The sequence below is a fragment of the Suncus etruscus genome, chromosome 16 (genome assembly GCF_024139225.1).
Source record: "Suncus etruscus isolate mSunEtr1 chromosome 16, mSunEtr1.pri.cur, whole genome shotgun sequence".
Taxonomy (NCBI): Eukaryota; Metazoa; Chordata; class Mammalia; order Eulipotyphla; family Soricidae; genus Suncus; species Suncus etruscus.
The window spans coordinates 53,590,308-53,662,396 of NC_064863.1; the positions used below are offsets into that span (position 1 = coordinate 53,590,308).

The window sequence follows — 72,089 nt, forward strand, 5'->3', positions numbered from 1 at the left end:
AAATGTTAATAGTTATATTTATTGGGTCAATTACAGTAGCACATTTAAAGTTGGCCGGTGTGTTATAGCAATAATAAATGTACTTTAGAATTAAAAATCAGCATAATGCTACTTTTTACACTTGTGTTTTAATACTTAATTAGTTCTCAAATGTTTTTTGAAAACTAGAGTAAATCTTCAACAGATTGCATAACATCATTTCTAAAGACTAGTTAAAAATGTAGAGGAAAATATATAAATCATAAAATAAATTTGACTACCCACATATTTATTTTTGTTTAAAATTTTGAGTCACAACATCTATGGTAGATCACAATAGCAAGGGTAAGATAAAAATGCAAAGTCTATTTTTATAGTATTTTTTATTATAAATTTTGTTTTGTTTTATTTTGACTGCATCCATGGTGTTCAGAACCTCTCCAAGTAGTTTGGAGGAACAAATGATGTGTCAGGGTTTAAACTCTAGTAAGCAGGTTTGAATACCAGCTGCAGTCTCATCATTTTTTTTTTAAATCTTTATTTATGTACCATGATTACAAGTATGTTTGTAGTTGGATTTCAGTCATAAACAGAATACCCCCTTCACCAATGCAGTATTCCCACCACCAACATTTTTATTTTGTGTTATCATGCTCACAGGAATGCTTTCATTTAGCTTATATCTAGTTAGCATGTTGAGTGGTTCCTCTTCAATGATCAACAGAACTAACTGAGAATATTGCTCTCAATATAATGACAGAAGCAAAAGCAAAAACTTCATTTTTTTAATTTTTGGAGTCAGATTTTACTCTGAACTACTCTAAGGGATCACCCCTGTTGGGGTACAGGTGCCAGAATTGAACCTAGACCCAGGTTAGCAGCATACAGGGTCATCATTCTGGCATAGAAATTACTTCTTTAATAGCATATGTCAAATCGTATCCTTACTAATACAATATGCACCTTGATACATGACTAAATTTTGACAGAGTAGTCAGAGTCATCAACTAGTGAAGATATTATTATAAAATTAATTGGCTGAATAAATTTTTAAAATATATATATAATTTATTTACAGTATATTTTTGTATGTATTAGGTTAAAGGACTGATATATTAATGCAAATATCACTAATATTCCTATACCTTATTTAGAGTAGTTCAATAATAATTATACTTGACTCACTAAGGAAATATTTACTACAGGCATATAAAATGTTTGTCCTTGTGATAAAATGACATAAATAAATATACTTAGAAAATTGGGGCTGGAGAGATAGCATGGAAATAGTGCATTTGCCTTGTGTGCAGAAGGATGGTGGTTCAAATCCCGGCATCCCATATGGTCCCCCGAACCTGCCAGGAGCAATTTCTGAGCATAGAGCCAGAAGTAACCCCTGAGCGCTGCCAGATGTGACCCCCAAAAAAAATCAGTCATCATAAATGAACTTAGAAAATAAAATATTATTTATAATGTCCAAAAAGCTCAAATGTATGCCTTACCTTTGGTGTATATAAATATTAGTATTCTGAAGCATTTTCTTAAATATCAGTGAAAGAAATTTATAGAATTTAATATTCTTTCTCTAAAATTATGATTAAAATTAAATCATCTTTAAAATGAATTATCTACATGACTAACAGATAATTTGCTTTTTCCAGAACAAAAACAGAAAAATACAGAAATTTGGTTGCAGTGCCATAGCACAGCGGGTAGGGTTTTTGTCTTGCTTGCATATGGCCAACGTGGGTTCCATCTCCAGTATATCATATGGTACCCTGAGTCTTTCAGTTGTAATATCTGAGTGCAGAACGAGGAGTAAACCTTGAGTGCTGTTGGGTGTGGCTCAAACAAAACAAAGCAAATTAAAAAAAACAGGTATTTGGGGTGTTTCTTTGGATTTGCATCTCAAGCTCATTAATTAGTCTATTCTTCTTTTAAATTATACTTCACCTAGTAATCACTATAATATACTGATACTATTATAAAAAGCTTATATGCTGCACTATTGCACTTATGCAAATAGTCTAGAAACTCTACGTAGGCTTGAATTTTTATGTATACAGATGAAACGTGACTCTAGTATTCTTTCTGCAAAAAATTTTTGAAATGAGTTAGAAATTCTCATAATACAGACCATAATTTAGGACAGCATAGCTGTTTATAATTTTTATATAATATATATGTTATCTCAACCACATATGTATATATTTATTTTGACTCTAAGCATGCAAATTTATGGAAGTAGGTAAATTTTTCATATATAGGTATCATATATGCATGTATTCTTTGTCTATATAGAAGTGTATCTTGCTTGACACATTTTAAAGATTTTGTTTTAAGTTTATTAATTGCAAAAGAAGGTGATTAAAATTAGTCTGGGTATGTAAAATATTTTGAATACAGAACAAACATAAAATATATAGGAAGATCAAATTGTTATATCTTAATGGGTTTGTAGGAGTTACTTTCTAATAAATTCAAACTCTACAGTTGATCTATATGAATGTTTAATATGGTTTCTTTCAGCATGGTCACATAAAATATTTCCAATGTCACATATACTTAGTGCTTGTTAATACATTCTTCTTTAAGCATTCTAGTTCCTTGTTAATACTGCAGAAAGAGGTATAATATTATATAAATTGATGATTTAAAATGACAATTTAAAATAATTCTATGATATTTTACTACTAGATCAAAACATTAGTATAAGTGGCTCATGTGCTATATTTCTATTGCTTACTTTACTATAATACTATCCTGTAAACACTGAACAATGGCAGAATGTTTTTATACACAGTTTCTAAATTAGTATAATTTTGGCCCTTTTTTTAAAGTATAATGAAAACTTTAAGATAAATTCATGGTTTATGGAAATTTTAAGGCTAATTTTGACTAAACCATCTCAATACCATTTCCATTTCAAGTGAATTTTCTCTTGGCTAGAGTTATATTTAAAAAAATTGGCATTTTTCAGTTATTCATAGTATGAAATTTAAAATGTTTCATGAATAGTTTACATTTTTATATTAAAACTGCAAAACCATAATAATGATTAAACAAACTTTTTGACTAAAAAATGAAAATTTTTATTCTGAATGGATAAACAAATTTAATGGCATAAGTAGATGATCCCTTTTTATCTTTAGATTTTTTATTTCCTTGTTTGTTTGTTTTTGTTTTTGTTTTGGGGCTACACCGGTGACACTCAGTGGTTACTACAGGACTATCTGGCAGTCACTGCAAGGCAAACGACCAACCTCTGTGCTATAGCTCTGGCCCATTCTGATCTTTAGTTTTAAAACAAAATCTTATAGAAGTTTTAATATAAGCAGTAAATAGTAGTGAATTTCATTTTGATGATGAAACTTTCAAATTGTAGGTCTTCCTTAGCTGTTACTTCAAGAGTTGTGCAGGCCACTAACCTGGGCATCAAGGGCTTTGGCTGTGGCAGCAGCAGCAAGTCCAAGTGCCAGCCAAGCCAGTGACACATCAACCACAGTTTCCCCAATGACATTGGGAAGAGGCCTTGCGTGCTGGCCATAAACAAGGACTCCTGGAGCACGAATAGCAGCAAATTCATCATGCAATAGCATGATCCTACACAAAATACTGGGGCCCTCTCTGTCGCCTTCAGACCTGTTATGGGGCACAGACACAAGGCCTACACCCTAGGCTGACAGAAGATAGGACTTATTTGGCCCCACATTTCTGCTAGCCAGGAGTCTCCTGTGTGCTTAGCACTGAACTTTCCCTTCTGCCTCAGAGAGGACCCAATATCCAACTGTGTGCCTTCAAGGGTATCCTATTCTGCTTTAAAGCTGCACATCCTTTTTTTTAAATTTTTTTTGCCATGATAAAAATATTTATTGATAATGTAAACTGGTATAAAAACAATAAAATTACCAGTAACAATATTTATTTAAAATGCTTCAAAGTTAGATTCATCATCAGATACACTAAAGAAAGAGTTGTTCCTTCCTTCTCAAGTTAATTTTTCATCAGTGTCCCAGTTGGCAAGAACATCTGTTTCTCCAGTTTCTTCGCTTTCTTCTGAGTCTGAATTCCACAGCAGGTCGTCTTCTGTGCCGTCCATTTGATTGCTGATTCCTGCCTTCAAAAAAGTCTTGATGATCATTTCTTATGGTATGTCTTCCCATAATGTTTTTTGTTATTAAATATATCTTTTATTTAAGTAACATGATCATATTTGGTTTACAGTCATAACCAGAACACCCCCTTCACCAGTGCAACATTACCCCCTCCCCACCTTCCCATCTCCTACCTGTATTCGAGACAGGCATTTTACTACAGTAATTTATTGTTAATTTAAACAACTTTATTACATACATGATTGTGTTTGGGTTTCAGTCATGTAAAGAACACCACCCATCACCAGTGCAACATTTCCATCACCAATGTCCCAAATTTCCCTCCTCCCCACCCAACCCCCGCCTCTACTCTAGACAGGCTTTCTATTTCCCTCATACATTCTCATTATTAGGATAGTTCAAAACATAGTTATTTAACTAAACTCATCCCTGTTTGTGGTGAGCTTCCTGAGGTGAGCTGTAACTTCCAGCTCTTTTCTCTTTTGTATCTGAAAGTTATTATTGCAAGAATGTCTTTCATTTTTCTTAAAACCCATAGATGTATGAGACTATTCTGCATCTTTCTCTCTCTCTGACTTATTTATTTAATAATAGCATAATAGATTCCATGTACATCCATGTATAGGAAAATTTCATGACTTCATCTCTCCTGAAAGCTGCATAATATTCCATTGTGTATATGTACCACAGTTTCTTTAGCCATTCGTCTGTTGAAGGGCATCTTGGTTGTTTCCAGAGTCTTGCTATGGTAAATAGTGCTGTAATGAATATAGGTGTAAGGAAGGGATTTTTGTATTGTATTTTTGTGTTCCTAGGGTATATTCCTAGGAGTGGTATAGCTGGATCGTATGGGAGCTCGATTTCCAGTTTTTGGAGGAATCTCCATATTGCTTTCCATAAAGGTTGAACTAGATAGCATTCCCATCAGCGGTGAATAAGAGTCCTTTCTCTCCACATCCCCGCCAACACTGCCTGTTCTCATTCTTTGTGAGGTGTGCCAATCTCTGGGGTGGAGATGGTACCTTATAGTTGTTTTGATTTGCATCTCCCTGATGATTAGTGATGTGGAGCATTTTTTCATGTGTCTTTTGGCCATTTGTATTTCTTCTTTGTCAAAGTGTCTGTCCATTTCTTCTCCCCATTTTTTGATGGTATTAGATGTTTTTTTCTTGTAAAGTTCTGTCAGTGCCTTGTATATTATGGAGATAAGCCCCTTATCTGATGGGTATTGGGTGAATAGTTTCTCCCACTCAGTTGGGGGCTCTTGTATCCTGGGCACTATTTCTTTTGAGGTGCAAAAGCTTCTCAGTTTAATATATTCCCATCTGTTAATCTCTGCTTTCACTTGCTTGGAGAGTGCAGTTTCCTCTTTGAAGATGTGTTTAGTCTCAATGTCCTAGAGTGTTTTACCTACGTGTTATTTTAGATAGCTTATGGTTTTGGGTCTGATATCGAGTTCTTTCATTCATTTGGATTTAACCTTCGTACATGATGTTAGCTGGGGGTCTAAGTTCAATTTTTTGCAAGTGGCTAGCCAGTTGTGCCAACACCACTTGTTGAAGAGGCTTTCTTTAGAGCTGCACATCCTTGAAGAGACCTCTGAGGCCCACAGTCCAGCTGCACGCTTGCATTGGTGCACCCCTGCTAAGATCCAGGGCGCTTTTTTCAGTGAATCTCAGAAGGCAGAGCTGAGAGTAGGGAAGGCCGGCATGTCCTGTGAGCAGTCTGGCCAGCTGGCCTCCTACTCTGGGCAGTTGCCAAAAGGGCATGTGAAATGGACATATCAGATGCTGCAAATACAAAGATAAAAATAAAAAATGAATAAATAAAAACAAAAATACAGCATTTCAATTTTAATAAGGCCTTATTTTTATTTGTTTTGTTGTATAAATTCTTATTAGCACAGAAAATATTTAATCAATATGCTACACAGCATGACCTAAATGGTTAGAACAGTTAGAAGGTTTATCCTCATGCAGCAGAGCAGCACGGGGTAATTAGAACACTCCAGGATATTTATTACATATAATTGTCTATTGACATTTGAAGTTAATAGGTAGTACTTAAACGTTCTATTGTTGGCTTAAGCATACAGGCTTATGAACAATAGTTAACAAAATGGTTTTCCCTTAGCATTATAAAGACAGGTAGTTTTTTAGTCTTTATGTTATGTAATATTCAAATATCCAATTCTCATTAAGTATGGTTAAGAAAAACAAACACAAATATAGTGTGGCCATATTAACCACATAATAAAAATTTTACAACATAATAGAAATTCAATAAAATTGATTTTAATGTTTCAAAATATATTTATTGAAAGTTGCACAGAAATAAATGCCCCTGCATGCAGATAGTTAGAAAACTGTATCAGTAACACAGTTTTGTGTGCTATGAATGCAAGATTATGTGTGATTGTGTAGAGGCAAAATTTTAGAATTAGTGTTGAAAAAAAATGTGGTTCATTTTGAATTTGAAAAATTTGAAAAATGTATTATAAGCTTGAGTTTATATGTATTATTACTATTTATCATCAATAGTTCTATATTAACTTTTATCTATTTAGGTGCATGATAGATTCAATTTGATTTGTTTATGCTTAGTATTTTCAATAAAATATTTCACACATATAAAATTTGATTAAATATATAAATTATATGTGTCTATTTAGTTTTGAGACTATCCCCAGTAGTATTCAGGCTTACTTTTGTTCTGTTCAGAGATCAGTTCAGGAAGTTTTAAAGTTATTTATGTTGTGCTCTGATTTCTGTTACATTCTCTCTGACTATCAGATATTTCCTTCACAAGAAATGAAGGATGTGGAAGCTAAAATAAAGAAGCTAGGACTGACTATTCTTCAAAACCTTTTGAAAAAGTCTCTTCTCTCCTTTTTTGACTGTCCACAAAAGTTATATGACCAATCTAAGGTTTTTATGGTTCTGGAAATTGCATAATTATTAAATAAATGAGACTATTTGATTTAATTAGTATAATGGGTGGATTGCTAATAAATTTTACTGAACTCTGAAGCTGTTAGTTATTTTAATAAGTTTTTTCCTTTTTTCATTTTTTTTTTAACCTCACCCGACTATGCTTAGGGGTCATTTCTGGCTGTACTCAGGAATCACTCTTGGAAGTGTTCTGGGGGAACATGTGGGATGCTAATGGCAAGAACCATATCCACTGTAATATTGCTCTCACCCGAGTATCTATTTTTATTGTAGCAAGTTGGTCTATTATTATTATTTATTGTTTTTGTTATTGTTTTTGGGTCACACCCGGTGGCACTCAGGGGTTACTCCTGGTATGCACACAGAAATTGCTCCTGGTTTGGGGTCTGTATGGGACACCTGGAAGGTGTCCTTTGTGAAAAGAGATATGGAGATTTCTCCAAAAGCTGAAAGTTGAGCTCCCATATGATCCAGCTATACCACTCCTAGGGATATATCCTAGGAACACAAAAATACAATACAAAAATCCCTTTCTCACACCTATATTTATTGCAGTTTTGTTTACAATAACCAGATTCTGGAAACAGCCTAGATGCCACTCAATAGATGAATGGTTAAAGAAACTATGGTACATATATACAACGGAATATTATGCATTCGTCAGAAGAGATGAAGTCGTGAAATTTTCCTATATGTGCATGGAATCTATTATGCTGAGGGAAATAAGTCAGAGGGAGAGAGATAAACACAGAATGTTCTCACTCATTGTTGGTTTTGAGAAAAACGAAAAACATTTGTGTAATAATTCTCAGAGACAAAATAGAGGAGGACTGGAGGGTCCAGCTCCTGACATGAAGCTCACCACAGGGATCGTTTAGTGCAGTCACAGAAATAATTACACTAAGAACTATCATAACAAAATGTGACTGAATCAGGGAAGTAGAAAGCCTGTCTAGAGTACAGGCCAGTGTGGGATGGGGAGGAAGGACACTTGGGATATTGGTCATGGGAATGTTGCACTGGTGAAGGATTTATAAATAATTTTAATATATATTTAATAAGTATTTTTAATAAATTTTAATATGTATATATGTACATATGTACATATTAAAATTAAAAATATATTAAAGATATTAAAAAAGAAAAAAATAGAAAAATTAAGGCCTCCCAATTCTTACTACAGTCTGTGTTCTTTACACTGACTGTATAGAAAGAGGAGGTACAGTAAATGCACCCCATATACACCTCAACCCAGGCCCTTTGCCTGGTCTGTATTGTGAATTGGGGGAAAAAAGAAAAAAAACATATGGGACACCTGGGATCGAACCCAGGTCTGTCCTGGGTCAGCCACTTGCAAGGCACGCTATCACTATGGCTCTGGTCCCGCAAGTTAGTCTATTTCAGTGGTAGGCAATCTTTTTTTTTTTTTCAATGGAGCCAAATCTTGTCAAAACCACGATTGAAATTTATTTTGAGAGCACACAGGGCGCACACTGACAGACGCTAGGAACAGAGTCCTGACTCCTGGAAAGGCCGCCCGGCACACGTGTAGAAGAGCCAAATTAAAAGTGCAAAGAGCCACATGTGGCTTGCAAGCCACAGGTTGCTGACCACTGGCAAGAGAAAGATTAGGATCTGTAGTTATTTACAACACTTAGACTAATTTAAAATAGAATTCTCATTGTAGCTATAACAGTGTCTTGATATTTGGTGAGTTAAAAACATAAATACATTGAATATTGATTATCATGGATATCATTTAGTTTGAGCTAAAGTATGTGTTCAAAAATCACTCCTGTGCTGCACAGGATACCATCTGTGGTGCTGCGCACTAAACCCAGGTTGGCTATTCGATGAATGCAAGGCAAATGATTAACCACTATATACTATCTCTTGGTTTAAAATAATTTAGGTACATAATATGTTTTAAAATTGTTTGACAGATTAAATTCATTTTTATGGCATCCTATTCAAACATACTTCCTTTTCAATAAGTAGACATGTTAATACTTTCATAATGTTAATTTATTGATTTTTCTTTTAGGTTTAAATTTATTATATTTATTCTTTTTTCTCTCAGTCTTTTAAATCTAATAATGCAAGTTGTTCTATGAGCTGCATCCTATAGAATATGTTAATCATTTCAATACACATGTGTAAAAATAAAAGGCTTTTCATGACAAATAAATGCTTTTATTTTGGTTTCAAATATATATAGTCAATTCACAACAAAGTATTTTAAATATTTTAAATATTTACAGAAACGATTCTTTAATTAATTAGGGAAATAATTATTTTGTGAACAAAACTTTTTCTTTTTTTTTTAGGTTCTTGGTTTTTAGGCCAATCCGATGATGTTCAGGGGTTACTCCTGGCTATGTGCTCAGAAATTGCTTCTGGCTTGGAGGACCAGATGGGACACCAGGGTATCGAACTGTGGTCTATCTTAGGTTAGTGTGTGCAAGGCAAATGCCTTACCTCTTGTGCCACTGCTCTAGCCCTGTGAACAAAACTTTAAGATGTCCAAATAACAACTTTCTCTTTTGTCTATTTGACATATGTAAATTCAAAATAAATCAATTCTTTGATTTTGGAATTAAATTTGAATTTGATTTGAATTGAATAAAATCATTAAGAAATGTATCAAAAGCACAATATATTTGAAGATACTTGCAAATAAGTGATTTAATTATTTTATAAAACTAATTGTCAATGTATGTAACTGATTTTATTGAAGATATTCTTTTAATTTCTTAAGTCTATTATATATACATTTATCTAAAATGAATTCATTACTTTCTATCAGGCTGTTTATTTTATCAAGCAAGAAAACAAAACAATTGACAGCTAAAACGAATAAGTGTAATTTTAAATTTTAAAATTAATTACCTTTAATGGCAATGAAAAATCTGTTACTATACCTTAAAGTTAATGCAAATTTTGGAACTCTCTTCTACATTATATGACTTAAATAGGGCAATGTTGCCATCTTCAACACTTAATGAAGACAAATTAATTAACTTTATGTATTGTAAAAATTGCAATATCTGTTTATAACTTAAATCCAAATAAGCTTTCTTTGTTCTACTAAACAATAAAGAAACATTAAGTAATTGCTATCCTACTGTAATTCGTCTTTGAGATATAACATCTTCACAGAGAATATAGAAATTTCTTATTCAAATTTAATAACATAGACAAGAGAATATAGTACAGAGGGGCAGATTGCTTGTCTTCAATGAATGCTGCTCTAGGTTTGATCCCTGGCACTTCATATGGTCCCCTGAATCCAGATGATCCAGGAGCATGGAGTAGCTCTGGTACACAATTAAGTGTGGCCCAAAATAAAAAACAAAATTAAGAATTAGTTAACAGCATAATAACTTTGTAAAAAAAAACCTTTTAAAGTTTAGCAATGAAATATTGAAAAATTATATAAATTGAGTAAATAGCATATTGGCTCAAAAGTTTTAAAATGTTTTATTAAGGAACTGTGAGCTACAAAGTTATTGATAGTTGAGTTTCAGACACATATGTTCTAATGCCAATCACACATAAGTATCAGCTTACTTCCTTAGTATTCTCACACTCCATCCTGGCAACCCATCACCCCCACTTCAAGTCTACCACTTTGATAAGCACATTATACAATTTGCTTGTTGTAGTTTGTATCTCATATTTATAGTGTCCTCTTCTTGCCTCTGTGGTTTAGATTATATAGTTATAGCACTTTCCCCACGTTACTGCTTCCCAGGTTACTTTCCTTTCTTATCTTACTTCTCTCTCAATTTCAATATTTCCATCCTTTTCATATACTATGGGGTCAAAGGTGATCTAGACATCCCTCCTTACTAATTGCATTTCCTCATACATTTTTCTGTAAGCAACAGATAAGTGATACCGTCCATTTTTTTTGTCTGTCTGGATTATTTTCACTTAGCATATTTTCAAATTTTCATCCAAATTAGAGTAAATTGAGTGATTTAATAATTCCTTAGAGTTGCATAGTATTCCATTGTGTATATATGCACAAGTGTATATTGTGTATATGTACACAATCCTAACAATCAGTTCACCTATTATTATACACCTAGATTGAATTTATTTCTTAGCTGTTGTAGTAAATGCTGCAATTAATAATGGTATGATATATATATTTTTAAATCAATGATTTTTTTGATTCTGTGGTTATATGGCAACTCAATTATTTGTTTATTGAGAATTCTCCATACTGTTTTCATAGAGGTTGAACTAGACAACATTGTCATCAACAGTGGGTGAGAGTTCCTCTTTCACACACAACACACCTCACATAAATTCATCATATTACTTATGAAAGGAGACATTACCACCATATGTAAGATGACATCTCACAATGAGAATTCAAGTGATTTTAATACAAAAATGCAAGTATAAGATATGAATGAACTTTTAAAAACATGTAAGTAGTTAATGACCCAAAGAAATATACTATATCACATGAAATGTTAACTTTAATTTGTGTTATTATAAAATTTTATTCATATTGAATTATTTATTTTTTATTTGTGGTGTTTCAGTTGTACCCAGCAAAACTCAGGGTTTATTCCTATTAGGAATTACGTCTGGTTGGGGCCAGAGCAGTGGTGCAAGTGGTAGGGTGTTTGCCTTGCATGCACTGACCTAGACGGACCCTCGTTTAATCCCAGGTGTCCCATATGGTTCCCAAAGCCAGGAGTGATTTCTGATTGCATAGCCAGGAGTAACCCCTAAGTGGTACTGGATGTGGCCTTAAAAAAAAGAGAGAGAGAGAATTACTACTGGCAGTACTTTTGGGATTATATATGGGATGGTAATAGCAAACATGAGACTGCTCTATGCAAGGCTAATACCTTTCTCTCTATACTATTGCTTTGGCCTAGATTTCCATTTTTCTAAAAAATTTACTATGTGCAAAATTTTACTACATATAAAGTTTTATTTTGTTACTATTGTTTGTGTGTGTGTGTGTGTGTGTGTGTGTGTTAATGGGTTAGTAGAGACTGAACAAAGTCCTTTAACAAACTAAGTACTTCAACCACAAAACATTTCAGTAGTCGAACATTTTTGTTTACGATTCTACCAGGATTACTGTACTTTATAGAAATCACCTATGTTGATACTCTTCCATGATTCAAGCTTTTATTTTATGGAAGACATATTGGGGTAAATAAAGGTCAAAGAATGAATTCTGGGAATTGCATGTGTCTAGGCAAGTGCCCTAATTTTAATGATATCCCTGGCCGCTTTAGTATCATTTAGAAAGGAAATACAAAGGGCCGAAATGGTGGTGCAGAGCGATAAGGCATCTGCCTTGCTGGTGCTAGCCTAGGACGGACTGTGGTTTGATCCCTTGGCGTTCCATGTGGTGCCTTAAGCAAGGAGCAATTTCTGAGCACATAGCCAGGAATAACCCCTGAGTGAAACTGGGTGTGTCCCAAAACACCAAACAACAATAAAACAAACAAACAAAAAACAAAGAAAATACAATATATAACTTTTTGGCATTATTCTCAGTAAAAAAAAATGTTGTTTTCTAAGTGATTAGCAGAATACAACAATTTACTTACTTTTTTTAGATTATTAAATTTCTTGACTTAATGCATCCTATGATTATTAAACTTTCCACAATTTTTTCCTTTGAGGGAACATTGTTTTTTATTTTTATTGTCAATGTGTTTTTTAATGGTCAGTCCAGTTAAATATTGCTGTATTTTGCACACTACTTAATTTAGGTCTGGGACTTAGAATAGTTTACTCTTTTTTTAAAAAATATATGTCATCCTAATACCATCTGCCACCAGAAAGCTTGCTTTTCTCTGCTAATTTTCCATTTATCTCTCCCATCCCTCTAAATAAACAGTCCTACAGATAAAAATCTTTAGTTTTAGAGGCCGGAGAGAAAGCATGAAAAAGAAAAAGCATGAAAAAGAGAAAGCGTTTGCCTTGTTGTAGAAGGGCAGTGGTTCAAATTCCGGCATCCCATATGGTCCCCCCAAGCCGATCTCTGAGTGTAGAGCCAAGAGTAGCCGTTGAGTGCTGCTGGGTGTAACCAAAAAAAATATATCTTCAGTTCTAAAAACTTTGACTATTTGCTTTTTTCTTATAATGTTTTTTTATTATATCATATTTGGAATAAATATTTTTTGTTTTATAATATGGAGGACCTATATAAGTATAATAATAGAAATAACTCCTGAATTTGATATTTTGATATCAAAATTATATTAATATTAAAAATCTTTAAAATTAATTTGGATATTTTTATTCTGAAGATGAGTTTATATAAGATTGCCTTTCATATTTTTCAATTTAGTGATAAAGCCATCTGACTCTATAGATTTCGTCATGGAAATCATATTTATTCATTTTAAAATTATAGTTTTATTTTATTGTACTTTAGATAACAAGGTTGTGATAATGTTTATGATTTTGTTGTTCAAAGTTATACCTTCACTGGAAGACAGTGCCAAGACCTTCAATTTTAGTCCACCTCCTCCATTGAACACACAATCTCTCCATCAAACTACTGTTCATATACTTCAATCATCTTCCTACTTTCTTTTAATAACTCAAAACGTATTTCCAAGCTTCACTGGTTTTCTTTTAAGTTTTACTTTGTAATACATCTATTTTGCATTTTTGAAGATGTGTAGAACAATCTATTCATTATCTTATACTTAAACAGATTCCATTTTATAAATGTACCACATTTGAAAATAAAGTGATAGCACAGTGTGCCAAGCACTCAGAAAACTCAAATTTGGTCCTTGGAACCAAGTATGTACCATGAGAACCAGTTAGAGTAATTCCTGAGCTAAACAAGAGTCAGGAATAAGTCCTGGGTAACACTAAGTATTGTCTGGATATAATAAATACATGTGGTCCATTGTTTTCTGCTAATTTTCATGTCACTGTGATTCCATATATACTTGTATTGATACATTACTATGAGAGTATGCTAATTAAGTAATAGCTCTGTCAACACTGTCTTGAGCATAATGTTTTCTCAAAGTTTTTGTATTGTTTATAAGGATAATGAAAATAGAATTGCTGGTTCATTATGGTAGTTTATGTTGGTGAGTATGAGGGATTGAACTCTGAGTCTAGATAAATACTTAATATATCTTCCTGTACCATTTTGCTTCTTGTTCTTCCTTTTTTTTTTTTTTTTTTTTTTTTTTTTTTTGTTTTTTGGCCACACCCTGTAATGCTCAAGGGTTACTCCTGGCTATATGCTCAGAAATCACTCCTGTCATGGGGGACCATATGGGAAAATAGCAGTCTGTCCTAGGCAAGCACGGACAAGGCAGATACCTTTCCACTTGCGCCACTAATCAGCCCCTTGCTTCTATTTTTGATAATAAATAATTTATTTAAGCAGCATGGTTACAAAATTATTTATGTTTGAGTTTCAAACAATGTACACCTCCCTTACCGGTACATATTTTCTGTCACCAGTTTCCCAAATATCCTGCCCCTCTCCCCATGCCTGCCAGAGTAGGCATTTCATTTCTCTCTCTTTCTCTTGCTTTCTTTTCCATTTTTTTATTTTTGACACTGTGATTTGCACTATTGTTAATGAACGGATACCATGTATATCACTTTATCCCTTTTCAGCACTGTGTTTTTGTCCAGAGTGATCAGTTACAATTATTATTGTTACAGTGGGCCCTTCTCTACCCTAAATGCAATCATAGATTTTTGTCACAAGTTACCTGTCATGGGCTGGTCTTCATGTCTATGTCCTCTAAACATTATTATCGTACAACTTTTTACTTTTATTATATTTATAAATGATTGAAATTAATCTTCCTGAAGAAACGCCATGCCATCTTCCAAAATTACTCAATAAATTACAATGAAATAAAGCTTCCAAGAATACTTCACCCAGCCAAACTTTTATTCAGGTTTCAAGAAAAGACACACTACTTCATGGATAAACAATAGCTCAGAAACTTTACAGAGTCAATGCCAACCTTAAATAAAGAATTAAAGGGTGTAATTTAAGGCAGACAGGCCTCATAAACATTTACTAAAATTCACCAAACATTTACTAAAACATGGCAAATGCACCACTACAATAATTACCCTCAATTTTAGCAGACTAAATGTACCAACTAAAGAAAAAAAAGAAAGTGTGGCAAAGGGGAGCACAAAATAAATTAAAATTTTGATGCTTGCTAAAGACACATTTGAAAATTTAGAGTAAACACAGACTAAAAGTCAAAAGTTGGAGGAAAACCTTTCAAACAAACCATTTTTTAAAAGGCAGGAGTGGCTATAATAATATCAGCTGACAAATATTTCAGGCTTAAAAGTGTTATTAAAGGCTGAGAGTCATTTCATAATAGGGATATTTACATCAAGAAAACATCACACTCATAAATATATGTGCATTTAATGAGGAACCAGTAAAATACTTAAAACAACTATTAATATACCCAAATAAAGACATCAATAATAACAGAATAATTATGGGAAAATTTTGATATAAACATTGATATAGCTATAAAATTTATATAGGAATGAATATTATTTCTAGATACTACACATGTCTGAGAAAAATTGTATATCATAACTTTCAATAAATATATGACAATAATTATAAAAAATTAGGCTTCATAGTACATTTTGCAAAAATATTCTAAACCATTAGCTTTTTTTTAATTAAACATTGTATTATACATAGTGATTTCCTTCTCTAATGATCTATAATATTCTTTTTTTTTTCCTGGTTTTAGGGTTACACCATGGCACTCAGAAGTTACTCCTGGCTCTGTGCTCAGAAATTGCTTCTGGCAGACACGGAAGACCATATGGGATATGGGATGCCTCGATTTGAACCACCGTCCCTCCTGGATCAACCCGTGTGCAAGACAAATTCCCTGCCACTGTGCTATCTCTCTAGCCCCTGATCTGTAACATTCTACTTAGAAAATGTGGCCAGAAAGATAACACAGCAGTAGCGTGTTTGCTTTGCACAAGGCTAACCTGAGATGAACCCAGGTTTGATCCCCATCATTCCATATAGTTCCTCAAGTCTGTCCAGAATGAATTTTGAGTGCAGAGCCAGGAGTAATACTCAGGGTGTGACTGTAAAATAAAACAACAACAAAAAACAACACCCCCCCAAAAAAAGTAAAAGAAATTTTGACCGCTAATTTTGTCCTTACATCATGCTCTCTTATTGTAGAATAGCATATACTTGCTCTTCCTTTTGCTAAAGCTGAAAACTAAAAATATGTTCAATGTTTCAGTCAAACTGATTACAACTATTGTGTCATAGTGTGTTGTGTATTAGATATAAAGAAAATTTAATTACATAGTGTTCTCCTTGCTGTACAGGATGAATGGCAGGACAAAAATGAATGAAAGCAACTGCTACAACTGATTGATTCAAACACAAGTGTAGTCTGATTAAACTGTCTAAGAGAGAATGACGAAGAGTGTTCATCTGTAATGACTGTCCCATGTTTAACTAACTAAAAATTTCATAATATATCATGTATTGAGTTGAAAATTTTTGATATTTTGAGAATGCCTACACACATTATCCAGTATGTGCTTGACTATCATGCATAGCTTATTATTTTTCTTAAGTAGATATTTGGAAAGATATTTAACTTAAATGCCTAAATTAATATCTATAAATTTATTACCATTAGTTATTATAATGATTATGAGAATATAAATATACTTCAAATTATAAAATTTTTATGATTCATAAATTTATAAAAATCAATTTAATAAAATTTATAAATATATAAAATTCATAAAATTATAAATAAACTTATAAAAATTAGAAATATTTAATTTGTAAATGTAATAAAGTTGCAATTGTATTGTGGCTATTGATGACAATTAAAACAGAATAAAATGCTATGTTTAATATTTGTGTGTTTTTATTTAAAGTATTTATGAATTAGTTAGAGGTGTCTCTGTTCTGAATTTGTTTGCTAGAATTGCATGACCCTAGGGCAACACTGGAAATATCCTATAAAATGAAGTCTTTATTACTAGCCTGTTGTCATATACAAGAAACATTTCTGCTTTTATATATATCACTAAATTAATATATAGTATGCTTATAGTATTATAGTAAATATAATTTTTCAGCTTTACAGATAAGAGTTTGCATTATTATAAAATCAAAGTCTTTCCATTTAGAAAAATTATCAACATCCATTGTATGATATCATTAAAGTCTTCTATAGAGGTCTGATTCAAAAAGGACTGCTAACAACAGTTTTGTTTTTTTTTTTAATTATATGACAACTAGTTAAGTGTCAAGAGAGTATGGGTCTAATAGAGAAACTCAGCATTATTACGGCAAGTATAGATCTATTATTATTAGAAACATGAGTTTATGTTCATTCTGCTTACTATTTTATTATCTCTAGGCCTTATATTTACAATATTGGTCAAAATATATCACAGTCTTTATTTTTAGTCTTTTCTTTATAATTTTCCGTATTTAATGCAGAGTCTAAAAGTTATAAAGTCATTAAACAATCACAAATGCTTTGGGTATGTTTTTATGGAAGTAGTTATAAATATGTTAAATAAATCTACAACAGAGCAGAAGCACAGAAAACACAATGCAGAAGTACAGAAGGCCATTAAGCTCATGAATGATAACAATAACACACAAGTCTCATCTAGTACCACCTAGTTTTGTAATCTCTAGTGACATCATGTGAAGCTGTTTAATAAGCTAATAAAAAAAAAGATGGCAAATCTAGCAATAAAGTATATAAATAAAGTATGAGGTTGAAAATGAGAAAACAACAATTAGAAGTTATAGATATCAAGAGTATTATAGAAGGTACAAAAAACTAAGTAGATTGGCTCAGCAACCAATTGATAGATCTTAATTAAAGATTAAAATTTTGAGATGGGATACAGGAACCTCTAGAAAACACCAAAAAATGGAAGGAAGTTTGACACATCAATAGGACATCAAATAGCTATGTGGTTGAGTTCAAGATAGACAATGTAAGAATCATGGGAATCTTTGAAGAAAGAAATACAAATCTAATGAAGAAGCCTGACTCAAATCATTGAGGGGAGGGAGAGATAGTACAGTGAGTAGGGCACTTGCCTTGTGGGGGCAATATATATATTTGATCCCCAGAACCACTTATAGCCCGCTGAGAACTGCCATAAATAATTTTGACTTGCGAAAGTAGGAGTTAGACCTAAGTATCTCCACAGCTGTAGCTCCCAAGCCAAAAACAAAGCCAAGTCATTAATAAGAACTTTCCAGTGTTAAGAACTGCAGGAACTGAGATGAAGAAACCCAAAATGTCCTGGTCATATAGACTCAGATAGAAAACGTCCAATACCCTAAACTAGAATGATAAAAGTCAAAGACAGGAACCTAATACTGAAAGTAGTAATATCAAAAAAGTAAATATCAAAGTGGGCAGGGGGCTTGCCTTGTACAGAACTAATCCTGTCAATCTAGACAAAATATAGCTCTACAGGAATGTTGCCAGAGTAAAAATTCCCAAGGATCTTTCTTTAGGTGTAGCACCAAACAAAACAAAGAAAGTTAAAAAGAACTTACATACAAAAGAAATCTAGAAGATACATAACAGATCTATCAAATCAGATTCTGCAAGCCTAAAGATAATGGTGCAATATCGTAACAATTAAATGAATAACTCACCAAACACATTCTGTACAGCTGAATTGTCATTCAGATTTGAAGAAACATTACAGAAATGTATGTGTATTGCAACAGTTTAGGAAATTCAAAGTTTTAAAATCAGATTTGTAGGAAGTGTTTGGGAGTTTCATTAAAACAAAATTGACTTATCAGCAATTAGCCATTGAATTTGGTATTTGCTCATGGTGCTAATGGTTCTCTATAACAGATTAATAAAGGTTTGAATATTAGTAGCATACTAAAATATACTTTTCCATTAATGAATTAGACTTACTATATTGAAAATAATAAGTACCTTGTGAGAAAACAAAATTAGAAGTTATAGACATCAAGAGTATTATAGAAGATACAAAAACTAAGTAGATTGGCTCAGCAACCAATTGATAGAATCTTAATTTAAGATTAAGATTTTGAGATGGGGTACAGGAACCTCTAGAAAACAACAAAAAATGGAAGGAAGTTTGACACATCAATAGCACATCAAATAGCTATGTGGTTGAGTTCAAGGTAGACAATGTAAGAATCATGGGAATCTTTGAAGAAAGAAATACAAATCTAATGAAGAAGCCTGACTCAAGTTATTGAGGGGAGGGAGAGGGCACTTGCCTTGTGGGGCAATATATTGTGGGGGCAATATATATATATTTGATCCCCAGAACTACTTATAGTCTGCTGAGAACTGCCATAAATACTTAGGAGTTAGACCTAAGTATCTCCACAGCTGTAGCTCCCAAGCCAAAAACAAAGCCAAGTCATTAATAGGAACTTTCCAGTGTTGAGAACTGCAGGAACTGAGATGAAGAGACCCAAAATGCCCTGGTCATATAGACTCAGATAGAAAACGTCCAATACCCTTAACTAGAATGATAAAAGTCAAAGACAGAAACCTAATACTGAAAGTAGTAATATCAAAAAAGTAAATATCAAAGTGGGCAGGGGGCTTGCCTTGTACAGAACTAATCCTGTCAATCTAGACAAAATATAGCTCTACAGGAATGTTGCCAGAGTAAAAATTCCCAAGGATCTTTCTTTAGGTGTAGCACGAAACAAAACAAAGAAAGTTAAAAAGAACTTACATACAAAAGGAATCTATGAGATACATAACAGATCTATCAAATAAGATTCTGCAAGCCTAAAGATAATGGTGCAATATAGTAACAATTAAGTAAATATCTCACCAAAAACATTCTGTACAGCTGAATTGTTATTCAGATTTGAAGAAACATTACAGAAATGTATGGGTATTGCAACAGTTTAGGAAATTCAAACTTTTAAAATCAGATTTGTAGAAGTGTTTGGGAGTTTCATTAAAACAAAATTGACTTATCAGCAATTAGCCATTGAATTTGGTATTTGCTCATGGTGCTAATGGTTCTCTATAAAAGATTAATAAAGGTTTGGATATTAGTAGCATACTAAAATATACTTTTCCATTAATGAATTAGTTTTATTATATCGAAAATAATAAGTACCTTGGGGCCGGAAAGATAGCATGGAGGAAGGGCGTTTGCCTTGCATGCAGAAGGACGATGGTTCAAATCTTGGCATCCCATATGGTCCCCCGAGTCTGTAAGTAGCTATTTCTAAGCATAGAGCCAGGAGTAATCCCTGAATGCTGCCGGGTGTGACCTAAAACCCAAAAATAATAACAATAACAACAACAACAACAATAGTAATAATTACCTAAAGATTTTCAAAGAACCAAATATCCTCTGTCATTAAATGATTGAAAAAATATATAAGTTAGCAAAAAAACTATATATATGTATGTATGTATATATATATATGTTATATGAAGAATGTGCTGAAATATTTTCAACCACTATTGGAGTATTCTTTTTAATAAAAGCAGTATTTACCTATATTGCCTAAATAATTAAATTGAAACAACCTTAATATAGACCAATTTTATTTTATTGATTAGTATATTTCAGAGAAAATATTCCATGTTTTTCCTTACTTCACAAGAGTTATAGAAAATTTTTCATTATATCTTAGGTATATAAATATTATAGCAATTTGTCTTGTGTTAACCTAGATTACTTTAATTACTAAAAACTTGAGACAACCAATATGAATGGTTCTTAATAAACTATTTGTCTATCAATTTGATTAAGTATATGAATTTTTCCTGATGTTCAGGAAATCATATTAAATATCCATGTTGTGTATATATTATGAGATAGTATTTTAGATATGTTACCTAAATGCTAAAAAGCAACTCAAATAATAATAATATAATATATAATAAATAATATAATGTTAAAACCATTATATTTAACTATGAAGTGTAACATTATCTTAGGATATATACTGAAATTTACATACTAATTGAACATTGCCGATATATATGCCTCACATTATTTTTTTTTTTTTTTTTTTTTTTGGTTTTTGGGCCACACCCGGTAACGCTCAGGGGTTACTCCTGGCTATGCGCTCAGAAGTCGCTCCTGGCTTGGGGGACCATATGGGACGCCGGGGGATCGAACCGCGGTCCGTCTCCTAGGCTAGCGCAGGTAAGGCAGGCACCTTACCTCCAGCGCCTCCGCCCGGCCCCCTCACATTATTTTTTAATAAATATACATAAACTACCACTGTTAAGCAAGTTGTCCTGCAGTTAGATACATTTTTTAATTTGTGTATTAATTTAAATAATCCTCCTATTATTCTGAAATAGTTGACAATAATTATTTCATTTTCCACTTCATAGTTCATTTTATTTTTGCCCTTGAGTTTTGTTAAAATTACTACCTAGTGTAATAAAGAGATAAATTTGTTTTCAAAAAGCAAATATCTAGCATGATCTTTCTTCTATATTAAGAAATATGACACAATAAAAATAGATTTTGCAGACTTATAAATGTTCTATAATAAAATATATGAGAAAAGTTTTATGCCAGAATTAATTTTATGAAATGAATATTTATTGCTGAGACTTTTCTGTTGAACATTTTAGAACATATTGATTTTCTTTACACTCGTTTTCTTAAAACATTGATTCTAATAAGTTTTAAAACTGCATAGGTGTGGTGTAAACAAAACCAATTTTCACTGCCACAAAAGCAGCAAATCTTCAAAGAAAAAAAAAAAAGAAGCAAAACAAACTAAATAAACAAAAGTCCAGCCAGGCAGTTAAGATTTTAAAAGGATGTTGAATTAATGATAAGCTTCTTGGGAAAATAATTCTTAATCATAATAACAAAAAAGATCATTTAAATTATAAATTTTTTCCAATGGGAGAATTAAGTTAATTAAGAGCAATAGAAAAATAACTAAAACGTGTAAATTAATTTGCAGGGGATGAATACACCATCTTATACCAAAATCCTAATCATTAACCTAATTAGGATAGTAAATTGTGTAGCATTGGACATATATTCAAACTAAATGAAGCAGAGAAATAAACAGAAGAAACATGTTGTGCTTTATTTCTTTTTCTAATGCTTATTTTTGCTTTCTTCATTTTGCTTTTAAGTTTAGACAGGCATTTTCATTAGTAACCCACAACTAGATCTCATTAATACTACACATTTTCTAGTAGGTGGCAAATACTATATTTGGAACAAGTTATCTCAATTACAAATAACTAAATATAAAACATTTTCTATATTTCAACTTAGAATCTCCCCTTTTATTATTCTACCTTAATAGTTTTCTGAAGTTTCATAAACTCTTGCATTTTCCCTTATCCCTTAATTAATTAATTAATTAATTAATTTATATTTTGGTGTTGGGTCACACTCAGCAGTGCTCAGGGGTTACTCCTGGGTCTATGCTCAGAAATCGCTCCTGGCAGGTTCCGGGAACCATATGGGATGATAGGATTCGAACCACCATCCTTCTGTGTATAAGGCAAACACCTTACCACTGTGCTATCTCTCCAGCCCCTATTATTTTTCCTTTTATGTTCTTTCCCCCTTCCTTTTCTTCTATTTTCTTTCTTTGTTTCTTTGTTTGTTTCTTTTTCTTTCTTTCTTTCTTTCTTTCTTTCTTTCTTTCTTTCTTTCTTTCTTTCTTTCTTTCTTTCTTTCTTTCTTTCTTTCTTTCTTTCTTTCTTTCTTTCTTTCTCTTTCTTTCTTTCTTTCTTTCTGTCTTCTTTCTTTCTGTCTTTCTGTCTTCTTCTTTCTTTCTTTCTTTCTTCCTTCCTTCCTTCCTTCCTTCCTTCCTTCCTTCCTTCCTTCCTTCCTTTCTTTCTTTCTTTCTTTCTTTCTTTCTTTCTTTCTTTCTCTTTCTTTCTTTCTTTCTTTCTTTCTTTCTTTCTTTCTTTCTTTCTTTCTTTCTTTCTTTCTTTCTTTCTTTCTTCTTCCTTCCCTAACTCCTTACCTCCCTCCCTCCCTCCCTCCTTCCTTCCTTCCTTCCTTCCTTCTTTCTTTCTTTCTTTCTTTCTTTCTTTCTTTCTTTCTTTCTTTCTTTCTTTCTTTCTTTCTTTCTTTCTTTCTTTCTTTCTTTCTTTCTTTCTTTCTTTCTTTCTTTCTTTCTTTCTTTCTTTCTTCTTTCTTTTTGTTTCATGATTAGGGCCTCTCACATTCACAAAACAATGTTGCTCACACACTTAAGCAGGCGTGATGCTCATTAAAAGTTATACCTTTATTTGGGGTGCTCATACACTCACTCAAGGTACTTAATAGAAGTAGTTGCAGCACTTTCTAAGGGTTATGCTCCTTTGATTGTACACTCACACCTTCTGCTTGTAGAATGTGTACATTTTAGTTTGGTCCTTAAAAACTCCTGGTCATGATATATGCATTTATTTGATTGTGGTGCTGTGTAATTTTAGTTGTGGTACTTTCACATACCTGACTTTAGTGGACTATAGACTTCTTCGCATGTGGGGAATTCCAAACAACATAGAAGCCAGACCAGGCATAAAAGTATGTTGGTGGTACTTGGAGTCAAAATCATGGCCTCAGATTTCTAAATCAAAATATTTTTTTCAACAGGTTTTTTTTCCCAAGCATTGCATTTTTTTGTCTTTTGTACCATTAAGTTTAAGTAATGCTTTTCAAAGTCTATCATTCTCAATAATTCCATTTATTGATTTTTCTAATAATTTAGTCTAAATATTATATTACTAACCTTATGATTAACATAATTGCTTTGACAGTAGAAATCCAACTATGATTAAAATGTATCTGTATTCTAATTAGATGTTAATTCAGAACATGACATCTTGCCTTAATTATTTTATTTATCTATTTCTGTCACATTTAAATCAAAGCCAAGCCTTCTTCATACTCTCTAAGTACTTGCTTTATAATTGAGAAAAATGTTTGGTCCTAAATATTTATGAATATAAATACTTGTAACATATAAATTCAATTATTTACTATATGTTTGGTAGCAACATAACTATGTTTCTCCATCTCTCTCAGTTGTACATTATAATTGAGCTAGAGCTAATTTAATATTTTGATTATTTGATATATTAAATCATCAATATAAAAAATTTCTAATCCTTTATTAACAGTACTAAAATATAGTATTTAATTAGAGTGCATGTGTTTTACTTGGGCTGATATAGAAAAGAGGAAAACATGAGAAATAAAAAAAGGGCATTGGAGAAAAGGAATAATCACTGTGCAATAAAACAGAAGACGAGATGCATGTCTTATAGATTTTAATCAGTCCTGGATCTACTTATAATGTCTTGTTTTACTCATATTTTACACTCTATATTTGACCATTATAGTTTCTGTTTTTGAAATGCAGTTAATTCATTTCTTGATCAACTGAAACATGCCCTTTTCTGACCCTGTAATCACTATCACTCTTCTTAGAATAAAGACAGTAATTGAATATCAAAATAAATTTTAATTGAATTAATAAGATTATATAAAGAGATTAAAAGTCTTTCATACCAAGTAAAACATCCATTTAACTATCCTATAGTTATTTTGAATTTAGTATTTAGTACTTAAGATATAATTTTTAGATATTTAAGATGTTAGCTCATCTTAAAGCTCTAGTCTGGCATACTCTAATATAAGTTGAATTAGGTTATAATAGGATGGATTTTTTTTTTTATTTTGCCATCACTCTTCAGACCAGGGATGTATTTTGTATAATAGGTACATTTTTACAAAGCAGGAAAAAGTAGGCTGCTGGTATTTGGCCCTACTCTGCCTCCAGCATAAATGGGCTACTGTAATGCACATGCTGCACAAATAGACACAGCGGTGCAGCCCTAGGGGTATGTGTTCTGTGGAAGAAACAGCCAGAGCTGGGGAGACATCGATGCTGTCCACTCAACTGTAGTCCAGGAATTGAAGTACACCAGGAGTCGGAGGACTCTCCAACCCTGGGCTCCAGGACTAGGAACTTCACTGTATGTCTGTAGGGATATCAGAAATAGGCCTAGCGCAAGAAAAGGAAGAGTTGATGTATGCATTTGGTTCAAGATCAAGTAAATGAGGCCCTGTAGAATGATCAATAGGAACCAGAGCAAACACCAAATATGGGAGGGTTGTGGTGGGCAGCAGGAAGACCAGAATGATAAACAGCAAGGATGAGCAGCTGATCCAAGTTGTAGAAGCTGGACTTGATTAGCTGGCGCAACACAGTCAATAGAGGCATATAATAAACTATTGGAAGACAGATGTGCAAAGGCATTTGAAAAGTAACAATAAAAATATAAATGGAAGTTACAGAAACAGGTTTTTTATTAATAGGACCATTATTATTTAGTCCATATTAATTCGCAGAAATGCAGAAAACTAAAATAGTTATTAGCTGTATTGAAATAATTTATTAATAGTCAAATACATTGTATAAATAATGATTGATTAAAAAAGAAACAAAACACATGGAACTATGGATCCATTGTTAATGTAAAATGTGGAGAATAGCAAATCAAAGAAAAAGAACATATTGGCTTTCAAATATTCACACTTGAAATTCAGAGCATTGTAAATCATTGATGCTTCAACAAAAATATAAATGCACAAATAGATTGTCATTTATTATTCTAAATCTTGTAACCAGAAATAAAATAATTAGTAAAAAAAAAGTCAACAGAGGTAATATGATATTATTTAAATCTCAAAGTAAATTTTTATCTTGTCTATGTTTTGGTTATATTTCTTTGAATTTAAATATATTTTTATAGTTTTACAACATATATATTATGTAGAATATATTATACAAACTCATATTTCAATTTAGGAATACAAAAATGAAATTGTTAACTAATGTATTCATTACCAGAACTTGTTATTAATTTGCACTATACAATTATTTTTGTAACATAAAAATATGCACTTTTACAATAAAATATTTTAATGCTTACTTAATCAATTAGAATTTAATACTAATCACTTGAAAATAGATAATTGAATTATTATTTACTGAATAATAATGAAACTTCATAAAATTTATGAGTTCAAGAAAATTAATCGATATTTCTGGAAACAATATTGCATGTAGATTCCATTCAAATGAAAAATATAAGCAATTAAATTTCCTTTTCATAATCTTCATAGGTTTAATACTTTAACCTTTACTTTACTGCTAATGTTAAATAACCTAAGATTTATGTATCATTTGAAGTAATTACCCTATATCAAATGTTCTCTAACTAATTATTTACAAATGTTAATGTATACCTTTAAATCAAATAATATTATAATTGAATTTTTTTATTTTTCTCTGTCTTTATGGTAGCTCTTTAAAACTCAATTAAAAATGTTTGAATAAAAGAAGAGTGAGTGCTTTATGATACAGATTAAACTGATGGAATTATCAATTAGAAGTACATTGTGTACCAAATTAATCCAATTAATTCAATACTTTCTAATTTATTTTTCTATGTTTATTTATTTAGAACATTTTCAACAGTAACACAATCCTTTAAAACCATATGCTAAAGAAAACAGGAATACAAGATTAGTTGATAGTTTATGTTTAACTTTTCTTAATTTGTCAAACAGGAAAGCTTGAAATTATATTAATAATCATTAGTACTCAATATTAATATCAATATAATATCATACAGTACTCAATATATAATTTACATATTTTGATAAAAATGTATCCACATTAAGTAGTTTATTGACGAATATTGTAAATAATGGAAAGTCAAACATAAAGAATAATAAATATATTGTTATTACTATTATTGGTATGATTTGTATATCCAATCTATTATGGAATGATACATAAATAAGTAAATATGCAAGCTCAATTTTGTTGACTTCTCTCTTCTTTTTTATTTTTGGGCCACACCAGTGACACTCAGAGGTTACTCCTGGCTATGCACTCAGGAATCGTTTAAGGCTTGGGGACCATATGGGACCCCAGGGGCTTGAACCGTGGTCAGTCCTGGCTCAGCCTCATGCAAGGCAAATGTCCTACCTTTATGACATTGCTCCCACTCCTGATTTCTCATTTTTGTATTTTTTTGTGTGTTTAGGTGACACTCATTTGAGCTCAGGAATAATTCCTGGCAGGAATTTGGAGACTATATGTGGTACCAGTTATCAAGTCTGGTCAATTGCATGAAAAGTAGGAACCTTTTCTTCTATACTCTCTCTCCAGCCCATGCATACACATTTGGTAAGAGTATAGTTTCTAATAAATAATTATTTTGATTAAGTAGTAGTCTTAAATAGAAAATGTGTACTCATCTCCTGAAATAATTTATATAATCAAAATGACTATTTTGAAAGCTAGTCCAAATATTTAATGCCTAAGAATATTATTATAATATTAATATTATATAATAATAAATATTTATTAAAGATAGAAATCAATTTAAAAAGATTACTTTTTACTAACATAAGTATTTGAAACCAGTAATCTAATGTTATTCTAACATAAATTATTTTTAAAAGATTTTTTTATGTAAAGCTTTAGGTTATAAGGTTTTTATCAGACATTTTCAGCAATGTCTCATCAACTATCAAATAAAAGTATGCAGAAAATATAAATATGTAGAAAATTAATCTATCTAAAATAAGAATAGTTATATTAGACAGAACCCTTTATAAAATTTTTTTCATAAATATTTATAATAAAAATTTTTCTTATTTTTCTATGGTATAATATTTAATGATTCTAATACCTGTTACCCTATGTTAATAATTTGAATAATGATAAAGTGCTATGTGTTAAATCCTATCAGCAACAGTACTATAAGCTATTGTGCAAATATTGTTTTGGTGTATATGTCTAAAGTGTCTCTTATAGAGGCAGATTGGTATGTCAGTGGCAAATGGAAGTGTGGGCATTGGTGGAAAACAGACATTGATGAAGGAATTGGTGTTACAACAATGTATGTCACAAATAACTTTGTAATTTCACTGAGACTAAATTTGGGCCACATCTGTGTATGCTAAGGGATCTCTTCCAGTGGTATGCAGTGAATAATATGTGGTGTAGGGAACAAACTCAATCAGCCACATGTAAAGCATGTGGCTTGAATTATTTATCTGACACATAACATACCACCCTTTGTAAATTATGAAACCAATTGCCTTTTAGGAGTTTACTTAAATTATTTATTGAAAGATACACTCTTGAAATAAATGTCAGTGATAAAATTTACAATTTTGTATTTTAAATAATTTTATCCAATTTTTCCATTAAAAGTTTGCAACAAATTTGTAAAAACAAAACATAACAAAACACAAAATACCTCAGATGAGTTAAAGCAAAAGCTTAATAAGTAAGGATTTTGTCTTCACAGGGTTGATCCCTTGATCTCCAACACTCCTTAAGATTCCTTAAGCCAGACAGGAGTTATTTCTGAATACTCATCCAGGAGTTACCCCCTGAGCACAGCCCATTGAGGCCCCAAAACAAAAGAAAAACAAAAACAGAACAAAACAATACAGAAGCTATCTTTTATAATACTGCTTGAAAGTTTCAGAAGTATGTTAATATGTACCTAAAATATTATTGTCAACAATATGTAAGCCACTATGATTAAAATAAAAATTATATTTAATAAAAGAAAATTACCTCACCATACATACTATGGCACCAAATATGTGAAAATTTAATAGTAGTTCAAAATAAAATATTTTCTGTAAAAAAAAAGAAAAATATGTTGTAGGCTTAGATATTTTTAAATGTCTATTAAAACAAAATTTATTGAATTAAAGGTATGAAACTAATTTCTACAATTTTATATAACTTTAAACATTATTGTAAATTATTGATAAACAATGATTAAGGAAAAAATTTAAAATACTTTTCCAAAGAAATTTAGAAAGTGAAAACATAATCGAGACTAAAATCACATATATCAAGACTATATAAAGTCATCACAAAATTTAATAGAAAACTTTAAACTGCCCAGTAATTGCAAAATTAGAAAAAAACATTATCTAGAAGATATATAGGCTAATATCACATAAAATTATGTTAAGACTTTCTCATTTGGAAAACAAATTTCAACCCCAATAAATAGAACAAAAAATATCAATAAGATAAACAGCTTGGGTTATGGTAAGTACAGTTAAATTATACTCTGGTAATTCCTATATTGTTATGTTACTGTAAATTGAAATAATATCCAATTTTAAAATTATGAAAACATTTTCCTGAAAATATATGAATGCATAACAGAAAATGAGTTTTCTTCTGCAATAATTAAACTTCACATGATTAAAAATTGTACTATAATGCATCTACTTTACAGCTTCACATCCCCTCACCATTTGCAAGTTAATAAATCATTCTTGTTTTTGTGGAGTATACTTCTTACCTGGTATTAAATGCCTTACAATAATTCACTTCACAGCATTCTGCCATACTCCCTCCTGTTTTAATATTGCCAACTTATCAAAATCAATTTATTCTCTCTAATGTTCAAGTTTGATCTGGGAATTATCCAATATGTTTCATACTCAAGTTTTCCTCTTAAACATTGTCATTTTTAGTTTAAAAATCTACTGTATTCACTACTATAAAGAGGATGAATGATGAGTATTTTAATGTCACCATTAAAATACTAAAACAGTATAATTTTAGAAATTGTGAAAATAAAAGCATGATGTTAAATGAGTAACTGTTTTGCAAATAAATTTCATAGTGTGATGATTCAAGGTAATTATCTTCTTTATGTTTGGGGGGCCATACCCAGGGCCCAGTAACTCAGTACTCAGGGGTTACTCCCGGCTCTGCACATTAAAATTACTCCTGGCAGGCTTGGAGAACCATATGGGATACTGGGGATCAAACCAGGGTCAACTTTGTAAAAGACAAATGTCCTATCCACTGTGCAATCACTTCTCCCCAGTAATTTATTTTTTAAATTGTTATTATTTTTAAACCTAATTAACAATTAAAATAAAATGTAAGTTATATTGAGATAAAAGACATTTTTTGTGTGAATATTCTCACTGTTCTGATTTTGCCATAATCAGGGCAGGCTAACCATTAGCTATATTAAGACCATGCATGTGTCCCCAGGCCTAGTTCTTTACCCACCTAGGTCTGGTCTTAGTAATGCTGGTGATAAATAGTCTGGAAGCCCTGACTATGCCTTTCTAGTTCAATTCACCTAGAAGGGTAGAAGAGCTATTGGGCGACTGTGGTGGGAGGGAATCATTGCTAATTTGAGTTTACCAGTTGGCAATAAATGTAAAAAGAAAAAAAAAAATTTTAAATGAAAAAAAAAAAGACATTTTCTGTAACAAACTGATAGCTTCTTGTTTAGTTTTAAAGTGGAAGATAATATTCCAGTTTTTTTTAATTAAATTCAAATGAACTCAGTTAAATTATCTACCTATATTAATCGGATCGAGAATTAAGTGTCACAGAAAGTTTTTATTGGTAATTCATAGTGAAAATGAGGGACACCTTTGAGAAATATAAATAAATTAGTGAGAAAAACAGTGCTATTCCTGCAACATTGAAATTGACAAAAATAAAAAAGTACAATTACATTAGTAAGTCAAATTGTACAATCAAAATTGGTAAGTTTACACTGCAAGAAAGGCTGCGGGAACTTTTGGTGGTGAGAGTGCAGATAAATACACCCATTTGGCCTGGAACCAGAGCTGAGACTTGGAGCACAGGCATTCCATGTGGAGGCTGGGGTTCAATATCCAGCACTCATGATTTTCCTAGAAATGTTAGGAGTAAAATATCTGAGTACCTCTATGAGTTGCCTTCAAATCAAAAAGAAAACCAGTACTATTTTTTCTTACATAAGTTAGAATTTAAAAGAAATTAGACCAGGGTTGATTTTGAAAGGAAGGAATAAAGGAATCAATAGCTAACATTAATGTTACGTTTTGTTTTGTGATGACAGGGATTGAACGTAGGGTCATGATGCAAATGCTATTTTCCCTAACCAAACACACACACACACACACACACTCACACACACACACACACACACACACAGTCTATGCTATGATTATTAAGAAAATATAACTGAATAATTGAGAAATTTAGTAATTTATTATATTGTTAATGTACTAATATAGCCAACCTTGCCTTAAAGAGTCTTTCTTAATATATACATATATGTTAGATGTAGATGTATATTCACATGAAGGCAAATTGGGGCAGAAAAGTAAGATACTAATTTCCCTGTAGTGAAGCCAGAGATTTCTCCAATTTATTTAAGCCTACAAATATACCAAGAAGCCTAGAAAATGCATGTACATACATATTGTGGATAGTAGCATGATTGTTCCTTTACTGAGTTATCTGTAAAATTTAGATTAATTGTAAGATAGATACATTTTCTAGCTTTTATTAACTTTTTATTACCCACTTTGTATTTCCTAAATTATTCATGAATGAAATAATGGTTTTCTGCATTAATAATATATAACTACACTGAGAGATAAAGCAAGATAAAATGTAAGTGGCAAAGAAATAAAATTGTGACAGCTTTTATGATCTCCATTTATCTAGTGTTTTCTATTATTAATCATTATGTCATCTTTGATGGGGTACATGCTCATGAAGATATTTACTCACTGACAGGTAGTAATATTAGTAATATTTTTGTAAATATATGCACTTCCCACTTATTAAATATCAAGGAGAAAGTTTTATATATTTTTACTTTTTAGGCATGGTATTTTAAAATATTTAGCAAAATTAGGTAATTAATCCATTTTAGGGGGCACACCCATTGACGCTCAGGGGTTACTCCTGGCTATGTGCACAGAAATAGCTCCTGGCTTGGGGGGACCATGTGAAGCACCGGGGGATCAAATCACAATCCATTCTAGGCTAGTACACAAGGCAGACACTTTACCTCTAGCGCGACTGCTCCAGCCCCATATAATTCATTTTTAACATTGCTAACTAAGGTAAAATTGTTAATATTTCAGTAGAATAAAATAATATATTTAATAGACTATTCTTAAAATAATCCATGATCAGAATGATGCTCACTGAGAAATATAAAAATTTTCCTAAATTTCCATCACTAATGATTTGATTGGGTTTGTTTTAGGTTCACACAGAGTGGTGCTCAGGGCTTACTCCTTGCTCTGTGCTCAGGAACACTCTTGAAAAGATTGGTGAATCACATTGAATGTCAGGGAATGAAGTCCAATCTATCATACCTGCATAGCAAGTGCTTTAATGATACCAAGTACTCTCATTTCATAAAATATATTATGAAAATTTAATTCAAACTAAACTTATAAAATAAAATATCTAAATAGCATAAACCACACTTTCAAGAGAGCATTCTTTGATTTCAAATGTATAATGTTTATAGTGAATTGTATGTTCAAGAGATTACTGATTTTATTTTCTTTGACTAGAACCGGCCTTATAGATTCTAATTGGTTTATTGAGAGATACATATATATCTAATATATGTATGTATATTTTAGATATAAAGATAAATTTTAATGCTTTAATTTTCACCAAAGATCTTGAGACTTAAAATGGGTTTAAGTACCTTCTAATTCAACCCTTTGTTTTCATTAAAGTAAACATAAAGAAAACCAATTATGTTATTAAATTCTGTGAGTTTTCTTCTTGCTGTTGTTAGTTTGGGGGCCACATCTAAGCAGTACATAGTGTTTACTCCTAGTTCTAAGTTCAGGGGTGTATCCTGGTGTGCTCAAAGGCCAATGTGGTGCTGAAGATCAAACCTGGCTGGCCACTTAGACAGCAAGCTCCCTGTGTCCTTATGTATACTACATAGCTCTATAGCCCTATCCCAAGTTATGTCATTTCTATTGTAAGAGTTATTTTAGTTTTAATATATTACCTGACATTTCACTAATTTTTTTGGGTATTTTTGCTTGTTTGTTTGTTTTGCTTTTTGGACCACACCTGGAGATCCTAGGGGGTTATTCTTGGCTATGTGCTTAGAAATAGCTCATGGCTTGGGAGACCATATGAAACTCTAGGGTATTGAACTGTAGTCCATCCTAGACTAGCACATGCAAGGCAAACACCCTAATGCTTTTGCCAGAGATCCTGAACTTTTACTATCGTATTTATTGCTTCTGCATTCTCTGTTAACAGAAATGATTCTTTAATGCTACAAATAAACACTTCAGTAATCAAGAAAATTTACCATCTATTGCTTAAAATATATCTAGATATCACAAGTTGAAGTTGATTTTGTTACACAAGTACAATTTGTCCTCAATTGTATTGTAAAAATATGAAATGAAAAAATTTAAATAGAAATGAAGATTTTTCTAGTTTTGAAGAAGTGATATACACATACTCTCATATGAAACATTAAATATAATTAAAAACTTTCAAATGTTATTTTCCTCTCTAGTCCTATAATCTTAAAACCAAATGACTATTCTTTCAAATAACTTGACTTTTCTTTGGAAGAGTTTCAGTTCATAACACTAGAACATATATAAAAGCATTTAAAAATATATAAAGTATTAATATAATATAATGAATCTAAACCTTTGGCAAGAAGATATGTTAAGAAATATAAGCAGATATTTTCATAGTAACTATGAGAAAAAATTTACTTAAGTTTCTATCAAGTTAATTTTTGCACATATGATTCAGTATATTTTTATAAGTTAATAACTAACTAAAATTAAATGTACCTTTTTATGTGTTTATGGGTCACATTTTGGTAGTTCTCAGAACTTCTTATTCTGAGCTCAGGGTTCACTCATGGATTACACTGGAGTCATAGGTGGTGCCAAGAATTTGAGAGTTGGTTGGCTTCATACAAGATAAGTGTCTAACATATTTGTATTATCTCCCTGGCCTGGATGAATATTTTAGATTTCAGAATCATATAGACTACTTGCCTTTGTTTTTCAGGAACTAGAGAGGTAGAATCAAGACTGCACTTATAAGCAGCTGACTAGGTTTTTTTCCTATGGATTTATTCTTTAGCACAGATGAAGAGCAAGCCTTGAGCACCACCTGGTGTAGCCCAAAAATAGACCAAAAAAAAAGAATTATTTCAAATTTTTGACATAATATTTCTTAACAAATATATGAAAACTTAACATTATAGATCAATTGCATTTTCATTGCTTGAATGTCAGTTAATTAAATCCACTGTAATGTTAGAATATGTAATCTAAGTGTTTATCGGAAAACTACATACTGGAATTTCTTTGAAGCTTAAAAATCTGATTTTTTTTTTCTGTGTCTTGTTGCAACTGTTCTTAGGTTAAAATACAAACAAATACTTTAGTCACAACTTTACCAGTTATATTATTTGGAATATAATAGAAAAAAATGTTATCCTATGCTCAATTTTATATAAACACGGTAGCTTATCTTATTTAATTGCTACATATTTCTTCATTATTCTATTGGCCACTTTTATTATTATATTAGATACATGAAGGACTTATTCAAAACACAGAAACAAATGCAGGTTACTCTATAATGTCGTTTTCTATATGTAACATTGGCAATCCTCCTCTTTCACAGCCACATAGCACATTATACAAAAAATAGAAATAGAGCTGGAGCTATAGCACAGTGATAGAGTGTTAGCCTTGCATGTGGCTGACCGGGAACTGACTGGGTTTGCTAGCCTGCATCCCCTATAATTCTGCAAACCTGCCAGGAGCTATTTCTGAGTGCAGAGCCAGGAGAAACTTCTAAATACCACTGGATGTTGCCCAATATCCCCCAAGATTAGCACAAATATAAATTTTGATATTATATTTTGTCTCATGAAGTTATATATTTATTGCAGTGTACATATAATCAACATCAAAATATATGTCTATTACATGAGTTATAAAATATTTAAAAATACTACCATATTTTAGTAAAACTTTTATATTATGATTTATAATATGGTTTTAAATAAATATGTCTCATATGTTACAGCATATCAATTTTTTTATCCACTGTTTTTAGGAAGGAGTTTCAAAAAGTGCTCTGATAGTATATTGGAATAATGCTTCAGTGTTAAAACAAAAAGATGAAGTGTGGTTAAAGAGAATAAAGCAGGTAAGTCACTGACCTTGCACACATTTTGTCCTGATTCCATTTTCAGAACCAAGTTTGTTTCAACAAACTGTGCCAGGAATACAGAGAGAAGAGTGCAGAGCAACAAGTAAGCCTTGGTCATACTCTCGTGTGGCCCTAAAACTATTGAAGAGAAAATAAGAGAATGAACCTTCTGGCGCCCCGCTACACCTGGGCTTACTTACTTTGGCCATTACCCCAAACAATTACCATAAGGATGTTTGGGAGTCTACAGACTATATCTGATGGTAATAGGAAGTTATGCGGTACCAGGGATTGCAGTGGGTTGGCATTAGATCCTGTACTATCTCTATACCCCATTATCTTTATTTATGGCTTATAAAAGTCAATACAGAGTATATATATTAATTTATTTATTATTGCTTTGATTTTATTTTGCCTATTTTATTATCGCTTTAATTTAGTTAAGCATATAGGTGGATAAAAACATACTGCAGCTGTTATTTGCTACACCAACTGCATTTTATCCTTACTTTAACTAGAAATTAGAAAATAATTTTCTAGTAACTTAACATTTTAATAATTTTGCTACTACACTGACTAAAAATTTATAATAAAAATAAAATTGTATTAGTGACAAAAGTTAAAATCATTAATTTTATTCCCATACATGTAAGGACAAAAGTTTAAATGACATAACAAACAGAATACATTTATATACTTTTAAATTTTTTTCACAATTTCTTTCTTTCTTTCTTTCTTTCTTTCTTTCTTTCTTTCTTTCTTTCATTCTTTCTTTCTTTTTTCTTTCTTCTTCTTCTTCTTCTTCTTCTTCTTCTTCTTCTTCTTCTTCTTCTTCTTCTTCTTCTTCTTCTTCTTCTTCTTCTTCTTCTTCTTCTTCTTCTTCTTCTTTTTTTTTGGCTGATATAAACCAGTGAAGTGTCTTAGTTTTGCTGACTTAAAAAACATCATATGATATATAGAATATTTAGATTTATTGCTCAAAGCTTTAGAAAATTGGCTAGTATGGATCAATATTATGTGTTGACAAGGGTCTTCATTTTGCTTATAAATAAGTATTAGAACTTCTCAAAATGAGAGAATTGGAGAGCACATAAAACTGAGAGACAAAAAATACAAGACACAAGAATTGTAGAGATACTTTAAATAGCTGCAGCATGTGGATCTTAACTCTGAGTGGGACCAACATATACTACCAGGTAAGTATGTGTAAATGTCAGGCATACACTGGCAGGGATAAGCTTTCTTGGGAGTAAATTTGAAATTTGAGCACCACTTGGAAGTTCTTGTTTAAAAGACAAAAACAAAAACAAAAAAACAGCAAGATTTCACCTTTTCCCATAATAGAGCAGTAGTCAATCATGTATAATTACCCAGTTTATCTATCCAATTATCTATTATTAGATACTTAGGCTGCTTCCAAATCTTGGTTATTTTAAGTAATGTTCTGAAAAACATAGGCATGCTTATCTCTTTTTAAATTATTGTTACTTTCTTGTTCTTGGAGTATATAAACAATTTTATACTTTTCTATACTTATCTTTCATTTTTGTTCATTCTTTTTTCTTATTCTTTCTCTTCTTTCTTTTCTTTCTCTCTCTTTCTTTCTTTCTTTCTCTCTTTCTTTCTTTCTTTCTTTCTTTATTTCTTTCTGTCTTTCTCTCTTTCTTTCTTTCTTTCTTTCTCTCTTTCTTTCTTTCTTTCTTTCTTTCTTTCTTTCTTTCTTTCTTTCTTTCTTTCTTTCTTTCTTTCTTTCTTTCTTTCTTTCTTTTTCTTTTTTTTCCATTCTATCTCTCTCCTCCTCCCAACTTTCTTTCCTGACCCCCTTCCCTTTATTTCTTCCTGACTTCTTTCTCCAGTCTCTTTCTTGATTGAGAAATTCTCAAACCATTTTCCAAAAACTCTTGTTCATCAGCAGTGCATCAAAAAATAAGTTTTTCCTACATTCCCCCCAAAAATTATTGTTTGAAGACAATAGATCATTGATATTTCCAATATATATGAGACTTTTTGTGAAGGAAAATCTGATGATAATAGCTTATAAAAATTGGAAGGGGTGGAGCGTGTCACAGAGCGGTAAGGCATCTTTCTTTCCGCTGCTAGTCTAGGATAGACTGTGTTTGATCCTCTGGCCTCCCATATTGTCCCCCAAACCAGGAGAGATTTTTAAGCTCATAGCCAAGAGTAACTTCTGAGTCTCACCAGGTGACAAAAAATAAAATAAATAAATAAATTTGGTAGTTAAGAGAATCAATAAGTTATAATAATAGTTATAATTACTGTGTAAATCAGAGGTAAAAAATGAAAGAGTAAATTTAGGGAAAGAGGCAAGAACCTTGTTTTCTTACCTTGTTTATGAGAACACTAATACCATCATGGGCAACTTCAGTGCTTGATATCATGTAACCACAATTAGCTTTATAGATGGAACTCCTATGTATGATCATAAGAGGGTTTTAGATTCACCATATGAATTTGGAGAAGATACAAAAAGTCCTTCCATAAAAACATGTTAAATATACAATTTATGCTATTGATAAATAATCTTGTTTTATAATATATCTTAAACATGAATATATACACTTTAATCATGCATTTATACACAGCTTAATTTATATAAGAATATCCAAATGAGAATAAAGTATGCATGCCATCTTTAAATGAATACTGAAGAAAATACAAAGAAAGGTGCTTGTGTGTCATATTAATTCATTTAAACAAAGTTTTTTTTTATAAAATAGAGAAAATAAAGCACAATATCAAGCATAATTCCTAAGAGTGACATCTTGGTTCCTTTTCTTCCCTTTTCTTCTATTCCCTAAGCTCTGGAGTCAATGGTTTAGACATTCTCCCAATTTTACTGCATTACAGTTCCTCATCCAAATAGTCTATATACCACAGAAAGATGGGATCATCTTGTTTTTCTTTCTTATCATGATCTATTTCAAAATATTCCATTTATAATTAGGTTGTAGAAAACTGCATGATTTCATTGTTCCTATCATCTGTATTTTATTCTATTGTGTATATTTACTGCATCTTAATAAACCATTCATCTGTTGTTGGACACCTAGGTCGATTCATATTTTAGTTATTATACTAAGGTCAGCAATTAATAATGGTGGGAATGTCATTTTGAATGACTGCTTTAAGAAGGTAGATGACCAAAACTGAAATTAATGGGTCATATGGCAGCTCTATTCTGTTTACCGAACACACTCCATATTTTTTCCACATGAGTTTAATCAAACTACAGTCTCAATAGCAGTGGATGAGTTGCTTTTTCACAACACCAATTGCACAGATAGTTCCTGCTATTTTTGATATGTGTCATTCTAACTGATATGAGATCATATGTGTCATTTTAACTGATATGAGATTATATATCACTGTTGTCTTGATTTGTTTCCATAATGTATGAGAATAATGCTAAGAACTCTTTCTTTTGCCTACTGGAGATCCACCTCTCTTTGAGAAGTTTCAGTTAATTTATTCTCTCCATTTTTTGATAGGGTTTTAATTTTTTGACCCTTATGAAAGCATTATATACCCTAAGTATATATTCTTTATCTGATGAGTTGAATGAAATATTTAATTCCACCTAGCTAATTTTTAGTTTTAACCTATATTTTTCTCGATGAAGAAAAACTTGAATTTGACATTGTTCCATTTTTTAATTTTTAGTTTCTATAAAATTGAAAAGTAATTTATATTGTTTTATGCATGCAATATTTCAACACCAAATTCTTCCCTCCACCAATGTCCTGCCAATTCCATTTGTCTCTCATTTACTAGTCTGTCTTTAAGTTGATGTAGCCCCATTTCATTAATTTTATTCTATTATCTTTGCAAATAATATCAGATCAATAAGGACTCCTTGGAGATTCAAATCTTCAAAAACTCTGCTTATTTTTCCCTCAACCTACTTTAGATTTTCAGTCAAATGTCAAGGTCTTTGCCTCGCTTTGAATTAACTTTTTTGTAAGAAGCAAAGCATAGATCCAGTGTAATTTTTTACACATATTTAACCAATTTTCCCAGCACAACTTATTGAAGAGACTCTCTTTTCTACAATTCATATTTTCAACTCCTTTATTAAAGCTTAACCATTATATATTGGAATATTTCCTATCTGTATTCTATTATGACAATTGATCAGTATCTATCTTTATTTCATTACCATGCATTTTTGATCACTAGAGCTTTTAATCCAGTTTAAACTGTGGTTATGAGATAAATTCCATTTCTTACTTCAGTATGGTTTTAGTTACTCATTGTCTCTTGTAGATACTGGCTATTGTAAATAGTGCTGCAATGAATATAGGTATGCAGGAGGCATTTTTGCATTGCTTTTTTAGTTTTTTGTTTCTTTATTTCTCTTTCTTTCTTTTTTGATTTTAGGGTATATCACTAGGAATGACATAGCTGGATCATATGGGAGCTCAATTTTTAGTTTTTTGAAGAATCTTCATATTGTTTTCCATAAAGATTGGACTAGACAGCATTCCCACCAACAGTAAATGAAAGTTTTTTTCTCCCCACATGCCCACCAGCACTGATTGTTTTTATTCTTTCTGATGTGAGCCAGTCTCTGTTGCATGATATGGTGCCTTATGATGATGAGTTACCCTGATGATTAATGATGTGAAGCATTTTTCATGTGACTTTTGGCCATTGCATTTGTTCTTTGAAGAATTGTCTGTTCATTACTTCTCCCCATTATTTGATGGGTTTAGATATTTATTCTTGTGAAGTTCTGTCAGTACCTTGTATATCTTAGATATTAGCCCCTTATGTCATGGGTATTGGGTGAATAGTTTCTCCATCCTGGGAGTAGTCTTTGTATCCTTGTCACTTTTTCTTTGATGTGTAGAAGCTTCAGCTTAATAAATCCCATCTATATTTTTATCTCCGCTTCCACTTGTTTGGACAGGCTCTTTCCTCCTTGAAGATGCTTTTGATCTCAAAGTCATGAGTGGTTTACCTATATATTGTTCTATATACCTAATAGTTTCAGGTCTGATATCAAGGTCTTTAATCTATTTGTATTTGACCTTTGTGCATGTGTTAGATGGAAGTCCATGTTCACTTTTTTGTATGTGACTGAACAGTTGTCTCAGCACCACTTGAAGAGGCTTTCCTTTTAGCTTTTCTAACCCCTTTATCAAGATTAATAGTATGCCTGGGGAACATTCTCTGAATACTCAAGTGTAGTCCTCTAATATGAGCATCTCTCTTTAGTCAATACCATGCTGTTTTAATGACCATTGCTTTGCAGTACAATTTAAAGTTAGGGAAAGTGATGCATCCCATCTTCTTTTTCCTTAGGGTTGTTCCTACATCTTTTGTTGAATTGATTCCAAGACACTTGATATTTTTATACTACTTATTTAGTATTCATTTTCATTTTGGGGTCACAGCAAGAATTTCTTCAGACTCTGCTCTCAGGAATTACTACTGGTAGTGCTTGGAAAACCATGTCCAATGCTGGAGATTGAACTCAGGCAATACCAGTTGCAAGGTAAACAATCCTACTATCTCTGGTCTCACGTATTATTATTTTTTTTTTACTTTTTGGGCCACACCCAGTGTCACTCAGGGATTACTCCTGGCTATGTGCTCAGATATAGCTCCTAGCTAGTAATATTTTAGGTACATAGTGACATTGAATCAGGGACATTCCCACCACCAATGTTGTCCTCCCTCATCCCTGCTCCCAGCATGCATCCTATATCCCCTGTATATTCCCCGAGCTGCTAGTATAAGTGGCCCTCTCCTCTGTGTCTAGCATGTTGTAGATTAGTTATCAATTCTGTTGTCATTGGCTTTGGATTTGGTGTTTAAGTCTAATCATTTTTTATTTCTACTTAATGTTCATACGACTGTTTTGTCTTGGTACCCTCCATTATATCCCCCTCAATTTCTGAGGTGGAACAAGATGGTATGATAGTGCTGTATTTTTATATATGGTCAGTAATATATTTGAGGAAATTTTATTCCACCATTATTTTGTTGAGAATTTTTATTATTAATGGGTGTTGAATACTGTTTTAAAAACTTTCTATTTATGTTAATAGATGAAAGTTATGTATTATGTTAATTTATTTGCGTATACTGAACCACCCTGGCATCCTGCTATGAATTCTACTTGATCAGAGTTATTAATTATTTATACATTGTCAGGTTTATTTAGCTAAGGTTTTGTATAGATTTTTGCATTGGTGTTCATTATATAAATTTGTCTAAAATTCTTGCATTGAAATTCATCAGGGAAAATGATCTAATATTTCTTTTCTAGAAGGGTCTCCATCTTTATTAGTAACATATCCAAGTTAAACGAATTAAGCTTCATAGTGGATAGTAGATGTTTTGGAAGAGCTTAAAGAGTAAACTCCTTCAGGCATTCCCTATGTTTTGATAGAAATCACCAATGAAACTCTCTGGAGAGAGAATTTTGTTTTTATTGTTATTCCTTTGCTCTGTTTGTTTGTTTTTTCTAGGTGGGGCACACCCTGCAGCACTCAAAGGTTATTCCTGGCTCTGTCCTCAAAAATAGCTCCTGGCTCAGGGGACCATATGGGATGCCAGAGATCAAACCTGCATATCTCCTGGGCCAGCCGCATGCAAGGCAAATGCCCTACTGCTGTGCTACCACTCTGACTCCTACAGATATTCATAATTATGGTTTTTATATTCTTATTTGTGATTGGCCTGTTTGGTCTTTTAACTTCTTTCTTGTTTGGCTTTTGAAGATCACATAACATTGAAAGTGTGTTCATTTTATTTAGGTTCCAAACCTAATTTGTTCATAATAACCTCTTATATTGTTTTAACTCCTGAGGGTCCATTTTAATTTTTCATCTTTTATCTCTGACTCAATTTATATAAATATTGTTTCTCTCTCTTTTTTAATTTCATAAGTCTAGCTAAAGATTTTCTATCATCTTTGGTTTTATTGACTCTAAACTGCTTTCTTGATTCTATTAAATTCTGCTCTTCTTTTACAATGGCAATCTATATATTTTAGGGTTTCTTTGTTCACAATATTTTTAGATGTATATTTGCAATCTTGATTTGGACTTTATTTAGCGTAGGCAAGTATTGCTTCAGTCAATGTGTTTCTTTAGGTTTATGAGCAAAATCTCTATAAACTTTTCTGGGGCATCATTTAAAAAAAATGTTGATATATGTTTGTATTCCTTGGTCCCTTAACCAATAATAATTCCATTTATGTCATTAAATACATTGTAGTGAATGCTATTGGGTTTCAATAAGTGTGGATGTCCCACACTTTTCTTATTCTAATTTTTTTATTGTAACACCATGTTTAACCAAATTGTTCATAATACGGTTATTTTAGGCAATAAATATTTAAGTAGCTATCATCTCAACAGTGTGTCCTTTTCTTCACCAGTGTCCCCAGTCCTTTATATACTACAATAATCTGCCCTCTTGTATGCTAAATAAATTTATTTTATTTTGTTTATTACAATACAAAGGCAAATTGATCAAAACTTAGCTCAATATGGGTCAATTTGTAATATTTTTATATCTCTCATTCTCATAGTGTAATTATTACTTATCTATGGTTAATGCTAGTTGAATTTCTGTTACTATTTAAGCTCAGTAAGTTTGCTGATCTTCTATATTAATTTCCCATCAGATTTGCTGTGATCTTACTGCATTGACATTCCTATGAAATATTGAGTGTCTAGGATATATATATTTGGAACAAATGTGGTGTCTTTGCAGTTTGATATATTATATTGTAGACATTTTCTGTCTGAGGGAATCAGTTTGGCTGGGCTGTACTATGCCTTCAGGTAGAAAAGGAAATATCCTGGCCCCAATTCCAGGAAGCCCTACAGATTTCTATAGATTATACATGTTTTTCCCCATCTTCTCATTCTGAGTATGTTGATATTCTGTGAGATTAGTTGTTTCCTATAGGCAGCAAATGGATGTTTCCTGCGCTAAGACATACAGATTTTATATGGACTTTTTCCATTGAAATTGAAACTAATGATATGTAAATCTTTATTCATATTTTGTGTGTATGTATGCGAAGTCAAGATTTTTTCAAAGTATATTAGTTTATCATAGGTGGTGTTTTAGTAATGTTGCAGGATGTCTTAATTGTTTCAGATGCTTTCAGCTCTGAATTCATCCCTCTCTCTCATAGGTAAAACTAATATCTATACAAAGTAATGCACAGTAGGCTGGAATATTTTTCTTAGTACTTGGAATACATTATTCTTTTTTTTGCTGGCTTGTAAGATATCTTATGGAAGTTTTGTTGTGATTCTTACATTGTTTCCTTATATTTGAGGATGTTTTCTCTTCTTTAAGTAGTGGTTGCTGTGTCTTAAATTTTTTTCTTGGTTTTGGGTGACACCGGGCAGTGATTAGGGGTTACTCCTGACTCTATGCTTAGAAATCGCTTCTGGCAGGCTTGGGGGACCATATGGGATGCCGGGATTTGAATCACCGTCCTTTTGCATGCAAGGCAAACGCCCTACCTCCATGCTATCTCTCCAACCCCACACTGTGTCTTGATTTCAAAATTTTTTACTAAGTGTGTTGTTATTATTTTGTTTTAGTCTATTTTTCTTGGTACTTTATGAGTCTCTTGAATTCATGCAGATATCTTTCTCCAGAGATTAGAACAGTTTTCCCTATTATTTCTTCCACCAACAATTATTCCACACTTTCTTTAATAATCTGGATCTATTCATTTTTCAATGAGTTGAATTTTTCTTCCAGTGATTATTTTCTTTCCATGACCATTGCATGAAATATTGATTTAAGTTCATCTTTAATGAGGTTTGAGGTTTCATTCGTGCTTGATGATTTCCTAGAATTAACATCTGTCTTCCAGAGAAGGTTAATTCCTTTGTTTCTCTATAGTTTGTGGGTTTTTTTTTTTTTTGTTTTGGTTTTGGGGCCTCATCCAATGGCACTCAGTAGTTACTCCTGGCTCTGTGCTCAGAAATCGCTTCTGGCAGGCCCAGGGGACCATATAGTATGCCAGGATTTGATCCTGGATCAGCTGTGTACAAAGTGGTACACCCTTCCACTGTGCTATATCTCTGGTCCCATGTTTCCCAATGTTCTTAAAGATTATGTGTGCAGTCAAAGTTGGCCATCTCAGGAGGAGATGGGGTCCAAGCCCCCATCCTGCTAATGCCATGCTTGCTGGTTCCATCATCCAGATTCAGTTTTCCTAATGGTCTGATTCTTCACTGACCATTGGCCATTCCCAGTGAAGACACCATTCTGACCACACTTCAGGTACACCTCTTGTTGGGCTGATATCAAGAGGGATATTTTTGGAGTGATGTGGACCTTCCCCAACTCACTTTTTCTGGGAAAATCTGGCAGCTGTAATCATCCTCACAAATGGAATTGCCTTGTTTGTTTTTCCAAAAGGTCCTGAAGCTAAATATATGCCCCCAAAATCATAGCATATTTTAGCATTTGATTTTGGAGAACTTTGTTTGTTTGATGCAAATATCCCTAAAGTAAGACCCCTAATTAATGGACAGGACATATAATAATAAGAGCTTAATAATACTTCAGCCATTGTATTTATGATTTTATTAATGGTACAATAATTTTCAAAAATGAGCTTGCTACTGTACTTTTCCTTTATTTTTCTTTATTTTTATTTTCTTTTTCTTTATTTTATAACTTGACTTTAACTTATCTGGAAAAAATTAAATAATGATTAATTATGCCAAGCATTTTCTTCAAATAAAATTTTTTTTAAAAAATTGTATGCTACGATTAGAGCTTCAGGTTTCCCAATTATCATATGTTTTGTTATTTTTCATCAATATCCTTATATTCTCTTAATCTTACAATTTTTGTTCCATATGACACTATTTTAGTTGTGATGCAGGAAAACACCTCATAATCACATTTTCAGAGAGAGTTACTCTGGAAGTATTTAAAGCAAGATATCAAAAGCAACAACCATTACAGTTGGTAGTATTGAAGTGATAAAATTGTCTCCAGGATGTAAATTTCCACATTGTTTTGAGTTTCCTAACCAAGTATGGGTTTCTTGACATAGGGTGCAAGAAATCGTAACACACTGGCAATAGAGTGGGAAGTGATTCATGCCTTTATCTTATCAATAAAGGGCTATGCATTTTAGGAATATTATGTTTCTCTCATACTAATTATTAATATAAGCATTTACAAACATTGGAAGTATAAAAAGTCAATAATAATTTGATTTAATAATATATATAGTCCAGAGTATTTGCTGTCCAGATTTTATTTGAATCAAAACAAAACAACTAAATTATAATTTTGTAACATCTGCTTTCTCTAGGGTGCTATTTGTTTTTTTTTTTAAACACCGTGATTACATACATGATTGTGTTTGGGTTTCAGTCTTGTAAAGAACACCACCCATCACCAGTGCAACATTCCCATCACCAATGTCCCAAGTCTCCCTCCTCCCCACCATACCCCCGCCTGTACTCTAGACAGGCTCTCCATTTTCCTCATACATTCTCGTTATTAGGACAGTTCGAAATGTAGTTATTTCCCTAACTAAACTCATCACTATTTGTGGTGAGCTTCCTGAGGTGAGCTGGAACTTCCAGCTCTTTTCTCTTTTGTGTCTAAAAATTATTATTACAAGGGTGTCTTTCATTGTTCTTAAAATCCATAAATGAGTGAGACCATTCTGCGTTTTTCTCTCTCTCTCTGACTTATTTCACTCAGCATAATAGATTCCGTGTACATCCATGTATAGGAAAATTTCATGACTTCATCTCTCCTGACAGCTGCATAATATTCCATTTTGTATATGTACCACAGTTTCTTTAGCCATTCGTCTGTTGAAGGGCATCTTGGTTGTTTCCAGAGTCTTGCTATGGTAAATAGTGCTGCAATGAATATAGGTGTAAGGAAGGGGTTTCTGTATTGTATTTTTGTGTTCCTACGGTATATTCCTAGGAGTGGTATAGCTGGATCATATGGGAGCTCGATTTCCAGTTTTTGGAGGAATCTCCATATCGCTTTCCATAAAGGTTGAACTAGACAGCATTCCCACCAGCAGTGGATAAGAGTTCCTTTCTCTCCACATCCCCGTCAACACTGTTTATTCTCATTCTTTGTGATGTGTGCCATTCTCTGGGGTGTGAGGTGGTATCTCATCGTTGTTTTGATTTCCATCTCCCTGATGATTAGTGATGTAGAACATTTTTTCATATGTCTTTTGGCCATGTGTATTTCTTCTTTGTCAAAGTGTCTGTTCATTTCTTCTCCCCATTTTTTGATGGGGTTAGATGTTTTTTTCTTGAAAAGTTCTGTCAGTGCCTTGTATATTTTGGAGATTAGCCCCTTATCTGATTGGTATTGGGTGAATAGTTTCTCCCACTCAGTGGGGGGCTCTTGTATCCTGGGCACTATTTCCTTTGAGGTGCAGAAGCTTCTCAGCTTAATATATTCCCATCTGTTAATCTCTGCTTTCACTTGCTTGGAGAGTGCAGTTTCCTCCTTGAAGATGCCTGTAATGTCCTGGAGTGTTTTGCCTATGTGCTGTTCTATATATCTTATGGTTTTGGGGCTGATATCGAGGTCTTTAATCCATTTGGATTTTACCTTCGTACATGATGTTAGCTGGGGGTCTAAGTTCAATTTTTTGCAAGTGGCTATCCAATTGTGCCAACACCACTTGTTGAAGAGGCTTTCCCTGCTCCATTTAGGATTTCCTGCTCCTTTATCAAAAATTAGGTGATTGTATGTCTGGGGAACATTTTCTGAGTATTCAAGCCTATTCCACTGATCTGAGGACCTGTCCTTATTCCAATACCATGCTGTTTTGATAACTATTGCTTTGTAGTACAGTTTAAAGTTGGGGAAAGTAATTCCTCCCATATCCTTTTTCCCAATGATTGCTTTAGCTATTCGAGGGTGTTTATTGTTCCAAATGAATTTCAAAAGTGTCTGATCCACTTCTTTGAAGAATGTCATGGGTATCTTTAGAGGGATGGCATTAAATCTGTATAATGCCTTGGGGAGTATTGCCATTTTGATGATGTTAATCCAGCCAATCCATGAGCAGGGTATGTGTTTCCATTTCCGTATGTCTTCTCTTATTTCTTGGAGCAGAGTTTTATAGTTTTCCTTGTATAGGTCCTTCAAATATTTAGTCAATTTGATTCCAAGATATTTGAGTTTGTGTGGCACTATTGTGAATGGGGTTGTTTTCTTAATGTCCATTTCATCCTTATTACTATTGGTGTATAGAAAGGCCATTGATTTTTGTGTGTTAATTTTGTAGCCTGCAACCTTGCTATATGAGTCTATTGTTTCTAGAAGCTTTTTGATAGAGTCTTTAGGGTTTTCTAAATAGAGTATCATGTCATCTGCTAACAGTGAGAGCTTGACTTCTTCCTTTCCTATCTGGATTCCCTTGATATCCTTTTCTTGCCTAATCGCTATAGCAAGTACTTCCAGTGCTATGTTGAATAGGAGTGGTGAGAGAGGACAGCCTTGTCTTGTGCCAGAATTTAGAGGGAAGGCTTTTAGTTTTGCTCCATTGAGGATAATATTTGCCACTGGCTTGTGGTAGATGGCCTTCACTATATTGAGAAAGGTTCCCTCCATTCCCATCTTGCTGAGAGTTTTGATCAAGAATGGGTGTTGGACCTTATCAAATGCTTTCTTTGCACATATTGATATGATCATGTGGTTTTTATTTTTCTTGTTATTGATGTTGTGTATTATGTTGATAGATTTACGGATGTTAAACCAGCCTTGCATTCCTGGGATGAAACCTACTTGATCGTAGTGGATGATCTTTTTAACGAGGCATTGAATCCTATTTGCCAGGATTTTGTTGAGGATCTTTGCATCTGCATTCATCAGCGATATTGGTCTGTAATTTTCTTTTTTTGTAGCATCTCTGTCTGGTTTAGGTATCAAGGTGATGTTGGCTTCATAAAAGCTATTTGGAAGTATTTCTGTTTGTTCAATTTCATGAAAGAGTCTTGCCAAGATTGGCAGTAGTTCCTCTTGGAAAATTTGATAGAATTCATTAGTGCATCCATCTGGACCTGGGCTTTAGTTTTTCAGCAGACCTTTGATTACTGTTTTAATTTCATCAATGGTGATGGGGGTGTTTAGATATGCTACATCCTCTTCCTTCAACCGTGGAAGATTATAAGAGTCCAAGAATTTATCCATTTCTTCCAGGTTCTCATTTTTAGTGGCGTAGAGTTTTTCAAAGTAGTTTCTGATTACCCTTTGAATCTCTGTCATATCAGTAGTGATCTCTCCTTTTTCATTCCTAATACGAGTTATCAAGTTTCTCTCTCTCTCTTTCTTTGTTAGGTTTGCCAGTGGTCTATCAATCTTGTTTATTTTTTCAAAGAACCAACTTCTGCTTTCGTTGATCTTTCGGATTGTTTTTGGGTTTCCACTTCATTGATTTCTGCTCTCAGCTTTGTTATTTCCTTTTGTCTTCCTATTCTTGGGTCCTTTTGTTGAGCCTTTTCTAGTTCTATTAGCTGTGTCATTAAGCTACTCATGTAAGCTCCTTCTTCCTTCCTGATGTGTGCTTGCAAAGCTATAAATTTTCCTCTCAGTACTCCTTTTGCTGTGTCCCATAAGTTCTCATAGTTTGTGTCTTTATTGTCATTTGTTTCCAAGAACCTTTTGATTCTCTCCTTGATTTCATCTCGGACCCACTGGTTATTGAGCATGAGGCTGTTTAACTTCCAGGTGTTAAAGTGTTTCTTCTGAGTCCCTTTGGAGTTCACAAATAATTTCAGAGCCTTGTGGTCAGCGAAGGTAGTCTGCAAAATTTCTATCCTCTTGATCTTATGGAGGTATGTTTTATGTGCCAGCATGTAGTCTATCCTGGAGAATGTCCCATGTACATTGGAGAAGAATGTGTATCCAGGTTTCTGGGGATGGAGTGTCCTATATTTATCCACTAGGCCTCTTTCTTCCATTTCTCTTTTCAGGTCTAGTATATTCTTGTTGGGTTTCAGTCCGGTTGACCTATCCAATGTTGACATAGCCATGTTAAGGTCCCCCACAATTATTGTGTTGTTGATATTATTTTTCAGATTTGTCAACAGTTGTATTAAATATTTTGCTGGCCCCTCATTCGGTGCATATATGTTTAGGAGAGTGAATTCTTCCTGCTCTACGTACCCCTTGATTAATATAAAATGTCCATATTTGTCCCTTACAACCTTCCTGAGTATAAAGTTTGCATTATCTGATATTAGTATGGCCACTCCAGCTTTTTTATGAGTGTTGTTTGCTTGGATAATTTTTCTCCAGCCTTTTATTTTGAGTCTATGTTTGTTCTGACTATTCAGGTGCGTTTCTTGTAGGCAGAGAAAGTTGGATTGAGTTTTTTGATCCATTTAGCCACTCTGTGTCTCTTAACTGGTGCATTTAGTCCATTGAGAGAAAGAATTGTCCTGGAATTTAACGCCATCTTTATTTCAAAATTTGTTGTGTCTTTTGGGTATTCTTGTCTTAGATTAGGTCTTTCAGTTTTTCTCTTAAGACTGGTTTTGTGTTGTGAATTTTCTGAGCTGTTTTTTGTCTGTGAACCCATGTATTCTTCCGTCAAACTGGAAAGTGAGTTTTGCTGGGTATAGTATTCTGGGTGAAGCATTCATTTCATTCAGTCTTGTCACAATATCCCACCACTGCTTTCTGGCATTGAGTGTTTCTGGTTTATACAAGGTTACCTAATAGGTGTACCAGCTCATCATTCTTTGGATGTCCCACTGCTTTGCTGTTGTCACACAAAACTTGATTTTTTGTTATTCTAAAGTTAAGAGACTTAAAAGAAGACAGTTCTCAATGTTTGTACTTGGCTGATAAGGAAAGGTCAAGCAATGGGAGGTCTGCAGATTGCATTTTGACTGTAGAGTTCTGTGAATCTAGGTATTCATTTGAGCAGACTTATATGTATTAGATATGGATTGGAAAAAATCTGCCTTTATATAAATATTCTCAGGTCCTGCTGTCCTGGGAAGTGATTAAGGGAGATTTTTATTTGCATAAAAAGTGTGTCACTATTTGACTGGATGGGTCTGGTTAGCTTTCTGCTGAGTGACTTTAGTCAGAAGAGAGGCAGCTACAGAATGATCTCTTGATTTAGATGGATATAAAGAAAAACAGTACGGAAATGATGCCCAAAGCCAATAGAATTTGAAAACTATTCCAAAGAACTCAACTAAACTAATCGTGGCTGAGTTATGGGTTAGAAGAGGAGGATGGCAGAAGTAAACAATCTTGTAGAGGGTGTGAATTGAAATATTGTATGCGGGAGGGAGTTGTCATTAACAATATTCAATTTACAATACCTAAAAATTTAAAGCAAAATTATGATTAAAGAAGAAGGTAGATTTCCATGATTATTAAGTGTGTGTTTTGTTGATGTCTTGTTATTTGTTTTTTGAAAATTGATTAAAATAAATTTGGAAACTTCTGATCTAGGAGAAAGCAAATTTTACTATGTCCTTGCTGCTCAACATTCATCTTGGAATAAGAGCTTACCTCTGGAATTTGCCATAGCCGGTTACTATCACTCTGGCCCACAATTTTGATATCTTTTGACGAAGTTTCAATAGGTCTCTGAAGCCATTCAGCAACTTAGTGTAAGGAAAAGCTTTTAAGGTCAATTTATAGGCCTAAGAGGTAGGTCTTATTTCTCCTTTTTAAAGTTCTGCATCCTTAAACTTTAGAACCCCACTCTTTTCTAGAACTTCTGTTCATTTTGCTGTCTACCAACTGCAGTCTCACTCATTAGCTTTAATTCTTACGTTCTTTTCCTCACTTGAGATCTGAGTTCATCTGTCCTTTTCAAATATGCTTCAGGTAAGATTCTTTATTTAATCAAATTTGGTGGGAACTTTGTTGTAATAATGGCAAATTGCCATCAGGTTATGAACATTTTGAACATATGATATTTTACTACTAATTCATCTTGATCATCTTGATTTTTATGGATTTTTTCTTGTTTTTAGAGATCAATTATCTTAAAGCTATATAAATTATAGTGGGTGGTAATGTTAGGAAACTTTAAAAGAATCAAGATTTTAGTTCTACACAATGGAATATTATGCAGCCATCAGGAGAGATGAAGTCATGAAATTTTCCTATACATGGATGTACTTGGAATCTATTATGCTGTGTGAAATAAGTCAGAGAGAGAGAGAAAGACACAGAATGGTCTCACTCATCTATGGGTTTTAAGAAAAATGAAAGACATTCTTGCAATAATAACTTTCAGACACAAAAGAGAAAAGAGCTGGAAGTTCCAGCTCACCTCATGAAGCTCACCACAAACAGGGATGTTTAGTTAGAGAAATAACTAAGTTTCTAAATATCCTAATAATGAGAATGTATGAGGGAAATAGAAAGCCTGTCTAGAGTAGAGGTGGGGTTTGGGTGGGGAGGAGGGAGATTTGGGACATTGGTGATGGGAATGTTGCACTGGTGAAGGGTGGTGTTCTTTACATGACTGAAACCCAAACACAATCATGTTTGTAATAAAGTTGTTTAAATAAAACAATTAAAAAAATGTTTTTGGCAGGGCATGAATCCAAATAAAAGTTTTTTGTTTGTTTTATGTTAAAAAAAAAAGATTTTAGTTCAATTTGGATGAAAGAGAAAGAAGTCATTTATGCAGACCAAGGCCAACTATCACCTGAATGTCTACTTGTTTTTTTTTTCCAACTTGGAAGAAAGAAAGCAAAAACCAGGTTCAAACTAGCGAAATTGCAGTTAAGGCCGTTGTGGCTCTGAAGTCAAAAGGATTTTGCACTAAACTGAGTAACTGTTTTGTTTCAGATTCTTCACTGGTCATGTGGGTCTTTCTTCTGCTTGGGATTCTTTAACTTCACTCCTGCTTGTGCCAGGGAATCTCTATTAGTTTATCTCATATTTACATATATACATCAATATTCTTTATAAAATTAATTCTCAAAATCATCCAAACATATATCTTCAGAAAATACCTGACATTCAGTCTTTATCTTTTTTGTGGAAAGGAGACATGGGTTGATTTTCTCCAGCAGTGCTCAAGCTTAGTGCTAACTTTGAGTTCATGTTTCATTCTTGGCAACGCTGCCCAGGCTACATGTGGTGCTGGACCTCAAACTGAGATGAAGTCCTAATGAATACACTTTTATATTTACTTATAGCCTGATGCATCTGCTCAATTTGCTTTCTACGTCCATTGGATCATCTGTTCATTATACACAAATTTTAACTCTGGAAGCTACTCAATCTTTTCTCAGTCTATGAAATTAAAATAATACTGCACTCATGTTTTGGAAAAGACATGTGTTCTGATTTAACAACAACAAAACTTCTAGAAATGTTTGGCAAAACAGAAGAAGCAGAGCAATATCCCATAACACAGAACAATGAAATTTCAATTGTTTTTTATTACTTTTATATTTAAATATAATATAAGTTTTTATTTGCAGGTTTTAACATGTGAACAAAACTAGACTAATAAACATTTTAAATATAAGAAGCCAACTGTGTAATTTATAATGGTAAAATAAGATCTTGTAAGTTTCAAAATTTCCTTTGACATACTATTTTTATTCATTTGATTACATTTTTCTTATTAACAAAACATTCTGACATTTCCATTTAGATTAAATTGTAGGCAGTTGAGAAAGATTAAAAAATCGGATTATTTGAACATAGGAACCAATGATAAGAACAAATTGAAACCAGGGGTGAGAAAGATAAAATAATTTTAAATATCTAATTCATATTAGAAATGAATACTAGAAGCATTTTTCACAACATTCCCGTGAGAAATGAAACATTACTCATTTATTTATTCAATGTAATCATGAGGGCTCAAATAATAATGTAGAAGTATAATTTAATCTGGGGTCTTTTAAATATTCAATACTACAAATGCTTCAACATTGAAATTCACATCAAATAAATATGTATGGTATATACAAGGTCTGTTATTATTTGTTTGGCATCAAGAATAGTTAAAATAAACTTTTTACTTGTTTTATATAGTCATTCAGAATATGTAATTGAATCTTTATTATCATTTAATACAAATTAATGTTAATAATAATAAGTTTAAATAAACAGAAAAAATCTTGAAAATGTTTTAAATGCAGCTAGAGTATAATTTTTGTCTAGTAAATATCATACTAGGACTTTATCAATTTATTGATTTATTTAGACTGGAATTCCAACTTAAATGTCTGAAGAATATTATCAGTCTAATCATCCAGTATATTTGTTGATTAAATATATAAATTTTAATGTATACATAAATTGCTACATTCTGTGGATGATTTCTCATTATAGTAAATTATTCTTTTTTCCAATTAATCTTGGACAAAATATTAAATTCCTTCCATTTTTATTTGTATACATTATTCTTTCCTATTGTTGATGCCAGTTAACTTTGTTGATGTCATATTTAGAATAAGGGAATATTTCACCGACTAATATATTTCTAATGTTAAATACTGCACTATCAGTATTAAACAATTTGAACTCTATGCTGTTCTCTATGCCTTTTTTCTAACATTATGCAAATATATTATAGTTAGTGGTGATGAAACTTCCTGGTAGGGTTGTAGACCTTATGGTGTATAGGACTTTTTCATGGCTCCTTGCTCAAGGTCACCTCTGGAAATACTCACGAATTAATTATATATGGTTGAGGGGTTTGCTTTAGATAAAAGTATCTTAACCTCTGCATTATTTTTCCAACTCTTTAAGTTTTTATTTCAAAAAAAATCATTGATGTATTTTTTTGTATCTACTGGCTATTACAAAATATTTATGAGTTGCCTTATTGTGTTTTATATGAACTGCTCCCAAATTTGGACCTTAATTTTTAATTACGTAATAATTAGTCATTTTCATATCATTCTATTACAGAGAAACACTGCATGTTTGATATTTTTTATCCTAGAATGCTAACTTGATTATATTTCAGTCATTTGTAACTGAAAAAGTAATAACAATTAGGCAAAGTTTCATATTGATGTGAAGTTTTTGTTAAATTATTTTCTGTATACACCTTGGTACTTCTGCTTTTGGAATGCATATTTTATTATCCAAACTTCTGTTCAACCATATAAATTTTTAGGTAGGTACTATGTTTGCTATTTTTACAGTTAAACAGAGAAGTGTTACATGGTAAAGATATTTGCATGTTGTTGACCCTGGAATGATCCTTGAGAATAGATCCAGGAATAAACTCTGAGGTCAGAAAGGTATGTGCCCCCCACACACAAAAAAAAGACAAAAAACATTTGTTTCTATTTAAATATTTTGGTATACATTGTGTTAAAAATGAGCTTCTATTTTGTTAGGAATAAAGTTCAGTCACTAAAAATTAATGTTTGTTTTAATATCTTACTGTTATATTCTAACAGAAATAGAGTGATTTTGATATTATAAGTACATGAAAGGGCGGGTTGATATTTACAGTAGCTCCACAAAATATACCAGATAAAGTATTGGAAACAAATTAAATATCAGCAATGGAAATTTCAGTTAAGTTACTATATAATGGTATGGTTATAGTTGTATAATCCTAAGAAAGCTTAATTAGGGGACAGAGCAATACTACAGTGGTTAGTGTGTTTGCCTTGCAAGCAGCTGATCAGTTCACCAAATTTATTCCCAAAAAAACCTTCTTCCTTAAACCTGCCAGGGGTGTTCCTTCAATGCAATTTTCTTCCCTGAGAAGGGCCAGTATTAGTCTTTGGCCTCCAGAATCAGCCATAGAACTAAACTTATACCACTGATCCACCAGTTTTTCAGTTCTTGAAACTGTATTAGCATGGGGCCGGTGAGGTGGCGCTAGAGGTAAGGTGTCTGCCTTGCAAACCCTAGCCAAGGAAGGACCGCGGTTCGATCCCCCGGCATCCCATATGGTCTCCCCAAGCAAGGGGCAATTTCTGAGCTCTTAGCCAGGAGTAACCCCTGAGCATCAAACCGGTGTGGCAAAAAAAAAAAAAAAAAAAAAAAAAAACTGTATTAGCAATGGGGCTAATGCTTTGTATGCAACTGACTCTGGTGTCCCGGAACCACAAGGCTTGGATTTCAAACAGACAAACAAAATTGATTAGAATTATACTATTCACTTTCTCAAAGACTCAGCTTCCTGGACTGATATCTTCAAACCTCTTCACAATTTATATAACCCATTAAACCAATTTCTTATATCAAATAATATTCTATTGATCTGACAGTCCAGTAATAGAGCCATTTTTCTATTAGCCACCAGAAAATACAAACTACACAATTCAACCTATAGAAAATTCATGCGTTAGATTTCTCTTATAAGGCTGTTATGCTATTAGCGATGGATTGTAATTAGATATAGAATATGTAAAGGGACACTATCTCTCTATGCATGACCTTAATGTAAAAAATTAATGTCTCCAAAATAGGGTTAATCTTTAAAGCAAATCTGCCTCTTTTCCTAGATTTCTGAGATATTTTATCATGTATTAAATTTTGCAAAATTCGTTTTGAGCAAATTTTGAATTCTTTTTCCCTTTTAGCATATTAATGCAACAGATTAATTTGTTTTTCTCAGCTTAGTAACCCATACCTATGTAGCTATTTGGAAATAGTTTATTTTGATTATGTTCAATAATGTCATGTCCAAGAAGTTTAAGAGATATTTTTGTTTGTTTCTTAATGCTTTGTTTATAACTTTTGAACCTTAAGTTTATGAAAGATTTTGACTATAATTTTCTTTTCTAAAATTACTTATTCAGATTTGGTATTAGGATTAACCTCAAAAATAGCATATGCCAGGTCAGAGAGATAGCATGGAGGTAGGGCATTTGCCTGGCACGCAGGATGGTGGTACGAATCCCAGCATCCCATATGATCCCCAAGCCTACCTGGAGCATTTCTGAGCATAGAGCCAGGAGTACCCCCTGAGAGCTGCTGGATGTGACTCAAATACAAACAAACAAACAAACAAACAAACAAAAATAGAATATGTCACAAATTTTACCCTCTCTTCTCTTCTCAAAAATACTTTTTTACAGTGTGCATGTTGTCCACAATGTACACTCATTATTGGAAGCCTGGTGAGTAGACAGAACTGGAAAAATTAGATGGGCTTCAGATTAGTGGTCAATAAGGACTTTATTAGGATTCTGTTTTGGTAATATATCCTATTTTCTCATCTACATAGTTAGGACCAGGTGGCTATTACTAAGGACAGTTAAATATGAGAGCTTAAAAAGAATGGGAAAACTAAGCTAAAAGAACGGTAGCATCAATAAAATGTTTTTCTGCTTCACGTATATCTAAGCTAAATATTAGTATAAATAAACTAGGATGTTTGCCCATAGCAAAGAGATGGAAATGTCAGATAAAGAAAAATAAAGAAGCAAGATGCTTGCATAATAAAAACAAGAATATTTTATTGCAACTTGGTCTAATTTAAACAACTATATTTGGAAAATGATCAAGTCCATAAGGTCACGTGTGCTTGGCTCTATGCTACTTTATGCAGAATGTTTCTAAGGCCTTTGCCTTATTATATGAAGCTTTTCAACAGATAGTCTTACTGTGAATGCTGGATTTGGGTGATGTCTGGTCTCCAACAGTAGAGAATTGGTATGTCTTATAAAATGTTAAATAAAAATCAGTAGTGAGTGTTTCTAGACCTGGAAATTGTTTTAGAAGTTAATATATTATTGATTAAATTTATCTTCTATATTTATATAAATAGAAAAAGGTACAGTTTTAGAATTGTATATAGATGTCAATATGATATATAGTTTTAGATCTCCAAAAATGACCCTCAAGAGTCAGTCTTGAAGTAGTAATTGGTCCCCACAATAAGAAAAATATAATGAAGCCATTACATTTTCTGTTTGTTCTTTTCTTCTTTTTTTTTTTTATTCCACACCTGGTAACTCTCAGGAGTTACTCCTGGTTATGAGCTCCTGGCTTGGGGGACCATATGAGACGCCGAGGGACTGAACCGCTGCCTGTCAAGGCTAGTGCGGGCAAGGCAGATGCCTTACTGATTGTGCCATCACTCCGGTCCCTTTTTCTATGCAATTTATAATTGTGCTAATGATCATTTCATACATATATGTTAGTTCAATATCAAATCCACAACCAAAGTGCCTACTTCTTTCTAACATAGACACAGGAATATTTTCTATTCTGCACTATACTTTTCCCAAGTAAACTAAGCTCTACAGACTAAGTCTACTGTTATCTTTTCCCATTTGTTTATTTTTTTACCTTTATATATTTGATCATATCTTATATTCTATACATAATTCTGCATCTATCCTCCTTCAGACAATATTCAGTCAATATATTTTCAGTTCCATGCATATATTGGAAAATCCTATGTTTTAATTTTTTTGGTTTTTGGTTTTTGGGGCAACACCCAGTGGTGCTCAGGATTTAATTCTAGCTCTATGGTCAAAAATAACTATCTATAGGCTTGGAAGACAATATGGGATGCTGGAGATTGAACTATGGTCATTCGCATTTAAGGCAAATGCTTTAACCATTGTGCAATTGTTCCAGCCCTTGATTTAATGCTTATATCTTAAAAGTATTCTGTTGTATTTGTTGATGCACACCACTGTTACTAATCATATATTACTATGAATAATAATAATAAATATTGAATAATAAATAATAATAATAAATAATAAATAACCATATGGGTTATTTCCAGACCATTCCTATATTACTAGTGTTGCAGTGAATGTAAAGAGAAACAAGTTTCTTCTGTTTTTCAATATATCTACTATGTCACATTTGAGATAGATGTTTGCGATAAGACATAAACTAAAGACAACTATCTTACATCAACATTTCTCAGCAGGGATCTCTATGACATATATGGGGTAGGCCCTCATGATATTTCATGATGTTACACATGAACAAAGTGCACAAATGGGAGGGAACCCCTCAGGAGAGTTATGTGTTAACTAATAAGGGCAATAGGAAAATATTAGAAAGATCCATGGTCAGAAAAAGTTAAAGAAATAGAGGTATGTTTAATGGTTTAAACAAGATATAAGGGAATAAAATTGAAATATACTGGGTAAGGGAATAATAATGACAATTTTCTAACATTTTACTGTGTTATAATTTTAAATATTGTATTCTTAATTCCCAAAATGTGAAGTATATGGGTATTTTAAAGAATTATTTAGTAGGATATAGATTAAGTTATTATTGATTTATATACATTAAAATAAACTATCTTTCCTTGTAATCCTAAGAAAGAATGTAATCTATAGCAAAAGTAAAGTTTTAATACTTTATCAGAAGCAACTCTGTTGACACTAAAAATAATAAATGTCCAGTGACTTAATATAAAAAAGCTTCTTTATTTACTATATAACTCATCTGGGATCCAGGAGTTAAGGCTGAACGGTCAGTGTCTAGTTCCCTGAAGCCTAAGTTGTTTCTACATGACATACATTCAGGGTGGGAGAACTTATACTTAAACAAGTATAAGTTCCTATCCCTAGTAGATAAGAGCTTGTTTTTATACGTACAATTTCCCCTTTGTTTAATATGTCTTTGCAGGAGGAAGTGGTGCTACATTATATTGCTGATGGATTTGGGGGTGGAGAGAAAAGAAACCAGACTCCCGACAAAATCTAAGAATATATATGCTCTCACATATCTAAAGGAAAAAAGTTTCTTAAAAAAAAAAAGATTAAATAAAAGATGTAATTAAAGGGATAAAGTGGGGCCAAGAGAGATAGCATGGCGATCAGGCGTCTGTCTTTCCTGTACAAGGACAGTGGTTCAGAACCCGGCATCCCATATGGTCCCCCGTGACCACCAAGGACGTTCTCCAAGCATAGAGCCAGGAGCACCCTCTAAGCGCTGCCAGGAGTGACCCAAAAGAAGCAAAAACAAATCAAATTAAATAAAAAAAAAACTAAAGACAAAACAAACAAAGGAAACTAACAAGAATAAAAAAGAAAAGAAAAAAAAAGGGGAGAAAGTGATAAAGGAGATCACTTTACGTTTGGGGAGAAACAGGATAAGAGATAGTGTTATATAGGTCTACACTTATGATGAAAGAATAGGATTCCCCCTTGTTTTTTGAGATTTCCTTGTGAGGTATGGGGTCCAGGCAGGGAGGTCTTGGGTAGAGTTCTTGCAGTGGGGGTCCTTTGGAGCTAGTTCCAGTATCAAGCCACAGTCCACATTAGTTAGAGGTTATTAGGAGGGCCACACTGCATGAGTCTTTCGGGGTGTTGGTTATATTTTCTTGCCAGGAACTAGGTGAGAGCTTGAGTGGGTGTCTCTTCACTTGGGTAGTGGGTACTGGCTCATTGTGGTAGGAGGTCTTTTTTGGTGCCTAGTGGATTAAGAGCTGAGGGTGAAGAGTTAGAGTGTGGTGGGGATATCGGGGGTGGGATTGAGGGGTGAAGGAATAGTCAGATTTCTGGAGGAGGGAGAGGGTATAGTATATGGGAGCGGTTACATAGGGTATAGGTATGGGTTGTTTGTGGTTTAGGTTTGTCCTTTAAGGAGAATTCCTGTCTCTGTGTGCTCCTGCACACATATAAACATATAGAAGTTAGCTTAGGTGTATATTAATGTAGAGAGGTGTGGAATGCAAGAGGTGCGCTGAGTACTAAGTATAGTACTTGTAAGGAAAGAAACTAATAGTTCAACTTTTGGGTATGTATAAGTTTCGTGTCTCGAGTACTGACCATTATGTTAGTGAGGTCTTTTTATATAGGTGTTTACCCTTTTCAGTTTTGTTCACAGCACCCTATACGTCTGCATTCCTTTCCTATAGAGGAGGTAACCATGTGGTTTTTATTTGACATAGATTGAGTTGATGATAGTGAGGAGGAGAAGGTGGAAGTAGAGGGAGACAAGAAGAGAGAATAGGAAAAACAAGACAAAACAAAACAAACCACCAATCAAACATCAAAAACAACAAAAATACGAAGTAATGAGAAGAGAGGCTATAAGAGCAAGGGCATGTTAGTTTGGTTAAAAAGGTTCGATGCATGGGCCCTGTGGTAAAAGTCTGTAGGTCTTGGTTATTGCTTAGGTGATCTGGCTGGTCCTGTGCTTCAGGTCCTAAAAGAAGGCATAATCTAGAGATAAAGGGTATGTTAAAGAGTTTTATCTGGCCATTTTCATGCTTCAAGCAGAGTATGGTGCCTCGTGTAATTGAGCACCGAAGTACCACCATAGGATGTTCACATATTGTATCCAGGAACCCCTGGAACCGCCTCTGGAACCTCACAGACGCAACCGGGGGAGGGATGGAGGCAAAGGACGGTCTCCCACCTGGTGCTGCCTCTAGAAGCCTAACAGACATGACAGGGGGAGGGGCCAGTTTATTGTAATTATTGAAGTAAAAATTCTCTTAGATAAATCAGGAATTATTCTAATGTTTCTGGTTTATTGTAATACTCATTTCAAATATATTATCTTCTATGTATTCTACTGGATAATTCATGTTCTTAATAATAAAAAAATTGAAAAATAGCAAAAATAAATGCAATGCTTTTATTATTTTGCACTTGCCTATATATATTCTATGACTAATATATTTGGCAGTAGAGTTTCGAACTTAAAGGGCAGAGAAGTTTAGTGCCCTTCAGCTTTTTCTTTTTGTAATCTGCTTGTTTATAAAAATTAAGGCTGGAATAATATATACAAAATCATGAAGTGTAGTTGATGTCAGCCCACAAAATTCTCATAAAAATACTATAGCAACATTGAGTTTTCTTCCAGATTTTATGTATTATTTTTCTAAATTCTGTAAAACTTTTTGTTTGAAGAAAAGGAAAGAAAAGTTAAAAGAGCAGAATATAGCATATTCTTAGATATGAAGCTTGGAAAACCTTATTTTATTTTAGTATTATTTTCACTATGGTTTATATGAGTGAGCACTCTGCACTGGTCATGATGGTAAAATGAAGGTGAAGAAAGAGAAGGATATTTTGTTGTTTTTTTTTTTTGTTTTTTGTTTTTTGGGTCACACCCAGCAGTGCTCAGAGGTTACTCCTGGCTCTATGCTCAGAAACCGCTCCTGGCGGGCTCAGGGGACCATATGGGATGCCAGGATTTGAACCACCGACCTTCTGCATGAAAAGAAAAATGCCCTACCTCCATGCTATCTCTCTGGCCCCAAGAGAAGGATTTTTGAAAGAAATAATGTTTGCATATGTTTAAACAAGGGTTATACTTACTCCCATCTTAGCCATCCTCAAGAGCCTCTCTCTGGGACCATTTTTTCTAATATTACCCTGCATTTTTAAAACCTTATTTAAACAGACTAAGATACCTGATTACATTATAATAATTATAGGCAACCAAAGTATTGTAAAGATAAATAATATTGTATATTTAAAATATAATTTTTATTATCATGTAAACACTTATTTTCACTTTCAGTATCACTTATTTGCTATGCATACATGTGAACACAACCCGTGCTATATCAAACATGTAATTTTGTTAAATTAGAAGAATGATTTAATTCTCTGATGGTCTCATGAGCTCTCAAATTACGTAGGTTATTTGCAATATTGATTTTTCCCTTCCTGAGGGATTTATGCTTGTAAGATCAAAGGATCATATAAATATAAATAAAAAGATAAAAGAAGGATTTGTTTGCTTGCTAGATTCAGTATTTTCAAGATTACATATTTTTACACTTTAATTTTTTAGAACTACTAACTTCATTTATGATTCAAGCAATAATTTTAACTGATTATATAAAGAAGAAATAAACTTCAGGGATGTTCATTCGCATAGCAGACTTAACGCACAATAGATTTAACAAGGTTAGAATTTTTCTGACCCATTCCCCTTTGTTGCCTTTTATTATTTTATCTTTCTTTCAGTCACTAGGAATTACAAAGTTCTTTATGATTTGGTTTCAGACAGACAACTTTTCAATACCAGTGTCTCCCTGAATATTTACTTCCTTACACCAATTATCTCAGTTTTCCTTCACATCCATCATCCTGCCTTTGCAACAGGCCACCCACCTTTTTCAACTTTAGGCACTGTAGTTTATAGTGCAGTTACTGATAAAATTTTATTACACTTCAGTATCTTCCTCTTCCTCTCATGTGAACATGTATTTCTATCATTATCATCATATTCTATCCCCACTACCATCATACTTCCTTCTCTGGAAAGCTTCCTACTGAAGATTAGTTCTCATGTTCTTCATTGTTACTACCTTTCAGCATTTTTTATTTCTATACTATGTTTTTTTTAAACTATACATTTAAATTATACATGAGAGCAGGAATTCATTCATTTTATCTATAGCTATTATAACAACTTTATTAGAATGACTATACTTGATATTTGATAATATCTCAATGGATATCAACATACTCTAAGTTGATTATGGTGTATATTTATTGCTAATTTTCTACCAATGCAAAAGAGAGGAGGAAAATGCAACTTAAATCAAAAATAGCTAGCTGTTGAACATGCTATTGAAAACTTATGAGTAAAAGAAAAGTCATTAAATATTTAAAAAAAAACTTTTTTCACTAAAAGAAAAATACTTTCATTTTACACTGAAAAATGTCACTATAATTTAAAATTTTTTACTATTAAATTGTGGTACATTTGCACATTGTACATTTGGTAATTTGAGAACTAATGCTGTTAATTTCTAGACCAGAAATTGTTCTTGGCATCTGAGCTCATAATGTCTGGTCAGTTATCATTATTTTTTATTTTTGAAATGAATGATTTATGAGATTGGACTTACTCTCATGTAGGCAATGATTTTGCCACAATGAAAGGATAGGAAATGCATCTTTTTTTCTGTTTTGTGTAAGGCAAACATAGGCATGGAAAGATGACAGAATTTTAGAAGTGTCAATCAAGTAGCAACTGCAAAGTTGAAAAGCTCAAGGCAGTGGCATTCCTGACAGGCTTAAAATAATTACTCCTCTTGATAAAAATTATTTTTGAGTCTTAGTGACGAGAAAATGGTGAAGTCTGACCGTTGATTTATACAAGTAACTAAAAAAGTCAGTATGAGGAATGTGAACATAGTAAAAACCAAGGAAGGAATAGGCCATCACAAAAAGTGATGGGCATCTATTTTCTTTGCAGTTTATCTAATTCCCCTTGTATGTAAACTCTCTTTTTACATAATCAGAAACAAGCCAGAAATCAGGAAGTAATGCAATTATTAACTGTAGGCTAAACCAAGCTCTATTTATTTCCACTAAAATATAAAAATATAATATCTTAATATCATATATTTTATGCCTGGAGTTCGTAATTATATTGATACTAGTTTTCAGTGTGTGTTTATAAATATGTCACATATTTCTTTTTTTTTTTTTTTTTTGGTTTTTGGGTCACACCCGATGACGCTCAGGGGTTACTCCTGGCTATGCACTCAGAAGTCGCTCCTGGCTTGGGGGACCATATGGGACGCCGGGGGATAGAACCGCGGTCCGTCCTAGGCTAGCGCAGGCAAGGCAGGCACCTTACCTTTAGCACCACCGCCCGGCCCCGATGTCACATATTTCTATGTGTTTTGAGTCTTAGGAGATCAGAAGAGTGGTGACTAAATGACCTGTTTATAATATAACACATCTAGAAATGTCTTATAAATAAAGTAAGGAGGCAAACACAAATAATTGGAGGGAATGGGCAGATAGTAAAGAAAATAAATAACTTGTCTTGCACATGGCTGACCTGGGTTCTATCCCTGGAGCCTTATATGGTTCCTCAGGACCTTTAGAATTCATCCCTGAGCAAGAGCCAAGAGTAAGAAATAAGCACTGCTAACTGTGGTCCCAAATTTAAAAGTAGAGTAAAAAAGAGTAATTGAAACTATATAAAATCAAAAATAAAATATATCTTGACTCTTAGATCAAAAGAGAGAATCAAACTGTGGAAAGTAAACTAACCATTTTAGGAATAATTTTCAATCGCAGTTGTCTCTAGTTTCATATTGGGCTAAATTAACATCTGACATTTTGTTAAGTGTGTCTCTAAAGCTTAAAATGAAACAACTTAAAATTTTTGAACACTAAGATAATTTACAAATCCTTCACATATTTTTATTTAGCAATTGCATCCCAACCTCCAACTCCAAAATAAAAAAAAAGAAAATCATATTAGTAAAAATGGAATGAAACAAAATTTTGAATCAGTGCAGCTATGCTGTTTTTCAGTTATCTAACTGATAAGGGAGAATTTAAAAAGTTATTAATACCTTAGTTCATGTGAAGAGAAGAAAGTAAACTTATATTCTTATTTTCTTTCTATCTGATCAAGAAATCTGATTTACTTTCAGAAAGAGCTTGGATTAAGTGAGCAATAAATTTGACTCAGGAACAGTAATAAAGAACTAGGGATTTAAAGTAACAAGAAGCCTGTTTGTAATACATAGAGGTTGTTTTTCAACAGAAATGGAATTCTGCCATATCTGACAATTAGATGATGTGACCACTGAATTTAGCAGTCACCAAGTTTGATAATGGAGATAAGAGTACAGATATGCTATCTTTAAAAAAAAATGCATAGACTTACTACTTCACCAAAAATATGTTGCTTATTATGTTCTGGAAAATGCACAAACATACAGCATTTTTACTCATAGATAAAAACAAATGTCTCATATACACTATCCAAACAATCTTCTATAGAAAAGGAACAGAGGAGCAAAGAAACATAATCTGAGCAGATTAAAGAGAAAAATAGGGAAATAGGTAAGGGATTAGGGTATAAGCCTTAGGGCACATGCTTGACCTGGGTTCCATCTCTGACACCATATGGTCTTCTCAAACTATCAAAACCATGCATAACTCTGTAGGACCCAGGCCACTGCCAAATGTATCTGGTAGTACTCAACATCACAGGGCTTAAAGAATCTGCACTCTTGGTTCCTAGAATCCAATGGGTTATTTGATCAAGTGTTGTCAGAAGTGCATCGTAGGCTACTAGTGCCAATGTTGTTTGTTTTTTATACTACTAAAAACCAGATTTCTTTATTTTTGTATTCCATTAAACACAGACACACAGACAAGCACATATTCACATCCATGAGGCAGTTATCCTTGTAGGAGAGACAGAAATTGGCCAATAGCTTTTTGTTTTGTTTTGTTTTGTTTTGTTTTGTTTTTGGGTCACACCCGGCGGTGCTCAGAGGTTACTCCTGGCTGTCTGCTCAGAAATAGTTCCTGGCAGGCACGGGGGACCATATGGGACACCGGGATTCGAACCAACCACCTTTGGTCCTGGATCTGCTGCTTGCAAGGCAAACGCGGCTGTGCTATCTCTCCGGGCCCGGCCAATAGCTTTTTTAAGCCTGGTGTTTGTGCTTATTACATCTGAGAGTCCCAACTTTTTCATGTTTTTGAGGGTATGATCCCATTACTGACATAAAGGAAAGCAAATCTACAAAGGTACTGACTGCACCAGCCTGAAATAGTTCTTGTGACTAGTATATGTTAATCTCCAGCTAATCACCACTTTGGAGGTCTTTAAGTCTTTTCTACTGCTCACTTCAATATTAATGTCAGTCTGCATTGCTATATGTTTTTGGGGCCTTATGATTTTAGACTGAAGATTTTTGTTAATTTTATTCAATTACAAACTCAGCAATCCACACACAGTCTTCAAGTCATGTATAAATGTTTCAGGATCAAATAGTATATGTTTTGAGCCTGGTAGTATCTACTGATATTGTCCTTTTGGTGGGTTGACCACAGGGCACACATATGTGGCAAAACATGGTCTTAACTACCATAACATAGAATTCCAATTCACTAGGTAATCCTCCCTTTAAATAAGTGAAAGATAAGTATTCCTTGTTTTAGAGTCTAGATATCCAAAATCATATTGTCTAGAGATTAATACTTGTAGGAAAGGTGCTACAAATATTTCATGTCTTCCATGCAGTTTCCTATAATTTGTTGCCTTATTTCAACATATGTCTGCCCCTCATGATGTTTTTTCCAAGAGTATGTCTGTGTCTCCAAATGTGGATTGTTTAATTAGAACATACATTTGTATTGAATTGTGTCCCACTCTAGTGTCCTCTTTTAACCTGATCATAAACAAAGATTTCGTAATTCAAATAGCGGCATGTTTTGAAACAATTAGAACAATTATATGTTCAATTTAGAGAAACTGGATTCAACTCAGTGCTGCCCAAGTACGAACAAAATAGAAACAAATGCAAAAGTTATATATTGCATTAAGTTAAATTTAGGAAAATGAAAAATAACTCAGTTATTCATTAAAGAAACATTTATTTGAGGAACCAGTGTAAAAATGCTGATGAAATAAGGAAAGGAGATTAAACCATTAAAATAAATAAAATCTGTAAATCTTTGTTTAAGCTGTGGTAATAAAATTAACATTGCAGAAAATTGAATTTGCTGTGACGGAAAAGCTTGAAATTAATCCCAAGAAAGAAATTTAAATAATGAGATCAAACATGATCAAAATTAGAAGAATCTAAAAGCAGAAAAACATAGTAATGATTTGTTTCATATGAAATAATAAAAGTATGTATAAAATTTTTATTTTTTTTATTTTTTTATTTTTTTAAAAATTTTCAAATATATAAGTGTACAATGTACCTGAGTTAAGTTTTCTAATTTCACAGATTTTTTATTATAGTGAAATCAATGTAAAATAGAAAACACATCTTTTTTTCTACAGATAGTAAGATTTTTGTACTTATTTGTGATGTATATAGCAACATTATAAGAGAATTGAAGCTGCAATGTGAACAAACACTTAGGCCAGGGTTGAAGAAATAGAAATGCCAAGAAAGTAGGAAAGGGGAAAATAGATTACATAATTAATTGGAAAGATTACAAATCTGTTGAAGGTTTTGCTTTTTTGGGGGCCATATCCGGTGATGCAGAGTTACTCTTGGCTATGTGCTCAGAAATCACTCCTTGCTCAGGGGACCATATGAGACACCAGGGATTGAACTCAGGTCTGTCCTGGATCAGCCTTGTGCAAGGCAAATGCTCTATCATTGTGCTATCACTCCAGCACCAAGTTTTGCTTTTTAACAACAATTTAATTTCATGAAAGAAAAAATATCTATTTCAACTCTGATGAACCGAAAACATCTATTTCTGATACATAAGTGTGAATTGACAATTCTATTTTTATTTATGTTTTTAATGATTAATTTCAATTAAAGGTAATATGAACACATTAGAATCTTATTCTAAATTGATTAGTGAAAATAGATTTTTTTGTCTCGTTTTGTTTTGGGGCACACCCAGTGACACTCAAGGGTTACTCATGGCTATGGGCTCAGAAATTGCTCCTGGCTTGGGGCGCCATATGGGACACTGAGGGATCAAAGAACCACAGTTTGTCCTAGGCTAGCTAGGGCAAAGCAGATGCCTTACCACTTGTGCCACCACTCCAGCCTCTGAAAATAGATATTAACTAATATATTTGTTTTTTTAGTTAATACTTGTATTCAGTAATTAAAATGTATTATTTTTTCAGGATACTGTATCTTTAAAACCAAATTTTTATTAAAGACCATGTAACATATTTTATTTGTAATCTTTCTCATTTTAATTGTCCTGAATTATACTGAATTGTACTTACTTTTCTCTTTTCTCACAAGAATGAGATTAACTTAACCACAATGACATATATAAATTAAAAAAATAAGACATTACTTTAAAAAACAAATACATATATGTATTTCCTCTTTCACTTTTTTGAATTATTTTTATTTAAACCATTATGACTTAAAGAGCTATTAATTATTGGGTCTTGACATACAACAAATACAATGGATCAAGACAAATTCTATTTATCACCAGTGTCACCCCAGCCCCAGATTGCCATCATAACATCTATCATTGTGGCATTTGGGTCTGATAGAATGCTTGATATGATTATTATGTTTGTGATTTTTTGTAAATTTGACTTATGTTCTAAAAAGTGATTGATCCTAGATATTGATCTGCATGTCTAAAGAAGAAAATATTCAATATTTTTTGTTTTCTGATTCAACCATCTACTCCATGCCTTTGATAAGAGAGTTTAAATCTATTGGCATTTAAGAGAACTATTGACCAAAAGGGCTGGTGTGCCTTTATATTATGTAGGATTGTTTGTAGGATAGTTGGTTTTCAATTTTTATAAATGACCTATCAGACATTAGAGTTGACCTATCAACATTAGAGTTGGTTTCTGTTATCACAATTTTTTTTGTTAGCAAAAATTTTGATGATTTTTTAAATCTGAAAATGTTTTATATCTTCCTCCCATGGAAGTGAGAGGTTTGCTGTATGTATAGTAGATTTTAGTTTAAAGATTGTTTATTTTATTCAGTAATTTGACTATGTCATTGCACTATTTTCTTGCCTGGACAGTTACATATGGGATAACAGTGTGATTCTTATGTTCTTTCCTTCATATTTAAGGATTTTGAGAAAAAAATTTAGTGCTTCAATATTTTCATCTCTCTCTTTGTTGCCATAATGATTACTGTATGACTTGGCATTGTTCTGCTTGAGTGTATTTTGTTTGGTATTCTTTTGTCCTTTTGGATATATATAGTGGCTTCTTTCAAAAGAGTGAGGGAGTTCTCTCTTTTTATTTCTCCCACTACTTGTTCTTCTCCTTCCCATTTCTTGCTCGTCTGGCATTCCTATAATTCAGAGATTATTTCTCTTGTTCACTAAGTACCTTACATTTTTCCCAATCTTTTGTATCTCTTTTTTTGACTTCTTTATTAATGATCCCTTGTAATTTGTCTTCAAGTTTATATATATAGTTCTCCCCTGTGATATTCTACTTCTATCGATCACTAACATATTCTTTAGTTTCATCAATTCCATTTGTATAGATTTTCTTATCTTCTGAAAGAGTTGAGTTGGTTGAATGACTCATCTATTGATTATTTAATTTAGCTGGCTAGTGCCTCACTGTTTTCTGATGCGAAAGTATTAAGTGTTGATTTTACATCCCAATTGAACAGACTTAGGCATTTGGATATTTACCTAGGTATTTCCATATCTGACACTACAGTTAACCTCCATAGTTTCATCATTGTTCTTTGCATTTTGTGGTTTGGAGTGGTGGGGTTTCAGGTTCCCTGGTACTTAAAAAATTTTTCTCTTAAATTGATTATACAAAAGGTGGCTGCTAATACACAGATTATTTTTCTAACCATGCAGGGTTATGTGAGCATGCTAAAAAAAAAAGAGCTGCCTAGTTTTTTGATTTGATCAACTGAATTTTAGGCTATGTATTGTTAGAAAGAAAAAAAGTTCTAAGATTTATCTCTCTAAAAACAGCAGATATAAAGTGGAATATCTTTGTATGATGCAGTTTGGGGATGGGAAGACAGACTTTAGGACATCTAACAGTATAGGCCTAGAGATTAGAGAATGGAGCAGTGGGTCACATTGGGATCCTGAGGGATAAAAATTCAGTTCCAAAACAACAGTTTCCACCCCTACGATGATTAAGGGCAGATGGATGTCAGGACACGTAATATGCTGGGTTTAGTGCTGGGGTAGAATGGAAGAATTATATTAGGATGTGTGACCAGCTGGGCCTAGATATTGAGGAAGGAAAGTAGCAAGTCATATTGGGAAGCTGAGCATACAGATTCAGCCTCAGGACTAGAAAATATATATTAAAGTATATTTTAACTCTATTTCTTGGCATCTACTCCCAAAATACAATGAGACTTAATTTGAAATATTTGTGATCAAACATACTGTTGGAACTAGATATTGTGATCAGGCATTCATTTAATCACTTTTTCCAAATAATAATAGGATATTGAGTCTTGAAATCCATTTCTTGGAAATACAGGGGAGTTTTTAACATAACACAGTTTCATATACATGCAGCTGGACTTGGAGGAAAGATATGGAATGACTGAACCTGGGTTTACATTGGAATTAGATTTACCCAAAAGGGAGAAGGGACACTGAGATATATTTAAGCACAAAATAGAACTTATTATTTAACCCAGGTTTAATAGCTTAAAGAAACAAAAAATCCTAAAAAAAAAAGTAATGCTAATGCCAAAAATAGTAAATATCTAAAACAGAATAAATGAGAAAATAGCTTCAGTCTTTCCAAGAATAATTTCTAAATGCAGAGCCAGTAGTATAAAAAATATCATGCCATATTTTCAACCCCAAAAGGGGTCTAAAGCAGGGTCTTCAGGCAAATTAATAAACATAAAATAGACAGTCATGAAGGGGAGAATCATGGAGCCAGGTGGCTTCTTGCCATTATGGTCTTTAGGACCTACAAATATAACCCTTTTTTATTTACCATTTCAAATCCTAACTGAGCTAAAGGGAGTTCAGTTAGAGATAAAAGTTAATCTAGTATAGTTAGAATTTTACATGTCAAAGAGATGCATGGAAAAGAAAGAGGAAACTAGGAAATACCTTTGTTTTTGCTGAAAGCAGAAAATAATCTAACAATGCCCCTTTTTTCAAAACAATTAAGTAGGGCTACATAATTTTGTACTATTGTTCTCTACAAGGTATGGGTAAAACAGTCCCCCAAAGAAGATAGAAAAGTGGATGTTATTATGCATTGTCACAGTAAAAGTTAGGGAAATAAAAAATGAAATAAAAACTTTAGCAGCAAGTATGGTGGTGAAGAAATTTTCTAATTCCTAGGAATCACTGCTCTTGGGAATAAACTTGGCAGTAAAAGCATCGTAAATTAGATTGTGCATACATAATTCTCAAATCAAAACATTTTCCATATCCTTGTCTTATACATATCATATTTTTTTCTTAGGCTTTTCCAGAAATAAATAATAGAAATTTTTTGTAGATATACTTAATTTGAAAACAAACTTTCTTATACCAAGCACTGTAATACAAGTCTAGAGCATCCACTTTTTCATAAACTCCTCTAAACTAAATCATTAGACAATTCTGCAGATACATATAACTTGAAAATAATTTTGCTAAAACATTCTTATTATGACCACTGTATTACGAGTTTATAATATCCAAATCTGTGTCCAAAAACATTAGACATTTTTTGTAGACATAATTAATTTGAGAATAAGTTCTAAATGATATACACAATCATGCATCATTGCAATTTGGAAATATTCTCTAGGATAGCCGAAAAATAGCAACTAAAACTAATAACATGCATTTTCCTGGAACTGTGCAAACTAAAATTATCTATTAGACTTGGATACATAATTACATGTTTGCAGTGACGCATAGAAAAAGACTAGATATTAAGATCTAGCACACACTGGCTAATAAGATATAGCTATTAAGATATAGAACAGTTAGAACACACAAAGTAAGAGTTTAACCAGCAATATATTGACCAAAGCAAATAGGGTCAAGAGTGTACCCTAGAGGATTGTGGTTTTTAGGATGTGATCCAAGTGAAGAAGGTTCTGAAAGCATCTTCTCAGTTGGGTTTGGCTGGACTTGCTTTTTCCATATTCACCAGTGGTTGGTTTTGAGTTTGCCTGGGATGGAAAGTACCTAGGCTAGAATTTGGGTGGGCAGGGTCTGCTCATCTCCCTGCTGTTGATCCCACTCCAATGTGGCTGTCTCTTTTCCTTGTACCTATTCAGTGACCTTGGTAAGCTCTCTCCAATTCTACCCCTGGGATTGTGAACAAATTGTGAACAACTTCCTGTACAGTGAACAAAGACACATTCTATGGTGGCATTTCTGTTGATAAATCTATAAACAGGGGCTGGCTGGAGCAATAGAATAGTGGTAGGGCGTTTGCCTTGCATATGGCTGACCTAGGACTGATCACGGTTTGATCGCCCAGCATCCCATATGGTCCCCCAAGCCAGGAGTGATTTCTGAGCACATAGCCAGAAGTAACCCCTGAGCGTCAATGAGTGTGGCCCAAACACCAAAACAAACAAACAAACAAACAAATAAACATAACCATTCTGGACATTAAATTATTTGATAGTGC

The 72,089-nt window shown here is 32.8% G+C and overlaps 2 non-coding genes across 2 annotated transcripts; both read left to right on the forward strand.

The window, feature by feature from the left end:
- The first annotated feature begins 8,206 nt into the window (after positions 1–8,206).
- On the forward strand, positions 8,207–8,339 carry LOC126033293 (small nucleolar RNA SNORA51). The gene has a single exon (XR_007504402.1). It is a non-coding gene; the product is annotated as a small nucleolar RNA SNORA51 (small nucleolar RNA).
- A 21,725-nt stretch (positions 8,340–30,064) lies between these two features.
- Positions 30,065–30,200, forward strand: LOC126033243 (small nucleolar RNA SNORA72). Its single transcript, XR_007504359.1, has one exon. It is a non-coding gene; the product is annotated as a small nucleolar RNA SNORA72 (small nucleolar RNA).
- The last annotated feature ends 41,889 nt before the right edge of the window (positions 30,201–72,089 follow it).